The sequence below is a fragment of the Plectropomus leopardus genome, chromosome 12, assembly GCF_026936395.1.
Source record: "Plectropomus leopardus strain MGB_pleo_1.0 chromosome 12, ASM2693639v1, whole genome shotgun sequence".
Classification (NCBI taxonomy): domain Eukaryota; kingdom Metazoa; phylum Chordata; class Actinopteri; order Perciformes; family Serranidae; genus Plectropomus; species Plectropomus leopardus.
In genome coordinates this window covers 25,953,764-26,021,240 of record NC_142187.1, presented here as the reverse complement: position 1 = coordinate 26,021,240, position 67,477 = coordinate 25,953,764, and the positions used below count along the sequence as shown (strand labels likewise).

The 67,477-nt window shown below is 36.0% G+C and overlaps 3 protein-coding genes across 4 annotated transcripts; all 3 read right to left on the bottom strand.

The window, feature by feature from the left end:
* Positions 1-18,277: 18,277 nt before the first annotated feature.
* thoc1 (THO complex 1) lies at positions 18,278-35,831 on the bottom strand. 2 transcript variants are annotated; one of them, XM_042498420.2, is made up of 22 exons: positions 35,684-35,831; positions 35,373-35,446; positions 35,214-35,274; positions 35,044-35,113; positions 33,821-33,939; positions 33,646-33,694; positions 33,459-33,554; positions 33,233-33,315; positions 32,877-32,950; positions 32,326-32,434; positions 32,087-32,221; positions 31,002-31,102; positions 30,816-30,882; positions 30,498-30,548; positions 29,460-29,530; positions 29,278-29,373; positions 28,309-28,374; positions 28,120-28,203; positions 27,258-27,405; positions 27,083-27,167; positions 25,342-25,620; positions 18,278-18,989 (listed from the first exon to the last, which is right to left on the bottom strand). In XM_042498420.2, exons 1-21 carry the CDS (start codon positions 35,729-35,731, stop codon positions 25,343-25,345), a joined length of 1,965 nt encoding a protein of 654 aa, XP_042354354.1. In that variant the 5' UTR covers positions 35,732-35,831; the 3' UTR covers positions 18,278-18,989; position 25,342. The 2 variants fall into 2 exon arrangements, with proteins under 2 accessions (XP_042354354.1, XP_042354353.1); XM_042498419.2 differs by lacking the exon at positions 18,278-18,989 and having other exon boundaries at positions 25,189-25,620.
* A 9,502-nt stretch (positions 35,832-45,333) lies between these two features.
* On the bottom strand, positions 45,334-47,921 carry LOC121951336 (aquaporin-1-like). Its single transcript, XM_088085655.1, has 4 exons — positions 47,443-47,921; positions 45,924-46,082; positions 45,673-45,753; positions 45,334-45,586 (listed from the first exon to the last, which is right to left on the bottom strand). Exons 1-4 carry the CDS (start codon positions 47,803-47,805, stop codon positions 45,422-45,424), a joined length of 768 nt encoding a protein of 255 aa, XP_087941781.1. The 5' UTR covers positions 47,806-47,921; the 3' UTR covers positions 45,334-45,421.
* A 7,619-nt stretch (positions 47,922-55,540) lies between these two features.
* Positions 55,541-57,908, bottom strand: LOC121951796 (aquaporin-1-like). Its single transcript, XM_042498277.2, has 4 exons — positions 57,476-57,908; positions 56,646-56,807; positions 56,348-56,428; positions 55,541-56,095 (listed from the first exon to the last, which is right to left on the bottom strand). The coding sequence occupies exons 1-4, from the start codon at positions 57,836-57,838 to the stop codon at positions 55,916-55,918; spliced, it is 786 nt and encodes a 261-aa protein (XP_042354211.1). The 5' UTR covers positions 57,839-57,908; the 3' UTR covers positions 55,541-55,915.
* Positions 57,909-67,477: the final 9,569 nt, after the last annotated feature.

The window sequence follows — 67,477 nt, the reverse complement described above, 5'->3', positions numbered from 1 at the left end:
GATAATTTAGCATTTCAAAAAAAGTGGACAGCAAGGCAATAGTATAGTATGTCGAAAAAAGTCAAATTTTGACCCATCCTAAAAATGGCTGAAAACGACATAGAATAGCTTGTAGAGACGCGTCATATTATACAAAGTGGGAATGAAAGTCCAAAAATGACAAAAAATTGATAATTTAGCATGTCAAAAAAAGTGGACAGCAAGGCAATAGTATAGTATGTCGAAAAAAAGTCAAATTTTGACGTCTCCTAAAAATGGCTGAAAACGACATAGAATAGCTTTTAGAGAAGTGTGAAAGTATACAACGTGGGAATAAAGGCCAAAAAAGGCCAAAAACTTGATAATTTAGCATTTCAAAAAAATGGACAGCAAGGCAATAGTATAGTATGTCGAAAAAAGTCAAATTTCGACCCCTCTTAAAAATGGCTGAAAACGACATAGAATAGCTTTTAGAGACGCGTCATATTATACAAAGTGGGAATGAAGGCCCAAAAATGACAAAAAATTGATAATTTAGCATTTCAAAAAAAGTGGACAGCAAGGCAATAGTATAGTATGTCGAAAAAGGTCAAATTTTGACCTCTCCTAAAAATGGCTGAAAACGACATAAAATAGCTTTTAGCGACGCGTCATATTATACAAAGTGGGAATAAAGGCCAAAAAAGGCCAAAAACATGATAATTTAGCATGTCAAAAAAAATGGACAACAAGGCAATAGTATAGTATGTCAAAAAAAGTCAAATTTTGACCCCTCTTAAAAATGGCTGAAAACAACATAAAATAGCTTTTAGAGATGCGTCATATTATACAAAGTGGGAATGAAGGCCCAAAAATGACAAAAAATTGATAATTTAGCATTTCAAAAAAAGTGGACAGCAAGGCAATAGTATAGTATGTCGAAAAAAGTCAAATTTTGACCCCTCCTAAAAATGGCTGAAAACGACATAGAATAGCTTGTAGAGACGCGTCATATTATACAAAGTGGGAATGAAAGTCCAAAAATGACAAAAAATTGATAATTTAGCATGTCAAAAAAATGGACAGCAAGGCAATAGTATAGTATGTCGAAAAAAAGTCAAATTTTGACCTCTCCTAAAAATGGCTGAAAACGACGTAGAATAGCTTTTAGAGACGCATCATATTATACAAAGTGGGAATGACGGCCCAAAAATGACAAAAAATTGATAATTTAGCATTTCAAAAAAAGTGGACAGCAAGACAATAGTATAGTATGTCGAAAAAGTCAAATTTTGACCCTCCTAAAAATGGCTGAAAACAACATAGAATAGCTTGTAGAGACGTCATATTATACAAAGTGGAAAGGAAGACCAAAAAATGACAAAAAATTGATAATTTAGCATTTCAAAAAAAGTGGACAGCAAGGCAATAGTATAGTATGTCGAAAAAAGTCAAATTTTGACCTCTCCTAAAAATGGCTGAAAACGACATAGAATAGCTTTTAGAGAAGTGTGAAAGTATACAAAGTGGGAATAAAGGCCAAAAAAGGCCAAAAAGTGGATAATTTAGCATGTCAAAAAAATGGACAGCAAGGCAATAGTATAGTATGTCGAAAAAAGTCAAATTTTGACCCCTCTTAAAATGGCTGAAAACAACATAAAATAGCTTGTAGATATACTTCATATTATACAAAGTGGGAATGAAGGCCCAAAACTGACAAAAACTTGATAATTTAGCATGTCAAAAAAATGGACAGCAAGGCAATAGTATAGTATGTCGAAAAAAGTCAAATTTTGACCTCTCCTAAAAATGGCTGAAAACGACATAGAATAGCTTTTAGAGAAGTGTGAAAGTATACAACGTGGGAATAAAGGCCAAAAAAGGCCAAAAACTTGATAATTTAGCATGTCAAAAAAAGTGGACAGCAAGGCAATAGTATAGTATGTCGAAAAAAGTCAAATTTTGACCCCTCCTAAAAATGGCTGAAAACAACATAGAATAGCTTTTAGAGACGTCATATTATACAAAGTGGGAATGAAGGCCCAAAATGACAAAAAATTGATAATTTAGCATTTCAAAAAAAATGGACAACAAAGCAATAGTATAGTATGTCGAAAAAAAGTCAAATTTTGACCTCTCCTAAAAACGGCTGAAAACGACATAGAATAGCTTTTAGCGACGCGTCATATTATACAAAGTGGGAATAAAGGCCAAAAAAGGCCAAAAAGTGGATAATTTAGCATGTCAAAAAAAGTGGACAGCAAGGCAATAGTATAGTATGTCGAAAAAAGTCAAATTTTGACCCCTCTTAAAAATGGCTGAAAACAACATAAAATAGCTTGTCGAGATGCGTCATATTATACAAAGTGGGAATGAAGGCCCAAAAATGACAAAAAATTGATAATTTAGCATTTCAAAAAAAGTGGACAGCAAGGCAATAGTATAGTATGTCGAAAAAAGTCAAATTTTGACCCATCCTAAAAATGGCTGAAAACGACATAGAATAGCTTGTAGAGACGCGTCATATTATACAAAGTGGGAATGAAAGTCCAAAAATGACAAAAAATTGATAATTTAGCATGTCAAAAAAAATGGACAGCAAGGCAATAGTATAGTATGTCGAAAAAAAGTCAAATTTTGACCTCTCTTAAAAATGGCTGAAAACGACATAGAATAGCTTTTAGAGAAGTGAAAGTATACAAAGTGGGAATAAAGGCCAAAAAGGCCAAAAGTGGATAATTTAGCATGTCAAAAAAATGGACAACAAGGCAATAGTATAGTATGTCGAAAAAAAGTCAAATTTTGACCCCGCGCAAAAACTGCCGAAAACGACATAGAATAGCTTGTAGAGACGCGTCATATTATACAAAGTGGGAATGAAGGCCCAAAAATGACAAAAAATTGATAATTTAGCATGTCAAAAAAATGGACAGCAAGGCAATAGTATAGTATGTCGAAAATAATCAAATTTTGACCCCATCTAAAAATGGCTGGAAACAACATAGAATAGCTTGTAGAGATGCGCCATATTATACAAAGGTGGAATAAAGGCCAAAAAGGGCCAACAACTTGATAATTTAGCATGTCAAAAAAATGGACAGCAAGGCAATAGTATAGTATGTCGAAAAAAGTCAAATTTCGACCCCTCTTAAAAATGGCTGAAAACGACATAGAATAGCTTTTAGAGACGCGTCATATTATACAAAGTGGGAATGAAGGCCCAAAAATGACAAAAAATTGATAATTTAGCAATTCAAAAAAAAAAAATGGACAGCAAGGCAATAGTATAGTATGTCGAAAAAAAGTCAAATTTTGACCTCTCCTAAAAATGGCTGAAAACGACATAGAATAGCCTTTAGAGAAGTGTGAAAGTATACAAAGTGGGAATAAAGGCCAAAAAGGCCAAAAGTGGATAATTTAGCATGTCAAAAAATGGACAGCAAGGCAATAGTATAGTATGTCAAAAAAAGTCAAATTTTGACCCCTCTTAAAAATGGCTGAAAACAACATAAAATAGCTTGTAGAGATGCGTCATATTATACAAAGTGGGAATGAAGGCCCAAAAATGACAAAAAATTGATAATTTAGCATTTCAAAAAAAGTGGACAGCAAGGCAATAGTATAGTATGTCGAAAAAAAGTCAAATTTTGACCTCTCCTAAAAATGGCTGAAAACGACATAGAATAGCTTTAAGAGACGCGTCATATTATACAAAGTGGGAATGAAAGTCCAAAAATGACAAAAAATCGATAATTTAGCATGTCAAAAAAAAAAGTGGACAGCAAGGCAATAGTATAGTATGTCGAAAAAAAGTCAAATTTGACCTCTCTAAAAATGGCTGAAAACGACATAGAATAGCTTTTAGAGAAGTGCATATTATACAAAGTGGGAATGAAGGCCCAAAAATGACAAAAAATTGATAATTTAGCATGTCAAAAAAAATGGACAGCAAGGCAATAGTATAGTATGTCAAAAAAAGTCAAATTTTGACCCCTCTTAAAAATGGCTGAAAACGACATAGAATAGCTTTTAGAGACGCGTCATATTATACAAAGTGGGAATGAAGGCCCAAAAATGACAAAAAATTGATAATTTAGCATGTCAAAAAAAAAATGGACAGCAAGGCAATAGTATAGTATGTCGAAAAAGGTCAAATTTTGACCTCTCCTAAAAATGGCTGAAAACGACATAAAATAGCTTTTAGCGACGCGTCATATTATACAAAGTGGGAATAAAGGCCAAAAAAGGCCAAAAACATGATAATTTAGCATGTCAAAAAAAATGGACAACAAGGCAATAGTATAGTATGTCGAAAAAAAGTCAAATTTTGACCCCTCTTAAAAATGGCTGAAAACAACATAAAATAGCTTGTAGAGATGCGTCATATTATACAAAGTGGGAATGAAGGCCCAAAATGACAAAAATTGATAATTTAGCATGTCAAAAAAGTGGACAGCAAGGCAATAGTATAGTATGTCGAAAAAAGTCAAATTTTGACCTCTCCTAAAAATGGCTGAAAACGACATAGAATAGCTTTTAGAGAAGTGTGAAAGTATACAAAGTGGGAATAAAGGCCAAAAAAGGCCAAAAAGTGGATAATTTAGCATGTCAAAAAAAATGGACAGCAAGGCAATAGTATAGTATGTCAAAAAAAGTCAAATTTTGACCCCTCTTAAAAATGGCTGAAAACGACATAGAATAGCTTTTAGAGAAGTGTGAAAGTATACAAAGTGGGAATGAAGGCCCAAAAATGACAAAAAATTGATAATTTAGCATTTCAAAAAAAGTGGACAGCAAGGCAATAGTATAGTATGTCGAAAAAAGTCAAATTTTGACCCATCCTAAAAATGGCTGAAAACGACATAGAATAGCTTGTAGAGACGCGTCATATTATACAAAGTGGGAATGAAAGTCCAAAAATGACAAAAAATTGATAATTTAGCATGTCAAAAAAAAATTGAAAGCAAGGCAATAGTATAGTATGTCGAAAAAAGTCAAATTTTGACCCCTCCTTAAAATGGCTGAAAACGACATAGAATAGCTTTTACAGAAGCGTGAAAGTATACAAAGTGGGAAAAAAGGCCAAAAAAGGGATAATTTAGCATGTAAAAAAAAATGGACAGCAAGGCAATAGTATAGTATGTCAAAAAAAGTCAAATTTTGACCCCTCTTAAAAATGGCTGAAAACAACATAAAATAGCTTTTAGAGACGCGTCATATTATACAAAGTGGGAATGAAGGCCCAAAAATGACAAAAATTGATAATTTAGCATGTCAAAAAATGGACAGCAAGGCAATAGTATAGTATGTCGAAAAAAAGTCAAATTTTGACCTCTCCTAAAAATGGCTGAAAACGACATAGAATAGCTTTTAGAGAAGTGTGAAAGTATACAAAGTGGGAATAAAGGCCAAAAAAGGCCAAAAACATGATAATTTAGCATGTCAAAAAAAATGGACAGCAAGGCAATAGTATAGTATGTCGAAAAAAAGTCAAATTTTGACCCCTCTTAAAAATGGCTGAAAACAACATAAAATAGCTTGTAGAGATGCGTCATATTATACAAAGTGGGAATGAAGGCCCAAAAATGACAAAAAATTGATAATTTAGCATTTCAAAAAAAGTGGACAGCAAGGCAATAGTATAGTATGTCGAAAAAAGTCAAATTTTGACCCCTCCTAAAAATGGCTGAAAACGACATAGAATAGCTTGTAGAGACGCGTCATATTATACAAAGTGGGAATAAAGGACAAAAATGACAAAAATTGATAATTTAGCATGTCAAAAAATGGACAGCAAGGCAATAGTATAGTATGTCAAAAAAGTCAAATTTTGACCTCTCCTAAAAATGGCTGAAAACAACATAGAATAGCTTTTAGAGAAGATCATATTATACAAAGTAGGAATGAAGGCCCAAAAATGACAAAAAATTGATAATTTAGCATTTAAAAAAAGTGGACAGCAAGGCAATAGTATAGTATGTCGAAAAAAGTCAAATTTTGACCCATCCTAAAAATGGCTGAAAACGACATAGAATAGCTTGTAGAGACGCGTCATATTATACAAAGTGGGAATGAAAGTCCAAAAATGACAAAAAATTGATAATTTAGCATGTCAAAAAAAAATGGACAGCAAGGCAATAGTATAGTATGTCGAAAAAAGTCAAATTTTGACCTCTCCTAAAAATGGCTGAAAACGACATAGAATAGCTTTTAGAGAAGTGTGAAAGTATACAAAGTGGGAATAAAGGCCAAAAAAGGCCAAAAAGTGGATAATTTAGCATGTCAAAAAAAATGGACAGCAAGGCAATAGTATAGTATGTCAAAAAAAGTCAAATTTTGACCCCTCTTAAAAATGGCTGAAAACAACATAAAATAGCTTGTAGAGATGCGTCATATTATACAAAGTGGGAATGAAGGCCCAAAATGACAAAAATTGATAATTTAGCATGTCAAAAAAAATGGACAGCAAGGCAATAGTATAGTATGTCGAAAAAGTCAAATTTTGACCTCTCCTAAAATGGCTGAAAACGACAGAGAATAGCTTTTAGAGAAGTGTGAAAGTATAAAACGTGGGAATAAAGGCCAAAAAAGGCCAAAAACTTGATAATTTAGCATTTCAAAAAAATGGACAGCAAGGCAATAGTATAGTATGTCGAAAAAAGTCAAATTTCGACCCCTCTTAAAAATGGCTGAAAACGACATAGAATAGCTTTTAGAGACGCGTCATATTATACAAAGTGGGAATGAAGGCCCAAAAATGACAAAAAATTGATAATTTAGCATGTCAAAAAAAAACGGACAGCAAGGCAATAGTATAGTATGTCGAAAAAAAGTCAAATTTTGACCTCTCCTAAAAATGGCTGAAAACGACATAGAATAGCTTTTAGAGAAGTGTGAAAGTATACAAAGTGGGAATAAAGGCCAAAAAAGGCCAAAAAGTGGATAATTTAGCATGTCAAAAAAATGGACAGCAAGGCAATAGTATAGTATGTCAAAAAAAGTCCAATTTTGACCCCTCTTAAAAATGGCTGAAAACAACATAAAATAGCTTGTAGAGATGCGTCATATTATACAAAGTGGGAATGAAGGCCCAAAATGACAAAAATTGATAATTTAGCATTTCAAAAAAGTGGACAGCAAGGCAATAGTATAGTATGTCGAAAAAAGTCAAATTTGACCCTCCTAAAATGGCTGAAAAACGACATAGAATAGCTTGTAGAGACGCGTCATATTATACAAAGTGGGAATGAAAGTCCAAAAATGACAAAAAATTGATAATTTAGCAATTCAAAAAAAAAAATGGACAGCAAGGCAATAGTATAGTATGTAGAAAAAGGTCAAATTTTGACCTCTCCTAAAAATGGCTGAAAACGACATAGAATAGCTTTTAGCGACGCGTCATATTATACAAAGTGGGAATAAAGGCCAAAAAAGGCCAAAAAGTGGATAATTTAGCATGTCAAAAAGTGGACAGCAAGGCAATAGTATAGTATGTCCAAAAAAGTCAAATTTTGACCCCTCTTAAAAATGGCTGAAAACAACATAAAATAGCTTTTAGAGACGCGTCATATTATACAAAGTGGGAATGAAGGCCCAAAAATGACAAAAAATTGATAATTTAGCATTTCAAAAAAAAAAAAGGACAGCAAGGCAATAGTATAGTATGTCGAAAAAGGTCAAATTTTGACCTGTCCTAAAATGGTTGAAAACGACATAAAATAGCTTTTAGAGAAGTGTCATATTATACAAAGTGGGAATAAAGGCCAAAAAGGCCAAAAGTGGATAATTTAGCATGTCAAAAAAATGGACAGCAAGGCAATAGTATAGTATGTCAAACAAAGTCAAATTTTGACCCCTCTTAAAAATGGCTGAAAACAACATAAAATAGCTTGTAGAGATGCGTCATATTATACAAAGTGGGAATGAAGGCCCAAAAATGACAAAAAATTGATAATTTAGCATGTCAAAAAAAAACGGACAGCAAGGCAATAGTATAGTATGTCGAAAAAAAGTCAAATTTTGACCTCTCCTAAAAATGGCTGAAAACGACATAGAATAGCTTTTAGAGAAGTGTGAAAGTATACAAAGTGGGAATAAAGGCCAAAAAAGGCCAAAAGTGGATAATTTAGCATGTCAAAAATGGACAGCAAGGCAATAGTATAGTATGTCAAAAAAAGTAAAATTTTGATCCTTCTTAAAAATGGATGAAAACAACATAAAATAGCTTGTAGAGATGCGTCATATTATACAAAGTGGGAATGAAGGCCCAAAAATGACAAAAAATTGATAATTTAGCATTTCAAAAAAAGTGGACAGCAAGGCAATAGTATAGTATGTCGAAAAAAGTCAAATTTTGACCCCTCCTAAAAATGGCTGAAAACGACATAGAATAGCTTGTAGAGACGTCATATTATACAAAGTGGGAATGAAAGTCCAAAATGACAAAAAATTGATAATTTAGCATGTCAAAAAAAAATGGACAGCAAGGCAATAGTATAGTATGTCGAAAAAAAGTCAAATTTTGACCTCTCCTAAAAATGGCTGAAAACGACATAGAATAGCTTTTAGAGAAGTGTGAAAGTATACAAAGTGGGAATAAAGGCCAAAAAAAGGCCAAAAAGTGGATAATTTAGCATGTCAAAAAAATGGACAGCAAGGCAATAGTATAGTATGTCGAAAAAAAAGTCAAATTTTGACCCCTCTTAAAAATGGATGAAAACAACATAAAATAGCTTTTAGAGATGCGTCATATTATACAAAGTGGGAATGAAGGCCCAAAATGACAAAAATTGATAATTTAGCATGTCAAAAAAAAATGGACAGCAAGGCAATAGTATAGTATGTCGAAAAAAGTCAAATTTCGACCCCTCTTAAAAATGGCTGAAAACGACATAGAATAGCTTTTAGAGACGCGTCATATTATACAAAGTGGGAATGAAGGCCCAAAAATGACAAAAAATTGATAATTTAGCATGTCAAAAAAAAAAAATGGACAGCAAGGCAATAGTATAGTATGTCGAAAAAGGTCAAATTTTGACCTCTCCTAAAAATGGCTGAAAACGACATAAAATAGCTTTTAGCGACGCGTCATATTATACAAAGTGGGAATAAAGGCCAAAAAAGGCCAAAAAGTGGATAATTTAGCATGTCAAAAAAAATGGACAGCAAGGCAATAGTATAGTATGTCAAAAAAAGTCAAATTTTGACCCCTCTTAAAAATGGATGAAAACAACATAAAATAGCTTTTAGAGATGCGTCATATTATACAAAGTGGGAATTAAGGCCCAAAATGACAAAAATTGATAATTTAGCATGTCAAAAAATGGACAGCAAGGCAATAGTATAGTATGTCGAAAAAGTCAAATTTTGACCTCTCCTAAAAATGGCTGAAAACGACATAGAATAGCTTTTAGAGAAGTGTGAAAGTATACAAAGTGGGAATAAAGGCCAAAAAAGGCCAAAAAGTGGATAATTTAGCATGTCAAAAAAAATGGACAGCAAGGCAATAGTATAGTATGTCAAAAAAAGTCAAATTTTGACCCCTCTTAAAAATGGATGAAAACAACATAAAATAGCTTTTAGAGATGCGTCATATTATACAAAGTGGGAATGAAGGCCCAAAAATGACAAAAAATTGATAATTTAGCATGTCAAAAAAAAATGGACAGCAAGGCAATAGTATAGTATGTCGAAAAAAGTCAAATTTTGACCCCTCTTAAAAATGGCTGAAAACGACATAGAATAGCTTTTAGAGAAGTGTGAATATTATACAAAGTGGGAATAAAGGCCAAAAATGACAAAAAATTGATAAGTTAGCATGTCAAAAAAAATGGACAACAAGGCAATAGTATAGTATGTCAAAAAAAGTCAAATTTTGACCCCTCTTAAAAATGGCTGAAAACAACATAGAATAGCTGTTAGAGACGCGTCATATTATACAAAGTGGGAATGAAGGCCCAAAATGACAAAAATTGATAATTTAGCATGTCAAAAAAAAAAAATGGACAGCAAGGCAATAGTATAGTATGTCGAAAAAGGTCAAATTTTGACCTCTCCTAAAAATGGCTGAAAACGACATAAAATAGCTTTTAGCGACGCGTCATATTATACAAAGTGGGAATAAAGGCCAAAAAAGGCCAAAAAGTGGATAATTTAGCATGTCAAAAAAAATGGACAACAAGGCAATAGTATAGTATGTCGAAAAAAGTCAAATTTTGACCCCTCCTAAAAATGGCTGAAAACGACATAGAATAGCTTTTAGAGAAGTGTGAAAGTATACAAAGTGGGAATAAAGGCCAAAAAAGGCCAAAAAGTGGATAATTTAGCATGTCAAAAAAAATGGACAGCAAGGCAATAGTATAGTATGTCGAAAAAAAGTCAAATTTTGACGTCTCCTAAAAATGGCTGAAAACGACATAGAATAGCTTTTAGAGAAGTGTGAAAGTATACAAAGTGGGAATAAAGGCCAAAAAAGGCCAAAAAGTGGATAATTTAGCATGTCAAAAAAATGGACAGCAAGGCAATAGTATAGTATGTCGAAAAAAAGTCCAATTTTGACCCCTCTTAAAAATGGCTGAAAACAACATAAAATAGCTTGTCGAGATGCGTCATATTATACAAAGTGGGAATGAAGGCCCAAAAATGACAAAAAATTGATAATTTAGCATGTCAAAAAAAAATGGACAGCAAGGCAATAGTATAGTATGTCGAAAAAAGTCAAATTTTGACCTCTCCTAAAAATGGCTGAAAACGACATAGAATAGCTTTTAGAGAAGTGTGAAAGTATACAAAGTGGGAATAAAGGCCAAAAAAGCCCAAAAAGTGGATAATTTAGCATGTCAAAAAAAATGGACAGCAAGGCAATAGTATAGTATGTCAAAAAAAGTCAAATTTTGACCTCTCCTAAAAATGGCTGAAAACGACATAGAATAGCTTTTAGAGAAGTGTGATATTATACAAAGTGGGAATAAAGCCCAAAAATGACAAAAAAATTGATAATTTAGCATGTCAAAAAAATGGACAGCAAGGCAATAGTATAGTATGTCGAAAAAAAGTCAAATTTCGACCCCTCTTAAAAATGGCTGAAAACGACATAGAATAGCTTTTAGAGAAGTGTGAAAGTATACAAAGTGGGAATGAAGGCCCAAAAATGACAAAAAATTGATAATTTAGCATGTCAAAAAAAATGGACAGCAAGGCAATAGTATAGTATGTCGAAAAAAAGTCAAATTTTGACCTCTCCTAAAAATGGCTGAAAACGACATAGAATAGCTTTTAGAGAAGTGTGAAAGTATACAAAGTGGGAATAAAGGCCAAAAAAGGCCAAAAACTTGATAATTTAGCATGTCAAAAAAAATGGACAGCAAGGCAATAGTATAGTATGTCAAAAAAAGTCAAATTTTGACCCCTCTTAAAAATGGATGAAAACAACATAAAATAGCTTGTAGAGATGCGTCATATTATACAAAGTGGGAATGAAGGCCCAAAAATGACAAAAAATTGATAATTTAGCATGTCAAAAAAAATGGACAGCAAGGCAATAGTATAGTATGTCGAAAAAAAGTCAAATTTTGACCTCTCCTAAAATGGCTGAAAACGACATAGAATAGCTTTTAGAGAAGTGTGAAAGTATACAAAGTGGGAATAAAGGCCAAAAAGGCCAAAAAGTGATAATTTAGCATGTCAAAAAAAATGGACAGCAAGGCAATAGTATAGTATGTCAAAAAAAGTCAAATTTTGACCTCTCCTAAAAATGGCTGAAAACGACATAGAATAGCTTTTAGAGAAGTGTGAAAGTATACAAAGTGGGAATAAAGGCCAAAAAAGGCCAAAAAGTGGATAATTTAGCATGTCAAAAAAATGGACAGCAAGGCAATAGTATAGTATGTCAAAAAAAGTCAAATTTTGACCCCTCTTAAAAATGGCTGAAAACAACATAAAATAGCTTGTAGAGATGCGTCATATTATACAAAGTGGGAATGAAGGCCCAAAAATGACAAAAAATTGATAATTTAGCATGTCAAAAAAAAATGGACAGCAAGGCAATAGTATAGTATGTCAAAAAAGGTCAAATTTTGACCCCTCTTAAAAATGGCTGAAAACAACATAAAATAGCTTTTAGAGAAGTGTCATATTATACAAAGTGGGAATAAAGGCCAAAAATGCCAAAAAATTGATAATTTAGCATGTCAAAAAAAAGTGGACAGCAAGGCAATAGTATAGTATGTCAAAAAAGTCAAATTTTGACCCATCCTAAAATGTGCTTAAAATGACATAGAATAGCTTGTAGAGACGCGTCATATTATACAAAGTGGGAATGAAAGTCCAAAAATGACAAAAAATTGATAATTTAGCATGTCAAAAAAAAATGGACAGCAAGGCAATAGTATAGTATGTCGAAAAAAAGTCAAATTTTGACCTCTCCTAAAAATGGCTGAAAACGACATAGAATAGCTTTTAGAGAAGTGTGAAAGTATACAAAGTGGGAATAAAGGCCAAAAAAGGCCAAAAAGTGGATAATTTAGCATGTCAAAAAAAATGGACAGCAAGGCAATAGTATAGTATGTCGAAAAAAGTCAAATTTTGACCCCTCCTAAAAATGGCTGAAAACGACATAGAATAGCTTTTAGCGACGCGTCATATTATACAAAGTAGGAATAAAGGCCAAAAAAGGCCAAAAACATGATAATTTAGCATTTCAAAAAAAATGGACAACAAGGCAATAGTATAGTATGTCAAAAAAAGTCAAATTTTGACCCCTCTTAAAAATGGCTGAAAACAACATAAAATAGCTTGTAGAGATGCGTCATATTATACAAAGTGGGAATGAAGGCCCAAAAATGACAAAAAATTGATAATTTAGCAATTCAAAAAAAAAAAAATGGACAGCAAGGCAATAGTATAGTATGTCGAAAAAGGTCAAATTTTGACCTCTCCTAAAAATGGCTGAAAACGACATAGAATAGCTTGTAGAGACGCGTCATATTATACAAAGTGGGAATGAAAGTCCAAAAATGACAAAAAATTGATAATTTAGCATGTCAAAAAAAAATGGACAGCAAGGCAATAGTATAGTATGTCGAAAAAAGTCAAATTTTGACCTCTCCTAAAAATGGCTGAAAACGACATAGAATAGCTTTTAGAGAAGTGTGAAAGTATACAACGTGGGAATAAAGGCCAAAAAAGGCCAAAAACTTGATAATTTAGCATTTCAAAAAAATGGACAGCAAGGCAATAGTATAGTATGTCGAAAAAAGTCAAATTTCGACCCCTCTTAAAAATGGCTGAAAACGACATAGAATAGCTTTTAGAGACGCGTCATATTATACAAAGTGGGAATGAAGGCCCAAAAATGACAAAAAATTGATAATTTAGCATTTCAAAAAAAGTGGACAGCAAGGCAATAGTATAGTATGTCGAAAAAGGTCAAATTTTGACCTCTCCTAAAAATGGCTGAAAACGACATAGAATAGCTTTTAGAGAAGTGTGAAAGTATACAACGTGGGAATAAAGGCCAAAAAAGGCCAAAAACATGATAATTTAGCATGTCAAAAAAAATGGACAGCAAGGCAATAGTATAGTATGTCGAAAAAAAGTCAAATTTTGACCCCTCTTAAAAATGGCTGAAAACAACATAAAATAGCTTGTAGAGATGCGTCATATTATACAAAGTGGGAATGAAGGCCCAAAAATGACAAAAAATTGATAATTTAGCATGTCAAAAAAAAACGGACAGCAAGGCAATAGTATAGTATGTCGAAAAAAAGTCAAATTTTGACCTCTCCTAAAAATGGCTGAAAACGACATAGAATAGCTTTTAGAGAAGTGTGAAAGTATACAAAGTGGGAATAAAGGCCAAAAAAGGCCAAAAAGTGGATAATTTAGCATGTCAAAAAAAATGGACAGCAAGGCAATAGTATAGTATGTCAAAAAAAGTCAAATTTTGACCTCTCCTAAAAATGGCTGAAAACGACATAGAATAGCTTTTAGAGAAGTGTGAAAGTATACAAAGTGGGAATAAAGGCCAAAAAAGGCCAAAAAGTGGATAATTTAGCATGTCAAAAAAAATGGACAGCAAGGCAATAGTATAGTATGTCAAAAAAAGTCAAATTTTGACCCATCCTAAAAATGGCTGAAAACAACATAAAATAGCTTGTAGAGATGCGTCATATTATACAAAGTGGGAATGAAGGCCCAAAAATGACAAAAAAATGATAATTTAGCATGTCAAAAAAAGTGGACAGCAAGGCAATAGTATAGTATGTCGAAAAAAGTCAAATTTTGACCTCTCCTAAAAATGGCTGAAAACGACATAGAATAGCTTTTAGAGAAGTGTGAAAGTATACAACGTGGGAATAAAGGCCAAAAAAGGCCAAAAACTTGATAATTTAGCATGTCAAAAAAATGGACAGCAAGGCAATAGTATAGTATGTCGAAAAAAGTCAAATTTCGACCCCTCTTAAAAATGGCTGAAAACGACATAGAATAGCTTTTAGAGACGCGTCATATTATACAAAGTGGGAATGAAGGCCCAAAAATGACAAAAAATTGATAATTTAGCATTTCAAAAAAAGTGGACAGCAAGGCAATAGTATAGTATGTCGAAAAAGGTCAAATTTTGACCTCTCCTAAAAATGGTTGAAAACGACATAAAATAGCTTTTAGCGGCGCGTCATATTATACAAAGTGGGAATAAAGGCCAAAAAAGGCCAAAAACATGATAATTTAGCATGTCAAAAAAAATGGACAGCAAGGCAATAGTATAGTATGTCGAAAAAAAGTCAAATTTTGACCCCTCTTAAAAATGGATGAAAACAACATAAAATAGCTTGTAGAGATGCGTCATATTATACAAAGTGGGAATGAAGGCCCAAAAATGACAAAAAATTGATAATTTAGCATGTCAAAAAGTGGACAGCAAGGCAATAATATAGTATGTCGAAAAAGTCAAATTTTGACCTCTCCTAAAAATGGCTGAAAACGACATAGAATAGCTTTTAGAGAAGTGTGAAAGTATACAATGGGAATAAAGGCCAAAAAGGCCAAAAGTGGATAATTTAGCATGTCAAAAAAAATGGACAGCAAGGCAATAGTATAGTATGTCGAAAAAAGTCAAATTTTGACCTCTCCTAAAAATGGCTGAAAACGACATAGAATAGCTTTTAGAGAAGTGTGAAAGTATACAAAGTGGGAATAAAGGCCAAAAAAGGCCAAAAAGTGGATAATTTAGCAGGTCAAAAAAAATGGACAGCAAGGCAATAGTATAGTATGTCAAAAAAAGTCAAATTTTGACCCCTCTTAAAAATGGCTGAAAACAACATAAAATAGCTTGTAGAGATGCGTCATATTATACAAAGTGGGAATGAAGGCCCAAAAATGACAAAAAATTGATAATTTAGCATTTCAAAAAAAGTGGACAGCAAGGCAATAGTATAGTATGTCGAAAAAAGTCAAATTTTGACCCATCCTAAAAATGGCTGAAAACGACATAGAATAGCTTGTAGAGACGCGTCATATTATACAAAGTGGGAATGAAAGTCCAAAATGACAAAAATTGATAATTTAGCATGTCAAAAAAATGGACAGCAAGGCAATAGTATAGTATGTCGAAAAAAGTCAAATTTTGACCCCTCCTAAAAATGGCTGAAAACGACATAGAATAGCTTTTAGCGACGCGTCATATTATACAAAGTGGGAATAAAGGCCAAAAAAGGCCAAAAACATGATAATTTAGCATTTCAAAAAAAATGGACAACAAGGCAATAGTATAGTATGTCGAAAAAAAGTCAAATTTTGACCTCTCCTAAAAATGGCTGAAAACGACATAGAATAGCTTTTAGAGAAGTGTGAAAGTATACAAAGTGGGAATAAAGGCCAAAAAAGGCCAAAAAGTGGATAATTTAGCATGTCAAAAAAAGTGGACAGCAAGGCAATAGTATAGTATGTCAAAAAAGGTCAAATTTTGACCCCTCTTAAAAATGGCTGAAAACAACATAAAATAGCTTTTAGCGACGCGTCATATTATACAAAGTAGGAATGAAGGCCCAAAAATGACAAAAAATTGATAATTTAGCATTTCAAAAAAAGTGGACAGCAAGGCAATAGTATAGTATGTCGAAAAAAGTCAAATTTTGACCCATCCTAAAAATGGCTGAAAACGACATAGAATACTTTGTAGAGACGCGTCATGTTATACAAAGTGGGAATGAAGGTCCAAACATGCCAAAAAATTGATAATTTAGCATGTCCAAAAAATGGACATCAAGGCAATAGTATAGTATGTCGAAAAAAGTCAAATTTTGACGTCTCCTAAAAATGGCTGAAAACGACATAGAATAGCTTTTAGAGAAGTGTGAAAGTATACAACGTGGGAATAAAGGCCAAAAAAGGCCAAAAACTTGATAATTTAGCATGTCAAAAAAATGGACAGCAAGGCAATAGTATAGTATGTCGAAAAAAGTCAAATTTCGACCCCTCTTAAAAATGGCTGAAAACGACATAGAATAGCTTTTAGAGACGCGTCATATTATACAAAGTGGGAATGAAGGCCCAAAAATGACAAAAAATTGATAATTTAGCATGTCAAAAAAAAAAATGGACAGCAAGGCAATAGTATAGTATGTCGAAAAAGGTCAAATTTTGACCTCTCCTAAAAATGGCTGAAAACAACATAAAATAGCTTGTAGAGATGCGTCATATTATACAAAGTGGGAATGAAGGCCCAAAAATGACAAAAAATTGATAATTTAGCAATTCAAAAAAAGTGGACAGCAAGGCAATAGTATAGTATGTCGAAAAAAAGTCAAATTTTGACCTCTCATAAAAATGGCTGAAAACGACATAGAATAGCTTTTAGAGAAGTGTGAAAGTATACGAAGTGAGAATAAAGGCCAAAAAAGGCCAAAAAGTGGATAATTTAGCATGTAAAAAAAAATGGACAGCAAGGCAATAGTATAGTATGTCAAAAAAAGTCAAATTTTGACCCCTCTTAAAAATGGCTGAAAACAACATAAAATAGCTTGTAGAGATGCGTCATATTATACAAAGTGGGAATGAAGGCCCAAAATGACAAAAATTGATTAATTTAGCATGTCAAAAAAATGGACAGCAAGGCAATAGTATAGTATGTCGAAAAAAGTCAAATTTTGACCTCTCCTAAAAATGGCTGAAAACGACATAGAATAGCTTTTAGAGAAGTGTGAAAGTATACAAAGTGGGAATAAAGGCCAAAAAAGGCCAAAAAGTGGATAATTTAGCATGTCAAAAAAAAAATGGACAGCAAGGCAATAGTATAGTATGTCGAAAAAAGTCAAATTTTGACCCCTCCTAAAAATGGCTGGAATTGACATTAAATAGCTTGTAGATATACTTCATATTATACAAAGTGGGAATGAAGGCCCAAAACTGACAAAAAGTGGATAATTTAGCATGTCAAAAAAAATGGACAGCAAGGCAATAGTATAGTATGTCAAAAAAGGTCAAATTTTGACCCATCCTAAAAATGGCTGAAAACGACATAGAATAGCTTGTAGAGATGCGTCATATTATACAAAGTGGGAATGAAAGTCCAAAAATGACAAAAAATTGATAATTTAGCATGTCAAAAAAAAAATGGACAGCAAGGCAATAGTATAGTATGTCGAAAAAAAGTCAAATTTTGACGTCTCCTAAAAATGGCTGAAAACGACATAGAATAGCTTTTAGAGAAGTGTGAAAGTATACAACGTGGGAATAAAGGCCAAAAAAGGCCAAAAACTTGATAATTTAGCATGTCAAAAAAAATGGACAGCAAGGCAATAGTATAGTATGTCGAAAAAAGTCAAATTTTGACCCCTCCTAAAAATGGCTTAAAACGACATAGAATAGTTTTTAGAGATGCGTCATATTATACAAAGTGGGAATGAAGGCCCAAAAATGACAAAAAAATTGATAATTTAGCATGTCAAAAAAAGTGGACAGCAAGGCAATAGTATAGTATGTTGAAAAAAAGTCAAATTTTGACCTCTGCTAAAAATGGCTGAAAACGACATAAAATAGCTTGTAGAGACGCGTGAAAGTACACAAAGTGGGAATAAAGGCCAAAAAAGTTCAAAAACCTCATACTTTAGGTTGTCAAAAAATTTGGCCAACAAGGCAATATTATAGTATGTCGAAAAAAGTAGAATTTTGATTGGTCCTAAAAATGACTGAAAACAACATAGAATAGCCTGTAGATATGCATCATAATATACAAACTGGGATTCAAAGCCAAAAAAGCACAAAATCCTAATAATAAAAGAAGTCAAAACATTGGCCCACAAGGCAATAATTCAGGTCAGTTCCTTTATTGTTATATCAATCTCACTTTAAAGTGTCGTTTAGAACAAAATTTCTCTTCAGTTGTCTCATCATAATGCAGGATAAAAAACAGCAGCAAGAACGTTGTGCCAGATAAAAACAGCTAGTATTTACATAAAAAGTACAAAATGTAAATAGAAATAGGTGTCACAAAATTAGAAACTACATATATAAGTACTACTTGGGATATAAATAATTATTGCACAGGTGTATATTTATATTATATTACACAGTCCAATGAAGCAGTCCTGTGTGGGTGTGTGAAGGGGGTGGAGGGGTCATTGACTTGAGTTTAACAGTCTTATGGTCTGTGAGAATAAGCTAATGCAGATCCTGGCTGTACTGCTTTGAAGGCTGTAAATCCTCTTTCCAGAGTTTAGCAGTGAGAACAGCCCAAGGTGGGGGTGTGAGGAGTCTTTGCTGTTGTTATGAGACCTTATCATGCAGCGTTGCTTTGAAACATCTTGGATGGGAGGAAGTAAAGTCCTGATGATTTTGTCCGTTGTCCTCACTACCATCTGAAGGGACTTCCAGTCGGAGGCACTGCAGGCTCGAGCCCAGTAAGAAATGCAGCTGGTCAGAATGCTCTCTATGGTGCCTCTGTAGAAGGTTGTGAAAATGGAGGGGGGAGGTGTGCTCTCTTCATCCGGCGCAGGAAGTGCATGCGCTGCTGACCTCTCTTTACAAGAGCTCCGCTGTAATGGGACCAGATCAGAGTGTAATAATACAGTATGTCGAAAAAAGTCAAATTTTAACTGCTCCTAAAAGCATCTGAAAACGACATAGAATAACTTGTAGAGACACATCATAATATACAAAGTGGGAATAAAGACCAAAAAATGCCAAAAAATTGATAATCTAGCATGTCAAAAAAATGGACATGAAGTCAATAGTATAGTATGTCGAAAAAAGTCAAATTTTGACCCCTCCAAAAAACTGCCAAAAACGACATAGAATAGATTGTAAAGATACGTCATATTATACAAAGTGGGAATGAAGGTCCAAAAATGACAAAAAACTCATGAATCAGCACGTCAAAAAAAAAAGAAAAATAAAAAAACGGCCAGCAAGGCAATAGTATAGCATGTCAAAAAAAGTCAAATTTGGACCTCTCCTAAAAATGACTGAAAATGACATGAAATAGCTTGTAGGGATGCGTGAAAGTATACGAAGTGGGAATGAAGGCCCAAAAATGCCAAAGTTTGATAATTTAGTATGTCAAAAAAATGGACAAGGCAATAGTATAGTATGTCGAAAAAAGTAAAATTTTGACCCCGCCAAAAAACTGCCAAAAATGACATAGAATAGCTTGTAGAGATGTGTCATATTATACAAAGTGGGAATGAAGGTCCAAAAATGCCAAAAAATTGATAATTTAGCATGTCCAAAAAATGGACAACAAGGCAATAGTATAGTATGCCGAAAAACGTCAAATTTTGACCCCTCCTAAAAATGGCTGAAAATGACATAAAATAACTTGTAGAGACGCGTGAAAGTATACAAAGTGGGAATAAAGGCCAAAAAATGCTAAAAAAATTGATAATTTAGCATGTCCAAAAAATGGACAACAAGGCAATAGTATAGTATGTCGAATAAAGTCAAATTTTGACGCCTCCTAAAAATGGCTGAAAATGACATAAAATAGCTTGTAGAGACACATGAAAGTATACAAAGTGGGAATAAAGGCCAAAAAAGGCCAAAAACTTGATAATCTAGTATGTCGAAAAAATTGACATGAAGTCAATAGTATAGTATGTCGAAAAAAGTCAAATTTTGACGTCTCCAAAAAAATGCCAAAAATGACATAGAATAGCTTGTAGAGATGCGTCATATTATACAAAGTGGGAATGAAGGTCCAAACATGCCAAAAAACACATGAATCAGCACGTCAAAAACAAACAAACAAACAAAAAACAGCCAGCAAGGTAATAGTATAGTATGTCGAAAAAAGTCAAATTTGGACCCCTCCTAAAAATGGCTGAAAGCGACATATAGTAGTTTGGAGAGACGCGTCATAGTATACAAAGTGGGAATAAAGGCCAAAAAAGGCCAAACAATTTGTAATTTAGCATGTCAAAAAAATGGACAGCAAGGCAATAGTATAGTATGTCGAAAAAAGTCAAATTTTGACCTCTCCAAAAAACTGCCAAAAACAACATAGAATAGCTTGTAGAGATGCGTCATATTATACAAAGTGGGAATGAAGGCCCAAAAATGCCAAAAACTTGATAATCTAGTATGTCAAAAAAATTGACATGAAGTCAATAGTATAGTATGTCGAAAAAAGTCAAATTTTGACCCCTCCAAAAAACTGCCAAAAACGACATAGAATACTTTGTAGAGACGCGTCATGTTATACAAAGTGGGAATGAAGGTCCAAACATGCCAAAAAACTCATGAATCAACACGTTAAAAACAAACAAACAAAAAACAGCCAGGGAGGCAATAGTATAGTATGTCGAAAAAAGTCAAATTTTGACGTCTCCAAAAAAATGCCAAAAATGACATAGAATAGCTTGTAGAGACGCGTGAAAGTATATAAATTGGGAATGAAGGCCAAAAAAGGCCAAAAAATGTGGAATTTAGCATGTCAAAAAAATTGCCAGCAAGGCAATAGTATAGTATGTTGAAAAAGTCAAATTTGGACCCCTCCAAATAACTGCCGAAAATGACATAGAATAGCTTGTAGAGATGCGTCATATTATACAAAGTGGGAATGAAGGCCCAAAAATGACAAAAAATCGATAATTTAGCAATTCAAAAAAAAAAACAGCCAGCAAGGCAATAGTATAGTATGCCGAAAAACGTCACATTTTGACCCCTCCTAAAAATGGCTGAAAATGACATAAAATAGCTTGTAGTGACGCGTCATATTATACAAAGTGGGAATGAAGGCCCAAAAATGCCAAAAAATTGATAATTTAGCATGTCCAAAAAATGGACAACAAGGCAATAGTATAGTATGTCGAAAAAAGTCAAATTTTGACGCCTCCTAAAAATGGCTGAAAATGACATAAAATAGCCTGTAGAGACGCATGAAAGTATACAAAGTGGGAATAAATGTCAAAAAAGGCCAAAAACTTGATAATCTAGTATGTCGAAAAAATTGACATGAAGTCAATAGTATAGTATGTCGAAAAAAGTCAAATTTTGACCCCTCCAAAAAAATGCCAAAAACGACATAGAATACTTTGTAGAGACGCGTCATATTATACAACGTGGGAATGAAGGTCCAAACATGCCAAAAATCACATGAATCAGCACGTCAAAAACAAACAAACAAACAAAAAACAGCCAGCAAGGTAATAGTATAGTATGTCGAAAAAAGTCAAATTTGGACCCCTCCTAAAAATGGCTGAAAGCGACATATAGTAGTTTGGAGAGACGCGTCATAGTATACAAAGTGGGAATGAAGGCCAAAAAAGGCCAAACAATTTGTAATTTAGCATGTCAAAAAAATGGACAGCAAGGCAATAGTATAGTATGTTGAAAAAAGTCAAATTTTGACCTCTCCAAAAAACTGCCAAAAACAACATAGAATAGCTTGTAGAGATGCGTCATATTATACAAAGTGGGAATGAAGGTCCAAAAATGCCAAAAACTTGATAATCTAGTATGTCAAAAAAATTGACATGAAGTCAATAGTATAGTATGTCGAAAAAGTCAAATTTGGACCCCTCCAAATAACTGCCGAAAATGACACAGAATAGCTTGTAGAGACGCGTGATATTATACAAAGTGGGAATGAAGGCCCAAAAATGCCAAAAAATTGATAATTTAGCATGTCCAAAAAACGGACAACAAGGCAATAGTATAGTATGTCGAAAAAAGTCAAATTTTGACGCCTCCTAAAAATGGCTGAAAATGACATAAAATAGCCTGTAGAGATGCATAAAAGTATACAAAGTGGGAATAAAGGTCAAAAAAGGCCAAAAACTTGATAATCTAGTATGTCGAAAAAATTGACATGAAGTCAATAGTATAGTATGTCGAAAAAAGTCAAATTTTGACCCCTCCAAAAAACTGCCAAAAACGACATAGAATACTTTGTAGAGACGCGTCATGTTATACAAAGTGGGAATGAAGGTCCAAACATGCCAAAAAACTCATGAATCAGCACGTTAAAAACAAACAAACAAAAAACAGCCAGGGAGGCAATAGTATAGTATGTCGAAAAAAGTCAAATTTTGACGTCTCCAAAAAAATGCCAAAAACGACATAGAATAGCTTGTAGAGAAGCGTGAAAGTATATAAATTGGGAATGAAGGCCAAAAAAGGCCAAAAAATGTGGAATTTAGCATGTCAAAAAAATTGCCAGCAAGGCAATAGTATAGTATGTCGAAAAAGTCAAATTTGGACCCCTCCAAATAACTGCCGAAAATGACACAGAATAGCTTGTAGAGACGCGTGATATTATACAAAGTGGGAATGAAGGCCCAAAAATGCCAAAAATTGATAATTTAGCATGTCCAAAAAATGGACAACAAGGCAATAGTATAGTATGTCGAAAAAAGTCAAATTTTGACGCCTCCTAAAAATGGCTGAAAATGACATAGAATACTTTGTAGAGATGTGTCATGTTATACAAAGTGGGAATGAAGGTTCAAACATGCCAAAAAATTGATAATTTAGCATGTCCAAAAAATGGACAACAAGGCAATAGTATAGTATGTCGAAAAAAGTCAAATTTTGACGTCTCCAAAAAAATGCCAAAAACGACATAGAATAGCTTGTAGAGACGCGTGAAAGTATATAAATTGGGAATGAAGGCCAAAAAATTTGTAATTTAGCATGTCAAAAAAATGGACAACAAGGCAATAGTGTAATATATCGAAAAAAGTCAAATTTTGACGTCTCCAAAAAAACTGCCAAAAACGACATAGAATACTTTGTAGAGACGCGTCATATTATACAAAGTGGGAATGAAGATCCAAACATGCCAAAAAACTCATGAATCAGCACGTCAAAAACAAACAAAAAAAAAACAGCCAGCAAGGCAGTAGTATAGTATGACGAAAAAAAAAATAATTTGGACCCCTCCTAAAAATGGCTGAAAGCGACATAGAGTAGTTTGGAGAGATGCGTCATAGTACACAAAGTGGGAATAAAGGCCAAAAAAAGGCCAAAAAATTTGTAATTTAGCATGTCAAAAAAAGTGGACAGCAGTGTAATAGTATAGTATGTCGAAAAAAAGTCAAATTTTGCCCCCTCCTAAAAATTTCTGAAAACTACATATAATAGCTTGTAGAAACACATCACAGTATAAAAAAGCCAAAATCCTCAGATTTTGGAATGTGAAAAATATGGCAAAAAGGCAATAGTATAGTATGTCGAAAAAAGTCAAATTTTGACCCATCCTAAAAACAGCTGAAAACCACAATGAATAGCTTGTAGAGGCGCATCATATGGTACGAATTGGGAATGAAGGCCAATAAAGGCCAAAAAACTGATCATTTCGCATGTCAAAAAATGACCAACAAGGCAATAGTATAGTATGTCGAAAAAAAGTCAAATTTTGCCCCCTCCTAAAAAACGTCTGAAAACGACATAGAATAGGTTGTAGAGACGCGTGAAAGTATAGAAAGTGGGAATAAAGGCCAAAAAGGCCAAAAAAATTGAGAATTTAGCATGTTAAAAAATTGGCCAGCAAGGCAATAGTATATTATGTCGAAAAAAGTCAAATTTTGACCCCTCCAAAAAATGGCTGAAAACGACATAGAATAGTTTGTAGAGACGCGTCATAGTATACAAAGTGGGAACAAAGGTCAAAAAGGCCAAAAAATTGAGAATTTAGCATGTCAAAATATGTCCAAAAAAGGCAATAGTATAGCATGTAGAAAAAAGTCAAATATTGACCCCTAATAAAAATGGCTGAAAACCACATAGAATAGCTTGTAGAAATGCGCCATAGTATATAAAGTTGAAATAAAGGCCAAAAACCTCATAATTTAGTATCTCAAAAACATGGCCAAAAAGGCAGTAGTACAGTAGGTTGAAAATTAGCTCAATTTTATTCACCCAATATGCGGAAGTTTCCTAGAAGATAACATCCAACAGATGCACAAAATGCCATTTCAAAGCACTGTCTGCATAGATGTGCATTAAAACTGGTGTTTTTAAAAATGTCATGACCTTAATTTGTTTTGTTTTTGTAACCGACACGGATGCCTGCAAAACCAATTCTGTCAAATGGTGTTAATGCTAGAGGATTACACCTGTCGCATTGCAGTTTCATTAGATGTTTTATACAGACTGTATATTTTTTAAAACCTTTGATAGGTTACTCATATCATAGAAGGAAAATATTTCTCTTTAGTCATTTAATCAACTTGTACAAAAACCTAGCCAAACTGTTGCCCTTGACATTCTGGCTTGTGTTCTCTCAGATGTATTTTGGAGATTTTCACTGTGAAGACCTTGTTCACCTGTTAGCCCTCTGGGAAACTCAAGTTCAATCTCAGGTCTTTTTGTAAGTGCTTGGCTCACATCATCTCCTGGAATTGTTCTCAAATGTATTGTCAGATGAGTTTCTTTCTGCCAAATCTTCACTGATGCTTTTTTGGGGGAAGTGTGTCGGGTTTAGAACAGGTTGACCTTGTGATCAACAATGAGTGGTTAAAGACTTGAGATCAAACCGTGATGGTTTTTACGTGACAAGCCTTGAACATTTGTTCTTGCCGACACTGACATCTACACCTTTAAAATGCTATGCTTCACTCTGATTCTCCTCGCAGGTCTCCTAAAAACCCTGCCACAATGTGTAAGACCTAACCATCAACGATCTGTAATAAGTCATTGACTGATTGCTTGTCATAGTTGGTGAATAACTGTGATATCAAATTGTGAGATTTCATTAATGTGAGCGTGGGATTATAATTAATGTTTTCGCAAAGGTATAATTAGAAAAACATTTATTAGAATTTTACAGTGAAAAAACGTGGGTTTCAACCTGTACTACATACAAAAATGTTCATTGTTTTTGGTATGAAAAAGGATGCTGCAACAGTTTAACGGAGGTACTAATTATTTACGAAATGAACGTTATACCTTAAGCCTCACTGAGGTTGTCTGCAATCTGGGAGAAACCTGCAGCGTTAAGAGCTGTGACCAGGCTCTCCACGGTAGCCTGTGTTCCCTCTCTGTCCTGCCAGGCTACAAGCAACAGTTTGGCCTGCATGTCGACATCTTCACTGTCTGTTTCAATCTCACGCAACTCTGCGGCCTTCATTTCCAAATGAGATGCCAGCGTCTTCCACTGTGCTCCCAGTTTGGCTGCAATGTCATCCATCTGCTGGTTTGTCACCATTTTGTTCTGTATGCTTGGACCTGGAAAAAAGACAATGGAGTATAAAAATAGACTCTTGATTTAAAACAGGGCGAAATCAGCTATTGAGTAGAGCATGAGAAAATTTAACCTCGAAACTAGAAATGGGTAATCAAAATAGCAAAACAAAGTATAACATGTCGTTGCAAATACCATGGATAAAGTCACAGCATTAAAAAGTGACAGTATATGTCGTCCAAAATAGCACCAAAATGTCATACTATAGCATGTTTTACAATATTGCATAAAAAAAGTCATACCATAGTTTGTAATCGAAAAGAGTGCCGTAGAGTCCTGCTATAGTATGTCGTCCAAGATAGCACCAAGAAGTCATACTACACTATCTCGTCCAGAATAGCGTAATAAAGTCATACTATAGTTCCAAATAGCAAAAAACGTCATTCTATAGCATGTCATCAAAAATTGCACCACAAATTCATACTATAGTATGTTGTCCAATATAGCATCCAAATGTCGTACTATAGTATGTTGTCTAAAATTCCATAAAAAAAGTCATACGATTTTATGTCGTCCAAAATAGGACCAAAAAGTCAAACTAAAGTATGCTGTCCAAAATAGCATCAAAATGTGATACTATACTATATTGTCAAAATTGCACCAAAAAGTCATACTGTAGTACGTCATCCAAAGTAGCACCAAAAAGTCATATGATAGCTTGTTTTTCAATATTGCATAAAAAAGTCATACCATAGTATGGCATTGAAAAGAGCACCATCAAGTCATACTATTGTATGTCGTCCAAAATAGGACCAAGAAGTCATACCATTGTATGTTGTCCAAAATAGGAACAAAAAGTCACACTATAGCATGCTGTTCAAAAAAAGCACCAAAATGTCATACTAAAGTATGTTGTCCAAAAAAGCACAAACAATTCATACTGTAGTATGTTGTCCCAAATAGCACATAAAAGTCATTCTATAGTATGTTGTCCAAAATAGCATTAAAAGTCATACTATATTATGTCACTCGAAAATGCACTAAAAACTCATATTTTTGTATGCTGTCCAAATAGCATAAAAAAAGTCATACCATTGTATGTTTTCCAAAACAGCAGAAAATTCATACTTACATTGTGTAATCCAAAATAGCATAAAAAAATCATAGGATAGTCTTTCATTAGAAAATTTTGAAAAAATGCATAGCATGTCCTTGTTAAAAATCCTTAAAATGTTATAGTATAACATGTTCTTTTAGAAATCATAAAAATGTCATTATATCACGTCACTTTACAATATCATAAAAATATGAGTGTAGTATGTCATTTGAAGTGACCAAAAAATGTCATAGTATAGTGTGTCATTTTTTAAAATCATGAAAATGTCATAGTAAGTATGTCACTTCAAAAATCATTAAAATGTCATAGTATAGTATGTCATTTAAAAATAGTGTACAGGACCCTTAACAATAAAAGATTGTGTTGAATCAGGGATTATTCAAACTCACTGTCATTGCTGTCTTTGAGAAGATTGTCTCCATTATCATCGTCATCTTCCTCTCCTGTCTTGATCTCTTCAGAGGGAATATCCTTCTGTATATATGCAATGAAAATCACAATATCAGTGTTTGTCAACTGTTTTTGTGGCCATCATACAGTGTTTTTATAATGATGAATCCTCACCGGCAGTTCTTTGGCCAGTTTGCTGACCATGCTGTCCAGGTAGTCTGCCAGGCTCTTGAACTTCTGGTTAGTTGGTTGAAAGAAGTGTGGACTTCTTCGGGACAGAAGCCTCAGAGCACGCCAGCCGTAGTTTGGGTTCCTAACAACCCTGAATAGATTTACAGGGAAAAACAGACGAGTCACTCAAAACACATACAGAGGAAAAAAACTGGGCAAGAGGCCAGCAATGCTGCTTTAGGGGAAAAGCTCTTACATTTTTTAAAAATCATTTTGTTTGTGCAATCTGACATTGCACTTCTAAATAAAAAATGCTGAATCACTTAATTTTTGTTTTAAACTATTTCTAGTGTCTTTTTTTAACTGAATTGCCTTATTGACCTGTAATATAAAGATGTAGCAGGATCAACAAAAAATGTAATTTCTTATTTTAAACTTTGTTTTAAAAATGACTAATAAATCTACCTTCAACCCTCCATGTTAGTTTTGTCCTTTTTAATGTGAAACTCTCAGTGCTGCATTTCTTGTATGAAAGATGCTATATAAATACAGTTTATTATTATTATTATTGCAAATGGACGAAATATGTTCAGGGAGCAGAGAATGGGGAGTACAGTGTGGAACAGAACAGAAAGCTGTTTTTTTTCCTCCACGAGTGCGGAGCTTTTAATAACCTAAAGTATATATATATATATATATATATATATATATATATATATATATATATATATATATATATATATATATATATTTCAACAGTGCTCCAAATTAATGATCTATCTCCAAAAATAGAAACAAACGCTTATATCAAGTTGAGCTGTCATGATTGTGTGGGAAACTGTGATATGTCAAAGTGCAAACTTACTTGTACTCTTCTTCCACCATGTTAGCAGGGTCAGCCTGTTCAATGGCCTCCGCAAAGAATTCATCCAATGATGGCATGAACTCCCTGAATGAAATCAGATGTAAGAAAACAAACAAAAATATTTAATTTCATGAAAAGGTAGCTGTGACTGAAGATGGGAACTGTTGCCTTGCTTTCTGAACCACTGACCTGCTGTCCGACTTGCAGGCCTCCATGTTGTCATGGTTCAGGTTCCACAGTCGAGTCAACTCATCACTAATAAAAGAGTGTGAATTAATACAGTGAACCCCAGTTATAGCCTACAAGTTATTTTTAAAGAAATATAATCACATGACCTGCACAGTATTTTAGCAGGGTGAATGCTTGAGCAATATTACAAGACAGGGTGTGCTTTACTGTCATTTACGCCAGTCAGTCAGCAAATCTTGCTTTACTTTGTCACTGTTTCAAAAATAATTAATTTATTGTATTATTTTTTTCTTGTGTGTATGAGTTGGAAAATGACCAAAATAAACTAAACTTGTTATCACCTTTTCCATGAAAAACCTGGGGTCTGACTAATTAATTTACAAAACACAATACATTACTACAACACTCCTACTGTATTTAATGAAACCTAGTTTGCTACTCCAGAAATTAGGCTGAGCCTTAGTAAACCTAGCAACCAAGACAATTTCGAGTCCGTGTTGAGCTAATGTTTTAGAGATCAGGGATTTTCCTTATTGAATTAATAGCACATGTTAATGTATAACTTGATAGATTCAGCTAATCTGTCCACAAACTTCACATCTAAGCAATTTTCAGGTCATTAACATGTCATAGACTCCCCGGCACACTTGATGTAATCCAAACATTTCCAATAACAGTTAAGTCCAGAGCACTGTTAAGTCCAACAACCAAAATGCTGATATCAGAATAGTAGCCTGGTGTTTTTTGATTCAGCTTTGGAGGGCTACAATGTCACAGTGGAAATAGCAGAGTAATATTTTTAATGATGCAAAAATATGCTGCCATGATCAGTCAGATTGTCTGGTCGGATCTACTTGTTGTATAATTACTATTAAAGGGTTGAAACCTGAGATTTATTTAAAAAAAATAAAACAATCTCCCTCATCTCTGCACTGCTCTGCTAGCCCACCACTCGATTACATCACATACTTTCCCATGAAAATCTTGCGGTCTGGCCCTTTTCCAAGGAAGTCCTCAGGAGCTTGTCGTTTCCTGGTGGGTCTTTTGGGTTTGTCATCTACTGTCCTGTTAAAGAGGGCGCAAGTCAATGTAAACATGCTTAATCAGATATAAATTATTATATGCTGTGATTATGTTAAGGGCTGCTGTACCTTTCCTTCACAAAGCTCGGGCATCCTTCATTTTTCCAGCCATTCCAGTTCTCCTCTGTGTTGAGGATATGCTGTCAAAGATGAAACACAACACCAGCCGGTTTAGCTTCTACATCCTCTACAGCAGCACACTAAAAGGCTACAGTGAGTCACTATCGCCCCTCAGGCCAGGGAGTATATAATAAAAGGCACGGCCCGTCCGTGGCTGCTTAGCAGTAGATATTTCTGCACTACAATACATAGGCACCTTGGACATTACGTCAAAGGTGTTATTTCTTCACACTCTGTTGATAAGGATAGTTCATTTTTTGAATGTTTTAAACTAAAATTATGCCCAGGCAATAGCTCCTTTAATGATTGGACAACTCTACTGAAAGTAGGTATGCCTCATTTCACATTTTGTCACCACAGAATTATATGGTTCTGTCTGAAATTTCTGTCAGAGATGACTTATTCATATATTCCTATTCTATGGCAACTTATTAACATTGTGTGAGGTTCCTTTTATTACTTAACTGTATTGTTATGTTCCATTTTTTTTTTAATTTCATGTGTAAGTTATTCATAATTATTATTGCTATTATTGTATTTTGTTATAGAATAGAATAGAAATACTTAATTAATCCTGTGAAGGAAATTGCTTTTTTACAGCAGCAAAAATAGAATAAAAAGAATAGAATAAAATAAAATGACAACGATAATAATAATAAAGATATATACAGTATGTACAGAGAACAAACAAACAGAAAAATCAAAAATATTAAAAAGAGCAAAAAAATGTGCAAATAAGTGTGCAAAAGTAAAGATGGATGCACAAGTGAGTCCAGTGCAGATGGTGAGTTCACCTGCCACACAGAGGGGAGCTGTTGAAGAGTCTTTCAAACATCGGGCACATAAGGGAAGATCTAATTTTATTACTGGATAACAATCTCTACTGCAAAACTCTGAAGCTCAATATCTCAAAACTGCTCAGGGCGCAGATAAAACAATATAATGCTGAGGTAGCAAGTTAAAAACTATTCCTAAAGCACGGCTTACCTCAACCATGGTGGCAAACTTGTCCCCATCAGGAGGGATCTCTCTCAGCAGCTACGAGAGAACAGTCACAGGTTAATTTAGGTTTATTTTTTCTCTCTAGAAACCATGCCAATAAAAACACTGTCAAACTGTCAAAATGGCATATATGGAAGAACCTTCACAAATCAAACCAAAGTCATCAGCATGGCTACATACTGCTGATGGTAAAAATGGAAAAAAATGTTTTGCTAATTCCTAAGTATCTACTGTACGTAATGTTAACAGCAAAAATGGGCAAACATTTATTTGCACAGTATATCAGTGTGATTTAGGACTGACCTGATAAACCAGTTTAGTAGTCTCTTCGATCCACATAGTCTGGTCATCATTCAGGACACTGCTGGAGCTGTATGAGGACAAAGACAAGAACTAAATATGAACCTCCAGCAAGCAACGACTGTTTTCTGTCACACAAATGAAAGTTTGTTTACTGTTCTGAATAATCAGAGCAGAGACAAGCTTCACCTTTTGAACTTGACCTGACCCTTCAGGTACTGGAAGAGGATGAGGTACTGCAGAAGAATGTGCCGCCTGAAGTTGCCGTCGCTGAGCTGCAAGTCCATAAGCTGGAGCGCAAAGAAAAAAAGTGAGGTAATGTCCAACCCACATATTTGTTAAAATACAAATAAACACATTCAATACAGATACAATCAGTACAAAAATACATATACAAACATATCGTATTTGAAAATGGGAATCCTCAGTAAATTAAAAAATAAGACTAATGTGGCAGTTTCTTGTTAACCAAGTGGAATGTGATCTCATCCAGCCTTTAAAAGACACGTATCACCCCAAAATATTTTTCCCTCTGACATGTAGCGCTACATATCAGACTAAATTGTTTCGGTATGTTTTGCCGAATGTCAAATGAGATGGAACTAGGTGGCACTCGGCTTGTGGTGCTCAAAGCACCAAAAGAAAGAACACATTTGAAAAACTAAATAGCAATGTCTCTTTTCAAGAAGCATTACCCGAATACTCAGAGAACCTAAAGATCTTGTTGTGAGCAGTTTTATGTAGGAATTACTTTCTTTCTGCCCAACTACATCTGATAACTGTATAACTGCACAGAAGGAAGTGTGCATTTACTCATAGAGGAGGGGCTTGTGTTCATGACAGCACACGATGTAAACATTAATGGCATCCTCTTCCGCTTAGCTTTAACACATCGGTTAGCTATGCACTAATTGGAAGGTGCTGTTTGGTAGACAGAAAATAGGTCCTACATAAAATTGCTCATAACAAGGTCTGTAGGTTATCTTAAACAAACTGGTCATGATTTCGGGAAAGAGACATTGCTGTTGAGTTTTTCAAATGTATTTTTTTTTGTACTTTGATCACCACAAGCTGAGTGTCATCTAGTTCCATTATGTTGGAGAGAAGGCAGACATCTCTACGGGCGATATCACCAAAAATACACCAAAATAATCTCAACAGCACAACAGATGAGAGGAAAATGTATTTTTTTCAAATTTTGGGGTGAACTGTCCCTTTAACAGAAAAACTATGTACACTGCAAATTTATTTTTTGGCATAAATTGAGTTCTCACCTTCTCACTTGTTAGAAACTTGGCAAAGTAGACGTGCTCTCCTCCAGATGCTCTCAGCTCCTCCAGCTTTCTCTTTGAGGCCTGCATGTCATCCAACTTGTAGCTCTTAAAAACTGCAAGTGTCTCATCTGAGAACTGAGCACCACAAAAAGAAATTCACACCGGCAGTGAGTCATTGCTTCTCAGCATCTACTTTGCTTTTTGATGTGATGTCATCTGTCAAAATATGCATACATTACCTTAAGGAAAGTCATCCAGGAGAACTTCTCGTAACACTGCACGGGGTTTCTGAAGTAGTCCTGCAGTGTCCAGAACTTTCTGTACAAGTTGTAGTCAATTGGAATGGAACTGAAAGTAAACATTGACACAGTTTTTATAAACTTCAACACAGTAACAAGCTGAAGCCTTGGTCCTGTCTGCAGTTCAGCTTGGATCGTGGTTGTGCTGATGCTGTGGTTCTACTCAACACCAACTACTACTGCCATTATTATGAGTCATACCTCCACTTTTATGACGCACATATGACTGTTATTGCCATATACATAAATTACAGTATTTGCATGTAATATTACATGCTATCATAAATTACATTCATTCATTTGTATGCCTATAACTACTCTAAGGACAGAGGGATATAATATGCTGTAAGCCCTTAAAAGCAAATTTTGATTTGTGACAATGGGCTTATAAATACAATTGATTGCACTGTGCAAACAAAAGTGTGATTTAAATAGATATAAATACTTTCCTTAATCTTTACTGTGTATTTTAGAGTACAAACATCACTTACCATGGTGCGGGGGCATCATCCTCTCCCATTTCTCCTTCCTCAACCTCCATACAATCCTCCTTTTCTTCAGTGTGCTACAAACATGAAACCATGAACCAACAACAAAATTTTCAGATTATTACAAACCTATTAGATTGCTAGGGGGTAAGGAATGCTATATGAAGCCGATGTCATCCGGCAAATATTACATTAAAAACACACACAAAAAGGCTTAATAGAAGGCAGAAACAAAGGGAAGGGCGACAAGTGGTGCTAAACCATGAAACAAAGAAAACACTTTATAATTATTAAAATAAAATCCCCACTGGGGCTGACAAATTGAAATGTATCAACTATTATAAGGTGTCAACACTTACCTTCTGGCCGAGCGTGCTTTCCTGTTCATTTTTGTTGAACACTGTTATATTGTCCAGATTAAACTGGCTCTGCAGATTGAGACCTAGAATAAAAACAAATAGCCGTAAATTATAAAAAGTGCTATCGGATGGTGGCCACATATTATTGACTATCATACATTACATCCATGAGGGGCTGATGCTGTCTTATTTATTTTAAGACAACATACACAAATGCTGTGCTTACCTGATTTTTCAGACAGAGGGAAGAGACGTGCCAGGAAAAGCTGGATTCGGCCACAGAAAACAGTATTCTGCGATTTGGACAGCCTCCTTAAAAGATCTACAAAAAATTGCAAGCTGCATTACAAACAGCTCAACATTTTAAATATAAAAAGTCTTAGTTATTGACAAGAAGGAAAAACTATCCCTACCGTTACACATCCTCAACAAGTAGTTCTTCCCGGCAGTGTAAAAAGAGTTCTAGGAAAAAGGAAAGAGGAAAGTACAGACACATTGATTTAATGTTTTATGTTATGTCGGAGGAATACTTCAGTTATTTTTACTCAGAGCCTGTAGCTTTTTTTAATTTTTTTTTTTTTTTTTTACCGATTTCCAGGTGGAGACATTCTCCTCAACAAAAGAGAATATTCTGTCACATTGGTCGAGAGGAAGACAATCCAGTACGTCTCCCAGAAGAAGAAAAGGAGTTGTAGCAGAACAGATACCTGCATGAAGAGAGTGAAACAAGACAGCAAAAGCTTGATCTCAAGTCATAAACGATGTGTGTCAAAGACTTAATACACAAAGTGGTACAAATTTGTGTGCATTCAGAACGCAGTCTGCACATGCCGTGACATCACTGTAAGTGACAATTATGTATGTATTATTGGCAGGAGCAGCAATGTCAGATAAAGGCCTAACTGATGAATGTGAAAACAAAATTTAAGTTCAACCTCATGTCAGATCCATACAGTACTACAGTCAGATGACTTTGGCAAATAGGAGCTCTTTGTTGAAAGATACAAGGAACAAAGGTAAACGGGTGTAAAAGCAGAGCAGCAGGGCTGGGTAAGGGATGATTTGGGACAGAAACAGATCAATAACAAACTAAAGGCAATGAAAAAAAAACAGTACACCTGACCAACAATTACTAGACAAAAATAACAGTAACAACCCATACCAATAAGGGTAAATACGAGGAAAGAATATTAGAAACGAACACAGAAATAACAGCACTAATAATAGAACACAACAGGATCAAGAAGAAATTAAAAGACAAAGTAAGATAGATGAATTAAAATAGACAACATCACATGAAAGTGAGTCTATAAAAATGGGTTTTAAGAAGTGACTTAAAAAGGTCACTGATTCTGTGAACTGTATTTCCTCAGGTAAGTCATTCCAAAGCTGGTATATATATTAGTTTTAAGCCTCAACTTTGGAACTGCCAGAATGGCCCACCTGAGGATCTAAAGCTGCGAACGTGCTCATAAGGGGTCAACATTTCCTAGGGGGCCAGACCGAAATGAACTTTAAAAGTGAGCAGTAAAATCTTAAAATCAATTCTAAAACATGCAGGGAGCCAACAGAGGGAAGCTAGGATTGGGGTTATTGTGATGTCGTCTGTGAAAACCTGTGAGAAGCCTAGCTGCTGTGTTCTGAACTAGCTGGAGGCAGGAGAGTAATTTTTGACAAATACCAAAGAGGAGGGAGTTGCAGTAATATATTCTGGAGAAAATGAATGTGTGAATTACTTATGAAACTAAAACAAGTCTTCTTTGATTCATTGTTGTCATCTTACAAATTTAAGGAAATGAAGAACAAATTACCTTCTGTGACTGCATCAATACTCAGGAAGATGAGAGACAAGTATTCATCACAGCTCGCCTTCTGCTCAACCTGCAGACATAACGCACCAATGTAACGCTTACATACACACCCCTGATCATTTAACGAGATTAACTGACTTTAAAAGTAGATGGACGCTTATTTTACTTACGATTTGATCACCGAGAACACTCCTCAGCGCCTGGTCAAGTGTGGTTTTCTTCTCTGCCTCACTGTAACACACGAGGACAGTTAAATCAAAAGACTCGTAATATGCTAAACTGTCTGGTTTAATCACAATTTGTGCAGAGGCTAAATCAACATCACTTACTTTCCAGGGAACTGGTTAAAAGCATTTATCAACGGTTTGCTGGTTCTGCTAACTAGGGCATGTCTGGCAGACACCTGTAGATGTGTGAGAGGACAGGAGACGACATTATTGAGGAGGGAATAATGAATGTTAGATAGCGTTTTGTTAGCTTAGCTAAGTTAGCATAGCTGCCCGCTAAGAGTACACCAGCTAACAGGAACAAACAGTTACTAACAGGAACAGACCTGCTATCTTGCTATAATAACAATTACGGCAAACAGTATAATGTAAGGCGCGCATTACGGAAAAAAGTTAATTCTGCGATTTCTCACCGTAAATTTGTCTTTAGCGTCGACAAAATTAAACAAGGACGGCGACATCTTTACAGCTCTGCAACCGGAACTGCCGCTAAACGTCTTCCGGTTTCCCCGGGAGCGCGGGGGCGTGTATTCAGGAGCGCGCTGGGCTGGAAAATGTTACAGATTATCACACATTAGGATCTTTATATACGGTCCGCGGTTTAGACATAATACATATTAGCAGAATTTAATGTTAGACCTGAGTTTTTAACAGTTATTAAAAACATTTCCAAACTAATGTGACATTAGACAAGATAGAAAAGGTTGTTATGATATTAAATATTAATCTTTAGATACGGTCTATGGTCTAGACACATGCCTCAAGCTGCCCAGTAGTTGGATTGGCTATATTTAATTGTCTGGGTTTTTAGCTTAATATGGTTAAGGCAGAACTATTATTTTATGACAAGCAACAAATTCCTCCATCATAAATAGCCTAAATCTAGCCTGTTCCAGAAATAAATTCAAACACAGCTGCTATTGGTTTGTAGCCTAGTAAAACTACAAAACTGAGAACACTTTACATATACATTGAATGAAAATATTCAGTAACAAACTTTTTTTTTTTTCAAAAATCCAAAATGTTTAAAATTATTATATTCATAAGGGGCTAAGCAATATCAGGGACTAAATTATATTAATGAGGTTACACAGTGGCTGGGGTTTGGCTTTGATTTCTTTATGTTTTTTTGTTGTTTTGTTTCTATCTTGACCCTCCATGGAAGCACAAATAACCATATTTCACAATAACTGGCTATGATAAATGTTGTAACTTTTAAAGAAAAAATCCTTTCAAAGCCACTTGCAGGTTTGAGAGTTCTGAGGGTATTTGAAATAAAATTAATTAAAATGTATACAAAATACAACTATTTAGGGTTGAATGTCCCTCCCCTCAGTCAAATCAAAAAGGTTGAACTCCCCCCTCAGTACGAAAGGCCGTAGTGAAATGGAAGAAGAAATAGTTTTTGGAAAGTTGGGATTCCTTCTCATATTAGGATGTGAGTCAAGCTGATTTGATAGTTATGATTTAACTGCATGATTATCAGCATGCAGGTTTAGACCCAAGTTACACCAGAGGGCGGCAGTGTTGCACACTATTTGTCAAATTTAAACTGTCAGGTCATACAGTGCTCTGTTTGCATGAATGGAATACGTGTGTGTATGTGTGCCAATGTATGTGGAGGCTAATACAACACTGTAAAAAGTCTCTGCTTAAAGCATAAGTTGTCCATTAAAAATGTTACGTAAAAGTATTGAAGTATAATCAGGAAAATGTAAGCATTAACAGCAAAAGTACTCAATGTAGAAAAATGTCCCCTGCAACTTTTATACTGTACATCATACCGGCAAAATATTATTACTCATGCATTCATGTAAAGACAGGATTTTACTTTTGAAATATTTGGGGGGTTTCTTTTAACCAAAAAATGTAATCAATTATCAATTTTTATAACAATCTTCCAATTTTCTGTCAACTAATCATTTCAGTTCTACTTGTGCATTTTCATATGTTTTGAGTGCAAAGATATACATTTGTAAATAAAGCTATCAAATCATTGTGATGGAGTAAAAGAACACAATATTTTCCTCTGAATTATAATGGGTTAGAAATATAAAGTGGCATGAGAAGAAAATACTCAAGTAAAGTACAAGTACCTCAGATTTGTTCAGCACTTAAATAAATATAGGTAGACTAAAATATATTCCACCGCGTGTGTGTGTGAGAGAGAGTGTGTGGACGTTCTGTACCCATGGCAGGATAGACCTGAAATCCACCCTTTCCTGACGATAATCCCTGTAGTATTTTACATAACATGGACATGCAGCTACTGACATAACATTTCTGCCTTGTCAATTGTGCTCACTCTTCATACTTTTTTTTCCCAAAACATTTGCAAAACTGGATGGGTGATATTAAGTTGTATGTGTTCTTAAAGTTTGGGATTATGTTGTGAGGGACATGGCTACAGTGTAACATTTCATAGTAGGCTTCACAGCGGTCACAGCTCTCATATAAGTGTGTATTCACACACGTGTATCTGCGTTTGTGAGTGCACATGTCTGTTTCATAGGCAATTACAAATACATTTTTCTACTTTCTACTTATACTTTTTTTCATTTTTTTCCTTAGACATTTCCCCTTAGCCTTTTTAAAACAACTTTCTAAATCTACCAATTTCTTGCGATTTTGCTCAAGTTTTAATGGTTAAAATACTTGTGAAAAACATCTAAAAGCAGCACAAGAAAAGTGATCGCTCCAGGTTTCAAAGGGTTAAATACATATATTTAAGGTGTATTCATGTAGATATTTGATCTAATTATAATTTTGTGGGCTTAGTTGAAAATGTCTGCTTTTCCAGACTCAAAATCCGACTTTGTCAAGTGCATGTGCACAAGGAATTTATATGCTGTATTTACAAACATTATTGACAAAAACAAACTTTCAACAACACCAGAAAACTTTAATAACCTGGAATTGGTTGTTTCCAAGTGTTAGTCTGCATGCTTTAAAACACTTGTTAATCATTTTGAGAGTGCTAGATTTTTCAATTCCTTGTTGTAAATTTTGGTGGTGGGGTGACCCTTTGATTTATGAATCCTGGACTTTAACTTTGACAGAACCAATGTGAACACCGTGGCTTGTTTTGATCTGTGTTAACCAAGCAGTTTCGCAGGTCAGGACCTCTAAAGTAGCTTGCAACAGTGGGACTATTCACCCTCTGCACCCTCTGACAAGTGTTTACAGCCCTGCTGTTACGAAGGCTGTTAACTGAACCTTAAGGTGCTGTGCTTAAGTGTTTGGAGAAACTCACGTAAGCAGTTAAAATGTAGGCCAGTAGTGTCGCCTAGAAAGTCTTGATGGGTCATTTTCATGACATCTGTGTGGTCACAGTGGCCATAAAAAGGAGAAGTGAGAACTGTTTTACTCTGCAGTTTTGATTGGCACCATGTTTCTTGTAGGCAGAGTTCTGCACCCCACCCCCCACCCCCCTCTCTGACACAGCAGTTTTTGAACCTTTGCCAAAAACTGATATAAAGCAGAGAGGGAGTGAGCATAGCAAGCAGTTTGCAGATAAGAGCTCTGCATCAGTCAGTATGTTGAGATGGGCTGAAGAGGGCTTATGGGGGGGTGGTTAGGGTTAAATATGTTGGATATGTTACTCTATACATTTTTCTGAGGAAGCTGACATGTACTCCTGAATGCAGGTGTTATGCTGTATTTTTTTTCTGTCTCTTAATTTTTTGTGACTATAGAACTCATATGTATGGTATGGTTGTAACACTTTTGTTTCAGCACCACTTACTGATTTTTTGTGATAGAGCTCTTAAATTTTGGCACAATGAACTCTTGTTTTGTCTACACTACAAATGGCCATGTATCAAACTTCTCCAACTATTAAACAGAAGTTATTAATACATATAAATTACAAAGAGTTCTATTGTTGCAACTTGCTCCACTACTGGTGTAAGTTGTAATAATAGACTAAAACAATACACAATTTTAAAAAAATATTTGCATGCATTGATAACTAATAACTCATTCCTACTAAGGTCTAATTTGTTAGGCAGTCTGTGAAATGCTTAATGCCTCACATAGAGTAAGTCCAAAATACAAACCTCCTACTACAGTCAAGTAGCCAGTCAACACATCCTCTGGCTGTACATTGAAGACTTTTTGACTGATACAGGGCAGCTGTGTTTATCCTTGTTCTCTGAGAGTTTTGTAATTTCTTGCAGTATCTGTACAGTGTCACATGGCAGATAGATCATTTTTTCTCACCAACTCTCCTGGCATACTGAAAAAAGGAGCAACATAAGTAGATATCATGACTTCAGTTCCCATTGGGGTTAAATGTAATGAATTCTTAAAAGGTGTTACAACCACCTCCATCCCTGCCAGTTATTGTTAAGCTTGCTGGATTAGCATGGCGGTTTGAAATAAGGAAAATAAAAATGCCTCACAAATCTTGTATAAGTTACACAAATTTAAGTTCAACAGTATCAGTACTAATGAAAACAAAGGCTTGGTAAAAAAAAACACAAACATGCAAACTGCTGAAAAAATATGTCCAAATTCACAGTATTGCATAATTTCTCCAAAATACAATAAAACACCATAAATCTTGATGCTTTTTGAAGCCAATATTAAACTGTAAACTTTACATTCCACTGTAGAATACTGTTAAAATAGGATGCTGGCAACAACAGCTGCCAGGAGTTTACATTATGTGAATTATTACAGTACTTTCAAATCATTATTTTGGTTGTAAAGTCTGCACACGTCTTTATTTAATTGTGAAATTTCACATGCAAGGCTGGGAAGGATGTGGTAATACAATAAATGTATCAAATGACTCATAGGTCATCCCTCCTTGGTGAAAATAGTGCTGTTACAACCATACCCAGTCAATATAGTTCTGCTTTTAAAGAGGCTCAGTAATTTCCCAAAACAGCTGGGCACTGTAGCTTTCAGCAAATATTAATCAGACAGAAGTGCACTTGCTTGGGATTATTTTCAGTTCTGGATTAATGAATATTTGCAGAGGTAGTTAGTATTTACTAGAGGAAGAGGTCCATGGCACATATGAAGTTCTATCAATTTTTTGATGATTTTGGTCTTTTCATGACTTTTTTGATCATAGAAATATATAGAATAATGGCAGAATTATCCTTTAATGTATTATTATTATTATTATTATTATTATTATCATCATCATCATCATCATCATTATTATTATTATTATTATTATTATTATTATCATTATTATTATTATTATTATTATTATTATTATTATTATTATTATTATTATTATTATTATTATTATTATTATCATTAATTTGCAAAGTCAAAATAAAGTATGCTATTTTTTTTAATCTCAACTGTTGAAAATATTGAAGATTTGTGTTAGATAGGCTGTGTTGTTGGGTTGAAAATTGCACCGTATATCTTGTTACTCTGACATCAGTTAAAATCAGGTTAAGCCTTCATTCCCAAAATGTTTATTTTGTCTATATAAACATAATGAGAGGACCACTGAACACTCTCCCATGCCAAGTCATGGAATAATCAAGCACAGCACGAGAGCCAAATAATTTGATGAAGGACAGTCTCAGACAAACTGACCGAGGGGCAACAAAAAGAGCATTGTCCATGTTGTTGAGGACAAACTTCAAAACAAGAGGCTAAACACAATGCTCTGACCTCGGAGGTTAAGCACACAAAGAGAGGGGATTTTAGATTGGCCGCTGTCACATGACCAGCCTCTGGAATTCCACCATAAAAAAATCATGTGAAGAAGTGTCATGTCATATAAGTGAGATAAACCCATCAGCACAGCTATCCTTCATTGATAAAATTAAGAGCATAGTGCATTTCAGTAGGTTTCTGACAGAGCTGTGGTAACATTGACAAGAGCAGAGAAATATTCCTCCTTAACGGGAGGAAAGCCATAAAGAATGATGTATATACTGAATGTAGATTTTTATTGTGATTTTTCCAGCCATTGCAATTTAATATAATGAACTATGTTGATTTGTGCAGGAACTTTTAGCCTCTCCCTCTTGCATGGCTTTATGCTTAATGTTGCATTAAATTTTGTGTGAGTGACTTTACATAATGTGATTTCACCTGACTAGCTGTGTGGCAATAAGTGGAACTTGGACTGGACAATATAACAAAATGTACACCTTTACTCCCTCACAGGGTATTGTAAAATTATTTGGGACACAGACATTTTGTTAATGATCATCTCACACAGAGCAGAATAATGGGAATGCTCAACAAGAGGATGTGCATCCAACCACAGCGGTTATCCCACTCACTGATTGGTGCTCAAACTAACAATCACTTGCGTCTCTTTAAATGACCTTGGCTGACTTGTCCTCAGACCGCAGGGCCTCTATTGAGAAATGTCCTCTTGTGGAGTTTCAAAGTCACTCGACACTTATTCAATGATTAGCCCAGGGTGTGGGGACCATCAAATACTCATAAGCCATAAAACGGGATGTGAGAGGAGCCGTGTGCGTAGATGGAGAGAGGACATTCTTGTGACACAGCCAAACAGGAAATCTCCATGATGGCAACATCTTGTCCAATCATGCTTTTTCATATGAAGAATCTAAAGTGCTGTTACGTGCAATTACCTGATCCACATCCTCGTGTTGTTTCACCAGAGATTTTTGGGACTGTCGCCAAACACCTTGAACGGAAGAATACAGTATGTGATACATTATAAAGAAACAAATGTCAAGGTCAAGCAAATCTAAATATACATTGCGTTATTGTGGTACCTCCATAATGTAAATAAGGATATGCTGACCTTACTTTGATCTTAAAAAATACATTGAGATAAAAACACTGAACTGGATGAAAAATATCTTATTTGCAATAGTTAAAAACAACAACTATTCACTGTCAAGATATAGTGGAGTAATTGTATCCTAAGCAGAGAATGAAGTCAAGCTCCCTCTGTGAGTGCTGCAATCTCAATTTCCTGTACTTTGTTGTGGTAAACTGTCTGGTTGCACATGCATGTTTGTGCAAGGGAGTCCTTGTGTGTGTGTGTGTGTTTATGTGTCCTATTGGCAAACTAAATGGCACCACTCAGCAATGCACACATATGGTGGCGACCACTGAAAATGCGGTCCTCCTGAAGGAACAGTGTGGTTGTAGGGGGCAACACTTTCTCATCCCAACTCATCAAATATTGCAGTTTGGTCAGTGGACTTTCACATTTACGGCTTGGTATCCTCCTGCATCTGTTGTTGACATTGTCAATTTACGCTTATTTTATGCATTGCGTCTTTTTAAAACGCATTTCCGTTTTCACAGAAAATGTACATATTCCGCTCAGAAGATCCATACAGTCACTTTCAAAACAAACTTACATATATTGCAACAACATATATTGGTGGTTAGGTTTAGAAAAAAAATATCATGGTTTTCATCTTTTAGGCCATCAAGCTGGAGGTTCCTGCTCCTACTTAAGTTGTGTGCTCGTGGATACAGAAGGAAGTCGTAGATAAGAGCATAGTTGCTGCCACACATTGGCCCCAGCCAGTACACCTGGAATGAAAGCAGAGATCAGCTACTTACAAAATAAAACAGGATTTTACAGGAATAGTGTCAATGTATGTGCTGATGTTACCCAGTGGTTCTCCGTTTTGCTATTTACCAGAGCTGGAGTGAGCAGGACTAATACCACATCCAGTTAAACTGATCTGTAAATGATTTAAAACAGATTGTATTCATGGAATGGACTAATTCATGTCAGTGGATTGGAAATAGGTAGTCATGCATGTACAAACTAACTGTGCAGGCCATTCTTGCAATTCTTACATGCTTTTACACTGCAATAAAATGCGATAACACTGTTGACATACAGAATTTGTTAACATTTTAAATTATGTTGATTGACCAAAAATAAACATCCTTTTACAACATTCTTTAAGTTTTTTTTTTTTTAAAAGTTGGCCATAAAGCCAACCTTATTGGGACCATTGGCCTTTTTTGTAGTAAAGCTTTCCTGTGTCAAGTAACACGTGTCTTTTAATGGCCACATTATAGCTATATGTTAGTTTTGGCACCAGCCACATAGCCAGTGACCCCTACGTACCTCCAGGAAAATACACTTGCACAAATGTATTTACTCACCGTACCATGACACTTGTGTAGTGGTCGTTAAAATTGCGATTTACTGCACATGCTTCCTGATCTGCTGGCACACAGTGCTAAATTATGTAACAAGGCATGGAGGACAAGTCTTGAATCATGACTACGCCAAACACTGTGTTGCAAACTGAAATGAGAAAGAAACTGGTTTCAAGCAGATCCTTATAAACACAGACTGAACAGGAAAATCACTTCAAATGGCCTCAAAAAGTATCAAGCATTAAGTCTGACAATCTTAGAAGTCTAACATGAAAATCAAATCAATAAAACAGTTTCAGTTTCTGTTTTGTCCAGCCTGTTATTTAAATAAGACCCTTGTTTATGCCTACAGTACTTTTTTTAGCTCAAGCATTAACCTTCTTCATAAGGAGTCTCCTCCACCACACACATTTGTTTCCTGAAATGATTTCAGTTTACTGTTAATCAGATTACTGTAAAATTCAACTACAGATTTAGTAGAGCTATCTGCTGCAAAGTGCTGGAGTTCCACTGATCAGCCCAATAGAGAACTACCTTGTTGCAGTGAATAGTATGACAAAGCCTTTTCCTGCAACCATTTAACTGCAAAATCCAATCAGACTTCTTAATTAGAATTAAGGCAGTGGTTTAAACATCACTTGAAGTTTTTTTAAAAATGTAATTTAATTGTTCTGTCACATGTAGGAATAATGACCCCTTGTCTTCTTTACACCAAGGGATCTGCTGTGCCTATTCATTTACAACAGCTCCATCTGGAGCTGCTCCAGCATCTGAGGGCACTGATATGGCAGCTGACCAGTAGGCCGAAAGTGACTGCAGGGTTCAAGTGTGCCCCACTGATGAGCCCCGAGCTCTGAGCCAGTGACACTCTTTCAAAAACCGTGAACATCTTTTTTAATGGTAACAGATATACCAGTGAACAGTAACATGGTACCTACAAATACTGCAGCCACAGCCCTCCAAAACACCCAGGTGTTTAATTGTAATCCCTGCTTCAGATGAGTCTGGTGTGTTAACAGTTCAACCCAATTCAAAAACACATTTGGCCTCTTACTTGTAGGGCTTTTTACTAGTCTAGATTTTGTTGAGATTTGCAGTGTTGGAGATATCAGCAGTAGAGATGTCTGCCTTCCCTTCAATATATTGGATCTAGATAGCACTAGGCTTGTGGTACTCAAAGTATCAAAAAATACATCTGAAAAACTAAGCAATATCCCTCTCCAGAAGTCATGACCCAGTATCTTAAGATAATCCACAGACCTTGTGAGCAGTTTCATGAAGAAATGATTTTCTACCAAACAACACTTGCCAAACGAATCACTGAACAGAAGAAAGCATTCATCTAGGTAGGTAAATATAGCTCAGCTGAAGAGGACACTATTGATGTTTAAATTTCGTGCCGTCATGAGCCTCTCATGGATGAGCAGATGCACACTTTCTTCTGCATGGTGATATGTTAGGCTTTATGACAGCATGAGATGGAAACATCAGTGGCGCCCTCCTTGGTTGAGCTTAAACGCATTGGTTAGCTATAAAATAATTTGAGGGTTGGAGGGTGTTTGGTATAAAGAAAATAGTTCCTGCATGAAAATGCTTACAGCAAGATCTGTAGATTATCTTGAGTTAGTAGGTCATGATTTATGGAAAGGCACATTGCTGCTGAATTTTGTAAAATCTGTTTTCTGGCGCTTTGAGCACCATAAGTCAAGTGCCATTTATTTCCATTGTATTTAAGAAAAGGCCGACATCTCTACGATGGATATTTTTGACACTCAGCAACTCACACCAAAACAAGCTAGATAAATATCACTATATACAGATAATAGGAAAAATATGTATTTTGATTTCGGGATGAACTGTCACTTTAAACCAACATTTAAGTACCTAAATATTAATAGTGAAGAGATTTATGTGCAGAAAGAAGGGATCAAAGAGGTCACATATTTGAGCCCTATACAGGAGAGGAAACTCCTTATCTTGAAAAAGCATTTTATTTGATACAAAGAAGCTGTGCAGCGTACATTTGTAATTTCCACTCAGACTTGCTCCCTTGAACATTCTTAAACATCCTCCAGGAGGGGCTCACGAATTTCATTTTCCTGTGCCGAGCCACAGCAGAAAAGGACTTTTGTTTTTTCACTCAAGGGCTCATCTGTGGGTGCCAGCAGATAATTATACAGAAGAGCTGCCGTCACACCAGCACTCATTGGTCCTGCCCAGTACACCTGAAAAAAATAGACACATCCTGGTTTCAATGGGAATGACTCATAAACATTTCCAAATATCTGATTTACAGCCCCACCTTACATACCCAATGATCCTCAAAAGACGTCTGTATGACTGCAGGCCCAAAGGAACGAGCTGGGTTAATACCGCATCCTGTGAAGCTGATCTGTAAAACATATCAGAGGAAAACACCACTTTAATCTCTGGCTGTACATCAGCGGAACAGTTTGATTTACAGCCGGTTCATCCTATGCCAATCCATTGTATCAGGCCACAGCGAGGATGGAGAAACCATCTACTAAATTAATCAGCATGGAAATGTTTTGATACACTCACCCCAGCAAGGTTTCCCAGCGCTACAGACAATCCGATCGCAAGAGGAGCAGATCCACCGGTATCACGTCTTTTGTCGATGACTGCAAGCACACACAGGACCAACTGGAGGGTGAGCAGGAATTCAACACCAAAACCTTGACCAGGGCTGATTTCATTTAGCTGCAATAGAGGACACTTTAGTTTACCTCTTGTGTTAACAACCCTTTCAAGGCCACACTGAGAGAACAGCAATGAAAAAAAAAATGAATGCATTTTTTAAAAAAACCCCCATTGATTTTTGTTAAGAGTTTTTTTTTTTTTTTTTTTAACTGTATGCCTCTATCATATAGTTGAGATTGCCGATCATGGCAATGGTAAAACAGAAAGAAAGATAATGCTTGCAATATGATAGTATATCAACACTTATCAAATTGTGATCATGTAATTAGTAGTATGACCTGTGCTAATATTATTTTCATGCATATATTCTAGATATTTACCATTACAATAATTTGAAAATATCTCAGCAATAATGAAAAAAAATTGATATAATTTCTTTCAAATATATGATGCAATAACATCAAATATATGGTATTAATAACAGTGAATGTTCATTCTCTTTTATTTCATGAAAAAAAAGTAAAGTTGATATCTTTACATATAACTTTATCATAAAAGGCCAGTTGAACCATTTGGTAAAGTATGGCTTTAGATGAAAGGAAAAAAAAATCATACTCACAAAAATTATTTTATTTTTTTTAGAAAACAGTCAATTTTAATTACATTAGCTAAGCTTCACTACCTTTACAATAAAAGGCTTTAATTAACCATTTGGTGAAGCACGTTTTGAGAAAATATAAAAAGATTTATTAGCTTACATAAAATTATATATGCCTCCCTGTGAAAATCCCTCCTTCGTGGAGTGACTTTTTTGTTACTAACGTCCTGTCGGAGGCAGACTAACTATCAAATGACATATCGACATCTAGTGGCTGTCTTTAACATAACATATCTAAACTGGTAGAGATAGCTAAGTCAGAAATTCATTCTTTTAGTGACTCAAAATGTGCTCTATCAAACAGCTGAGCAGGATGCTATTAATTATGATTAGAAGATTGTATTTGCCTCCAGTTTTGCAACTCTTGCACCAAGAAAAAGCCATTAGAAACCTAAAATGGAACAAAGCATGCTGTTAAAAAAGCAGTTGGACCATGCTGCCTGACTGATAAAAAACTGCAAAGAACTGCACAAGCTTTCATCCTATAAACAGTGAGAGAAAGCCTGCCTCTTTTGCATGACAGGTACAAACCATGAGTGATGATTAAAATTTGACATTTAAAATTAAACAACTTATCACCAGCAATTAGCAAACTTGGAGATAAGAACATAAAAACTTTACACAATGAGCATCTGGCTTTTACAGGAAAACTACAACAGGCTGGAGGCAATTTCCCAAATGCCACTCAAACTGAGTAGTGCATGTCATTCATCAAGGGGAGTGTTACTTAGGGAAATGAGAAACACACAGGTTCCACCCTACCTTGTTAACACCAAGTGAATCTGTGGTTTCTGGCCTGATACCATACACAATGGCACTGCCAGCCACTGCTCCCAGAATCTGAGCAACCATGTAGAATAAAGCTCTGAGCACACTCATCTGGCAGCTGACCAGGAGGCCCAGGGTGACAGCAGGGTTCAGGTGGGCACCACTAATGTGACCTATGCACTGCGCTAATGTGGCAACAGCCAAGCCAAAGGCAAATGCCACTTTTATCTCCTGGTCAGGGTAAGAGTTATTTTTGTCTCCGATTGCAGCTGAGAGGCCTATGAAGATGAAGATGATTGTTCCCAGAAACTCAGCCAGAGCTGCCCTCCAAAATGCCCATGTTTTAATTTCTGACATGGCTATTCAGATAATGTCATGCTAGCGAACAGATTTTGGGCCAGTAGCTTGTGGCACAGGCAGAGATTTGGTTCCACCAGCAACATCATGAGGGAGTTACCCAGCCTTCATCAAGTCTGTGGCTTTAAAAATTAGGCCTGATTAGAAGCAGCTGAGAGATGTGAGTGTCAAGCAGTGAGAGTGACCTCCAACGTCTCCTGTTGTGTTCAGTACTTTTCCATTTTAACAAAAGTCGGTGCTGCTTTTACTGTTATTTACAACTCATTAGACACCGTGCCAGTGTGTTGCTTTCTGGGAGAGGAAGTGTTCACTTAATGATAAAGAATATGTTAGTTTATCTTAATACTGTTTTGGACCAAAAAGGAAAAGACCAAGGCTTTATGTATTATAGTACAAAATCAGTCCATTAATCATACTTTCTACTACACTTTTCATACATACAAGTGTGTGACACAAAAGGCTTCATACAATAAAACCAAATATGTAAATACATATATAAATAAATAAATGATTCATAATGAGGACAACAACAACATCAATAATAATAATAACAACAACAACAACAATAATAATAATAATAATAATAATAATAGTAATATACTCTAAACAGTAGATAAAAGGTAAATGAAAGGATAACAGCACAAAGTAGAATAAATAATGAATATATACACACACACACACACACACACACACACACATATATATATATATATATATATATATATATATATATATATATATATATATATATATATATATATATATAAATATTAAATGATTAAATATGGATAAATAAATATGCTAAAATAGTAAAATGACCAACAGTAAAACTGACTAAAATGTATAAATATATAGTCAATAAATACAGGTAATAAAGGTAAAGTTCAATGAAAAGCCAGACTAAAAAGTGAAGTCTTGAGTTTGCCTTACCATGACTTTTTGTTCTAACTTTTGGGACTATTAAGTGACCACTGCCAGAAGACCTGAGGGTTGAGGATTCAGAAGGTAAAAACTAATTTCATAGATAGCTCAGACTGAAATCATTAAGACATTTAAAAACCAATGCAAGGATCTTAAAATAATTTTAAATAACACATGCAGCAATAAGTGGTGTGCATTCATAATTTAATACATGAGAAAATTGGAAATTAGCATTTTTATTATTACTGCTGTAATGTAAAATGTTAAACAGGCTATCCTTCAATATGATCTATAAATTTAAAAGGCAATATTATGGCACACATTATCAATCATTTGACTTAATTTAAGACACATGAGATACCGAACGTGTGAAGGACATTCATCCAATGTGTGAAGGACACTCACTGCCCATTACTTCTTCACTTTGTAAATGCTTTCCCTATCTTTCCATCTCCTTATTCTATTCTGAGCATGTGTCATGCAGAGCCGGCTGCATTGAAGTTAACATCAGTCATGTGCCGCTGTGAAGGAAATGGGGCCTTTTGAATTCACAACAAGGAAACCAGCCTCCCACTCTGCCGTTCTGTGTGAACGGGCTGACAGGTCAAAGGGTCACACTGCTTCTTGTCTTTTTGTCAGTTAGAAAGAAAAAGAAGCCTGTCAAAGCATCACCTTTGACTCAGGCAACAATGCTCCACCCAAAAAAGAGGAGGACATCCCCATTTTTTAATCATAAAAGCTTTCCTTTGACACTTTTTTGTGTGCCAAATATCTCTTTTTTTCATTCAGTTCATTTCTCTCTCTTTTCAAAATCATCTGTGATTCGTTTAAAACCAGCCGACTGATAAGTTACATGTTGCATGTTTTATAGCATTTGCAGTCAAGAAATCTGAGATAACATAACTGGGAGGATGAAGGATTTATTACTTCAGAGGAGCAGGATGGAAGAGGTATCTAGTAATGAACTGCACAAAAGTGATGGGAGAGTGGAGAGATAATCATGGAAAACTGACAGGAAGGACGTAGGTTGTGCTTTCTAACATATGAGCGGGAGGTCTTGGCCTGCCAACTCTCCTGCTGCCCTTTTAATTTGCTGAAAAATCATCTCTTTTATTTTCTTTGGGCACATGCATATCTGGTGCTGTAGCACTCTGTACAGCATTTCAGAAGCCCGACTTCCACCCCTGCATCCAACTGTAGACTCTGAGTCTACAGCATAGAGTGCTCCAGGACTGAGTCCTTAATCCCAGAAATAAATTAAAATTTCAGCACTCCCAGTTCCCTCGTCTCAAAGTCAATGGGTTTTTTGTTAGATCCCTGAAATAACATCTGCAATTAACACAAGCTTCAGAGACTTTCACATTTTGTTCTACGACATAAAATATTATAGTAAATACCCCACTTGTGAAATTTGTACCTTTTATGAGTCTTGAAAAAGGCAGTTGCTTACAAGTGACTAAATGAGACTGAAGAACATCATCACACTAAGCGACGAAGAACATGACTTTACAGCCTCATTGTGGTGGTGATGTTAAGTCATCTGATCATAGTGTAAGGCAAAGCAAGACAGGTTTACCTAAATAGCACATTTCAGTGACAAGGCAATTCAAAGTCTCTACATAAAACATCAAACATCAAGATAAATTGCAAAAGAAACACATTATGAAAGGACATTTAAAAAGAATCCAATAAAGAACTAGAGAATTGAAAATAAAAATGAAATATACTAAGACAGGTGCAAAATACAAGAATAAAAATGACAATGCAGTAAAAGAAATAAATAAGTATTTGATTTAATAACCAGTGAACATAAAAGTCTTCATCCTTTATTTAAAAGCACTGAGATTTGCAGCAGACCTGCAGTTTTTGTTCCAAATATGTGGAGCGTAAAATCTAAACACTGTTTCCAGTCCTGACTCTGGGGACACAAAGTAGACCTGTTTCAGTCGATGTGAGAGGTCTGGAAAGGTTTTGTAGCAGAATAACAGAAATGTATTTGGGGTTTGACCATTTTGTGTTTCATAAACAAACAGCAGCATTTTGAAGTCAAGTCTCTTTGTAGTGTGTAGTTCATTTTTAGCCTAATGTTAGCTTTTTACTTCTGACGAATGCATAGGCCTCAAAAACCCTAAAAGTGGTGCTCATTTGTGAAGACTGTCTTGCTGAATAAAACGTGTAAGAATCATAAACAATTGATTACCACAGAATGTATTTTCTGCAATAATTCAAAATCCAATGGAAAAATCCCATTGTTTTTTTGATGAGGGAAACCGAGAGATGGCAGCCTCTGCGTTGGCCATTGGGGCACAACCTTTAATGACAGAAACCATTTTCTGGAAATATTAATCAGATGTGTACTTTGAATTTTTAGTTTGGTCCATGTCCCATTCACTTACATTGAGGGGGCGGGGTTTATAACCCATACTGCAGCCAGCCACTGGGGGCAATGAAGATGCCTTGGCTTCACTTTTGGGGAGATATTATGTCATTCATCTTTATATACAGCCTACAGTCTAGAGGGGAAGTTATCATTATCTTGTTACTCTCCTTGCTGTGTTGGGTTTGGGGTTTCCTAGAAGCCAAACATCAATTCTGTACTTATACTACATTCACATTATAATCTATTCCATGTGAATGAACTTGAGCTTTAAACTATAATCATCACATCAGCCAGCAAATCAATACACAGCAGGATTTGCTCATCTCTCAGTGGTAGCGACAGCAGCTTTTGTTTTGCAACACATTATGTTTATTATGCAATAGACAATAATACATGCTTTTTAACATTATTTTTTTCAAATGGTCCTTACTGCAATTTAGAAAAATAAATAAATAAATAAATTAAGGAAAAATGTATTTCGGAAAAAATAGAGCTTTAAAAACGGCATAAAGTCAAAATATCATAACAGTTGCAAAAATAGCTGTGGTAACATATTTCTGACCAGCTGATTAGCCGCAGAGAGAAAGATGGTCATAAATATGCCAGCGTTTTATCTGGGTGAAAACGGTTTTACAGCCCGCCCAAACCTGTTTTGATCCTGTGCCAGTGGGATCACCTCATCACATATACCCTCCACTCACCCATGAAGTTGACACCCCTGGCTTTCAGATGTAAATAAAACACAAATATGAGCCCATGCCCCTGAATCTAGTATTCCAGAGGCATAAATAACATCAGCATGCAGGTATTCTGAAGAATTCCCCCTGAGAGGATTTCATTGTGGTCTGTCAGGGGAGTTGGACCTCATCCTAACTCAGAGATTATAGGATGAACACAGAGAATGTAATCATGCAGAAATGGAAGCAAGTCAAGTATGTAATCAATATGTATGCTGGTCTGTTAAGCAGAGTAAAATGGTACGCAAAGGTTTCCCCCCTTGCTGCTGGAAATAAATGAAAACATAAAATCATATTCACGGTCAATAAACAGCAAAAAAAGCATCCATATATTTTTATGATAATGATAATTTCTGGTGTTTGTCTGTTAATCTCCAGCAGTTTAGTCAGAAACCAGGACCAAAACTTGAGTTTAGATCCCAGTCCCAGGAGCCTTTGTTCATCCAGTCTGTTGGTGAAAAAAGGCTAAATAAGGATTAGCCTTTGAAACCTCAGTGATTTGTCTTGATTTATTTAAAAAAACACGAGAAGAGGGCAATTTTCAATTTAAGAAGAAATTACTCCAAAAATTAACATGAAATTCATAAAAAAGTAGAAGAAAATTACCTAAAAAATACAAAAAAGGGAAGTCAAATACCAACAAGAAAATTACCCAAAAAAAGCATGAAATATTTATAATTTTGTAACATAATATTGATCATATAATTATGATAATTATAATGTAGTTTTCTGGAAATTTTTCCCTTGCTTTGTTTTAGAAAAAGTATATATTTTCTAAACGAATTTGATTTTTATGTATTTTGTTACATATACATTTCTTGTCAAGTAGCTCGGTGCCTTTTTCCCAATATTTTCTAAAGATATCAAAACAATTTGCCCAACTTGTCCACAAGGGTTTGATACTTGTCAAATGCATCTCAATGCTGCATGAGAAAAGTGACTACCCCATCAAATATCTCCCACTTTCAGTAATGTCATTTAGTAATTTTCATATATCACCCTGTTCTCATTACCAACTTGTAAAACACCGCCACTTTGACAGCACTTTTAGTGCAAGGTAACAATGCCAAAAGCCACCTTTCCCATCCGCATGAAATGCTGCTGGATGATATCAGGTTGAAATTTTGGCCAGTAAAGATGCATTATATGGAATGCGAGGGTGCCTATAGGGCAGGGGATTTTTTTCTACTCCTTACCATGTGCCTCCTTCCCCTAACTTTGTTGCCTAACCCTAACCATCTGTGTCAGCATGTGCGTTGGTTACCATGTGCTGTTGTGCCTAAACACAACCATGTGCGGTGTAATCCCTGAAAGCAAGGCTCATATTCTCCACTGGTTCTCCATCTCCTTAATATCATGGATGGATCTGAGTCCTTCCTGCTAAAGATATAGACTGTTTTGTTGTCAGTCTTTACCTACACATTGTTATAATACTCTGATGCAGGGTTTTTACACTCCACCAGGGGTATGTGCTTGCAAGTATTTGATTTGCTACCACAAGGCCTTGCTGGATGATGACGTTTTGGAGTTTAAAACTGAGCCAACTTTTCAGAGAAAGGGTGACTCAGAAATCTCCTGTTTTTTGGCTGCTGGGCAGAAGCTCCCACCAACCTGGAAATCTGCCACTGGAGCTGTTGAAAACTTGAGTGAGAGAAGCTATCCATCAATCAGCAACAACATCTGGGCAGTGCAAAGCCAACACAATAAAACTGAAAGGGTAGCTGAGAGCCAAAATGTAGGCTAATATTCCTCTCCGAGGATTCATACTGTAGTAGTGTCATAGAGCGGACAGTGTTTTCTACCTCCTCTCAACTGCAAAGAAATGGGAGAGAAATCTCAGTGACAGTTAATCCTGATTAGGCCAAGATCAGTTATTTTACCAAATAAATTACAGGTGTAATCACTCACATTGATTAAATCAACCTTTGACACCACTTCACACTAATAAGTCAGATTAAGCTCTCGTTTAATCTTTGCATGGGTATTTAAAGACCTGTCAATCAGTTTGGGTGTGATAGCACCTTCTTATCCTTCGTCTTCCCACTTTTAGTGAGTTGACCTTTCGTTTGTTTTGTTTTTTCTTCAAGTCTGTTCTTTCTCGTTTTTGTGTCCTGCACAGCTTCAGGTCACCTGTCCTTTCTTTTCTTAGTTTTCTCCTTTGTTAATACATCATCGCTGTCGAAAGGACAGATACAGGAAATCTTTCCTGCCACAAGCCATCCACCTGTACAATAACTCACCTCTGTCTGCGCTTTAAACTCCGATCTTAGCTCCATGTCACTCTACACTGCTGACTTTATTTTTATTCAGATACTGTTCCGCACTTTACACATGTATATATGTATATATGTACAGTCTCTTAGTTTTTTTTTTTTTTTCGGTTTTTTTAAGCGCATTCCCTTATATTCTATTAATAATGTGTGCTCTTTATTCTCTGTTCTTACTGCATGGCGCTGCTACATCCCAATTTCTCAGTTTTGAGATCAATAAAGTATATCTATCTATCTATCTATCTATCTATCTATCTATTAACATGTATATTTCATTGCATCAACCACATATAACATTTGAATGATCACACCTTTTTTACTTAATTAAACTGCTTTGTTAATTACAAAAGCTTAAACATGTTGGCTGATGAATAAGTAATAAGATGTCTTGATTTAAGTTTTCAGGAATGCTGACCTCTGTACACTTGTTGCTTATCAGATAAATCCAAGACTGGAACACCAACGGGGCAAACCTCAGGGGCCTCAGACCTCTAGAGAGCAGGAGTTATCAACTACGTTAGTCCAAGGTCCAGAATTTTCCTGAGCAGACTGTATGGGTAAAAATAAAATACAATAATGTGAAATTAGAGGGAAAAAAAGAAAAAGAAATTAAACAAAATATAAAATGTCCTTTGAAATAACCAACTCTAAATTGACATTAAATTGACTGGGACTAAGCGCCTCATCGTGTGTGTGTGTTTGATAGACAGAGAGTGGCAGAGAGAGAGAAAGAGAAGGTGGAATGTGAACTTGTGCAAATAGTGTTTCTGTCAGTTAGGTTACTAATAACTTGCTCAAAACTCTGCTTTGTCACTTCTGTCACTACTACTCTCTCATAATAATGGATGGATTTATAACCTCTTTAGTACCTGCTGGTGGAATGCACATAAATGAGGTTGGTAAATGATTCCTGATAAAATTATTTCTATCTTCATTGTTTTTTGGGTTGCTTCAATATACGATGAAAAAAAATAGATGGGAAGCTTTGGTGGGCTGAACATGGCCCGTGGGCCGCCAGTTGACAGTAACTGCTCTGGGGATCCACAAATCAGGTTCACAGGAAGAGGCCCAACAGCTAGTTTTTGACCCAGGGCCCCCTAAAAGGTTAATCCAGCCATGGATAAATCTGTTCTCATGCGGAGATATTCTAGGAGACAAACTGACAAGTATCTCAATTACTCTAATTTGTTTTGCTGAAATAGGTTTTAGGGTGTGATGGGATATTTTCTCTTTTTAACAAGATAATACTTATCCCATTTAAGTAATACTTTTTTTTAAAATATCTGTTTGTATTTGCAGTCATTATGTGTCATTATGTCATTAAGTGTTTGTATACCTCATTGGTTGGTAAATTCGAATCTATAACAGCAGATACCAAGCATTATCCATATTTATCTGTATAACAAACAAGCATATGATGTAGCAGCTGTTAACAACAAGTGTTTTATTTACTTAAAAAAGTGAGACACACAATATATCATCCATCCAAAGTAAAAAGTGATACAGACACAGAGTATACAAAAAAATGGCTCATCTTAGAATACTGATATGGGAAAACATTTCAGCACACTGCTCTGTCAGGGTTCAACTCACGCATTGACTTGCATGCTTGAGCGGCTTGTGTGTGTGGGGTCAAACAAAGGAGTGAATTAGAAAGTGATACTAAGTGACCCGTTACCACAATCCTCATTGGCATTTAAAAAAATAGCACAAAAACACAGACATCCTACACTAAACTCAACAGAATTTTTTTTTTTACAGGAGAATATACAATGGAACTAAGTGGTCATGAATGCATGGGACTATTTCGATGACATTTCCACAGTTGTGGTGTCGTTTCCTCCGTTAACGTCGTAGTCACCCACTGGACCACTGACCAGGACCTTCATGCGCTCGGGAAAGTCATCGAATTTGGGGGACAGCAGGAAATCGTATATGAGGGCTGCTGCTACACCACCGCACATCGGTCCCACCCAGTACACCTGCAAAGTATAACTCTGATCAATATCTGGAACCTGTTATCATAGGAAGATGTAACAGTCCAGTTCAAAAGGTTTACTTTAGTTGATAGCTAATTGTAAAACAATAGAACTTTGATAACTGATTAACTTGTGAAGGAAGATTCATGGGCAATGGTGTCATCTGTCTTTTGTGAAGTTATTGGATTATTTAAGCTTGACATGTAATATGCATGCAGAAAAATGTGAGCTTATGTGCCTTCGTCTCTGACTTACCCAGTGATCTGTGAAATTGTTCAGGATCAAAGCCGGACCAAAGGAGCGAGCAGGATTGATGCCGCAGCCTGTGTAGCTGATCTGTAATCAACAACAAAGAGATGGCATAAGAGGATATCTTCAGCTACATGGCCTGTATCATCAGGGGTGAGGGAGATTAGCAATAAAAATGCATGAAATTCTTTCACTCCAAGAGCTCAATCGTATCTGTTGCTTGTTTTAGTTGCTCAAATGCACTGTGCCTAATCCTAATATAAACATCATTCAGCTTCAGAGATGGTTGTAAGATGCAACTTACAGCTGCCAAGTGTCCCAGGCAGACTGAAAGGCCAATGGCCAAGGGCGCTGAACCAGTGACATCACGCCGCCTTTTATCAGTGACTGCAATGACACACAGCACCAGCTGGAAGGTTGCCAGGAGCTCTATGCCCACGCCTTGGCTGGGAGTGACACCAGAGAGCTGCAAGAGTAAGAGGAATCCAAAACAACAACAGTTTGTCAGTCCATGTCAGTTAGACGGAGGGTTTCCCATCACAACCACTTCCTATTTAGCAGCCGCTGGCATCGCCACTGCAAGTCTGACAGCAATTTGGCAGAAAGTGCCAGATTCATTTTTTATTTGTGGAAAACCTGGTTGTTGTTATTCAGTGTGATTTAGCTGTGGTGCACCATGTATGGGGGCAGGACAGTGAGGAGATATCATGCCTTGACACTCACAAGCTTTTGGGTAAGAAGACAGCTGCTGTTAGACATTATAGATTAAAAGTTAAAGAGAAGATTACATTTTAACATGCAAAACTTTAGAGTTACCCAAACAGCTGAGGACAAATGTCAAAAAGTTGACTTTGCATATTGCAGATTCTTTCAGTTGCTGCACTGTAGTGTGCTTTTAACATGTGTGTCATCACTTTTTAATAATAACCAATGACAGATTGTTCAAAGAACAACACAAACAGTGCCAAATAAGTGCTTACATCCTCAGCATTTTTCAATGGTAGGTCAACTTTAGAGTACTAAGGTACTGCATATATTAGGTTGCATTGCATCACATTTCTTAGTAGTGTGCAGGTCTCACTTTTGAATCCCATTTTATCACGCCATGTCAGCACTTATAAGAAATGTACTTACAGAGTTTAGCCCCAGTGCGTTAGAGCCATCTGGACGGGTTCCATACACAATGCCACTGGCCAGGGCTGAACCCAGCATCTGGGCCACAATGTACATGACCGCCTTGAACACGCTGATCTGGCAGCTGGCAAGCATCCCAAGGGTGACCGCAGGATTCAGGTGGGCTCCACTGATGTGGCCTAAACTCTGGGCCAACGTGGCGATGGCCAGTCCGAAGGTCAGTGAAACCTTCACCTCCTGGTCTGGGTGGGTGTTGTTCGAGTTCCCAATAGCTGAGGAGATGCTGAGGAAAATGAAAAGGGTCATGCCAACCAGTTCGGCCAGAACGGCCCTCCAGAAATCCTTGCTCTTGAACTCTCTCATGGTGGTGGTGGGAGTATGGCCGTCTGGCTGTGGGTTCGAGCTCTGGAAAGTGTGTGTACTCACAAACAACAGCAGCAGGCTGCATATATAAGGCCTGGGCTGATAATAGTCAGTGGGCGGGCTTTAAAAAACTGAAAGAGAGGGCCACACTGAATTAATGAGAAATCCAAAAGACTGGTCTCTCACTTCCCTCCCTCTGCTCCCTCACCCTCCCTCCTCCTCTCCTCGTCCTCCGGCCCCTCTCCCAGTACCTCCCTGTGCACCACTTACTGGTCTTTGGACTTTTGTGAGTAATAGGACTGGGTCCTGAAATAGCTGTATCCAAAGATAAAGTTTCCACTCATGCATTGGTCTACAGTTTTACCCAGAGCCTCTGATTGTGAGATATCAGTTGAAAAAAATAATTTTGCTTTAAATGCAGATGAATTATAAGCACTTTAAGCTTAATTTATCCTGTTTATTTTGATGCTTTGGCTGTAAAAATTTCAGACTTTGCATAAGTGTGTCTTGTGCTCCTGTGGACTTAATCACATCATGGGTCACTGACAGCATATAAGGGAGTGCGAGAAGCCAGACAACACTCAAACAGGTCATTTAAGGTCTCACCCTTCTGTCCACAGGCATGGTTTGCAAGCTTTTACAAGACCTTCCAAATCACAAAGAGGGAATGAAAAAAAAAGTTGGAAAAATAAAATATTATTCCTTTATTTCCAATATTTAAAAAAAACCCCAATTTTCTTTTTCTCTTCAGAAAAACATTTTCTTCTTCTTATAATTATTATTATTATTTTTTAGAATAAATTTGTATTTGTAACTTTCAGAACAAGCAAATAAATTACTAAATAGATAACTAGGATTAAAATAAAATTAACAAAAGACAACTAAAGGAGGGAGATTTTAGTAACTGAAAAAAAGTTATGTTGCACTAGATCACAGAAAACATGTTTATTTTCTTTTTGGAGAGAGAGGGAGAAATGTCAACTTTGAGAAAAGAGCTGCCTGTTGCACCTGGGCCCCAACTTAAGGGGGTGTGACAACAAACAGCAGCAAGGCCACTGCAAAACATGTCCAGGAATTTACTGCTACTACTGTGGACGTGTGCAAGTCTCTGTGTGATCTCATTATTATTGTTATTTATTTTTTTTTATTTCTGAGGGTGGTCTGATTAAATTCAAATTTAACAAAGTTTACTGTGTTTCTGGGACACATTATATACACTGGTGTAATGCAGCTAAAGCATTATGAGGCAGAATCAGCCTCAAGGCTTAATAGCACCTGTTTAGTGTAGTTGTGACTAAGTCTATCATGGTGGCACAGGATGTATTTTAAAGCAGCACTGAATGCCGATGAGGGAACATTTCTGTCCTTTAACAAATGTATGACCTTTTAATTATTAACTGTGCCAGCTTGCACTCTTACGAGCTCACTGGGCTCATATTTGGCACATTCCTGAAGGCTGAGAGTGACGGGGACAGTGACACTATTGCTCAACCCTCCTGTATATCTTGCAGTTCCATGGAACAAACCAAAATGACTAATGCCATTTAGCTCGGCACTGTCATCATTTAAGCTTGTTATTCCTTCGCAATAACTTATAAAATTAAACTTATAATATAAACAGATGATCAGTCACGTTTACCTGCTCAATTATTAAATACCAAAGTATATTTATGTTAAAGAGCATTAGGGGAAAGAGTTGTATGCTATAAATTACCTGTTTCGAATTTTCACATTATTTATTGATGTACTTTTTTAATTGAGACACACCTACAACTACAACTTTGTCCGTGTTTTTTTTTTTCTCGTATTTTCCTGCGGGGCGCTTTGCAGCCCAGGAACAGGATGTAGATAAGGACCATTTTTCAGCAAGGAATGATGACATATCCTCTTTAGTCCTGCACATAATACATATGTAAGAAATACTGCAGCACACGTAGTCATGAGCAGGCACACGTAAGTCTCTTGGTTTCATGAAAGACACATTAACAGCCCATTTTAGAGGAGTAGTAGTTCTATTAAAGTAGTGTAATGTGATAAGAAATGTAAGAAATTACAGTTAAAAATCATTAGGCAAATGTAAAATACAATAGCAACATGGTAGAAATATGGTATATTCAACTGGCAGGTTGGTTACAGTATTACACTATAAAACTCTAATTTTACTGTAAAATAGTCTAATAAATTTAATGCTAATATACTGCTGAAATAACTTACAGTAGCGATACCACAAAATGACGGTAGAATGCAGGCAATTACAGCTGCCAGTAGTTTACAATAAATTTACAAGTACATTTGTTATAGTGCTGCCAAACAAATGTGATGGAGTACAAGAATACAATATGTGGCTGTAATTTCATGGAGCTGAAGTATAATAGTAGAACTACAACAAAATTATACTTTTAAGTAGCACATAGTATAGTGCAGCACTACAGGCAGTTCTTTGGCTATAGATTATTGGGCTTCATTTTAAGATAGTATCAACATTAAAGCAAGAAAATTTAGTGCTAACATGTTTCTGCGGTGCTTACTGTGGCTTGTTAATGACACCACTGAGCCAACAGAGCTTGATGAGCAGCAGACGAGTCTGTTGATGATTAGACAGTGGACAGTGCTGTGAAAACATTTGGAGCTAGTAGTATGACTAAACTGCTTACACAGTTTTCTGGAGTTCAACAGTGACCCGAGTTTTACCTGATTCATTTGATGGTTGACTTAATGTCCGGAAGGATGTGTGGTAGCCAACAGGAAGCATTTTATTAGTACAACAAAATAGGAGAAGGAAAATGGAACTTTATTTTTGGAAGTGATCTCTTGAAATTTCCTCCACTGTTTGCCAAGACATTATGCAAAAATGTAGTAAATAACAAGCAAATTAAAAATACCTCCACATTATTGTTTAGAATCAAAAGAGTGTAGGAAATTAAACTCAGGTATATAATGTCCAAAATAATTTTTGACTAACTAGACTGATTCAGTAATGAGGGCTGATACTCTTTTCTATTGCTTGCAGTGATGCTCAAACTGAGGGAACAGATTCATTTTGAGGTCAAATCCTGAACCAAAGGGATTGATGTTGTTGAAAGAAGAACATTTGTCAAATCAGTTTTCAGGATAAAATTGTTTTGTGCATTGAATAAACTGTGTGTATGCTGGAGTGGTGAAAGTTTGCAGTGTAGTGCTTGGGCAGCAAAGTCAAAATTACACAGGTTTTGGAGCCATACAGTATACTGACAATCAAATCTTAGTCCCTTTAAAAGGCAGGGTGCTTCAGTGTGCTGCCTGGGTGAACTGACAGCAGTGGAAAGTCAACAAGTAATGACTTACTAACATTTAAAAAGAACAAACTTGACGGCTGATAAAAGAGCTAATAAATAATGTATTAATGTGCATTTGTCACATTTCATTGGTCACATCTGATAAGCATTTCATATGTATTCCTAACTCTACTTGAATTGAATTTTCTGACATGAATATATAAAGAATGAAATGAATTTTGAGCAGATTTGCGAAGCGAGCTATCCAAAAGCAATCGGGAATGTTGGCAATACTCGGCATCTAAAGTCATACCATCAACATCAGAGAATGAAGACATGATTTCAAAAGGAAAATGTAAAAAAAAAAACAAAACAAAAAAAAACATCTAGTGTGTGCTTACATAATTCAATGTGTAACTTGCAGTTATTTGCACTGTAATAATTCTGGGGGCAGATGTATGGGGCGGAGGCATCTGTGAAAGCACTACTTTAAGATTAGGCAGTTTTGTCATTTGCTATAGGTTATGGAGATTTAATTAGATTTTCAAGCTGCTTCAACCTGTGGAAACCAAGATTATCTCTCTGAATGTACTGAAAGAACATACATCAAGATAACCCCCAACCTAAATCATGTTTCCTTTGACGAATGCACTTGACAGTTCTGTTGTAAGAAAATGTATATTTATTTGCTTTCATGTTAAGTGGCAACCTCCAGAGCCAAAAACTCCAGTTTCCTGAATGGCCACTTGAGGCAAGTCAGCCTCCTTAGACCTCCATGTTAAAATTTCTAACTTCACAGAAGAAAAGAACATGTTTTTGACTAACATTTTTGGTCTATGCAGCTAATTTCAACATTCCTGACAACTGTACAGGGGGTGCTCTTTTTTTATATAACTTAAATGTTTACATTTTATTAAGGTTTAAAACAAAGGACAGGGACGCTTGAGTAACAGGCTGCACAAACCCTCTTGTCCAAATATGGTCACTTCAACCTCCAAAAGAAAATAAGATGTCCGCAACCGAAATGCTGAACTTGAGGCTTCAAAAAACAGGAGTCCAGAAACCAATGGGTGATGTTATGTTAGCTTTATCTACTTTAGGATTCATGTGGACGTATGAGGTAGCTAAATCTTGAAAAAACAAACAAACAATCTGAAGACAACTGTGACCAGATGCAGGAAAAAATAAAAATAAAACACAGAAATGAAAAAAAAAATCATGAAAAGAAACAAAAAAACCAGTGTGGCTCAACAGAACAATTCACATAAACATTATAAACTTTACTATTGTAATTTAATCAGCTTGCTTTTGTTGTGCAGAGGAGAAACATCAACAACTATCAGGTGTGGCCTAAAGTGCCAAAACACTTACCCAAACTTTGCACATCAGATATGGTCAGTGATTGTGCAAATATTTCACAGTTTATGGTACGACAGATATCTCTGCATCTTATCAGACTTCCCATGCACTTCAGCTTGTGTATATCCTTTCTAAACCATCCCTTTGCAGGAGCTTGTGGAGGGACGTCACTTGTGAGGTGCTCAGACCGCGAGAAGGGGAATGTGGAGAATGCTTAAAAACACACAAAGTATAAACACACTGAAAAGCTCTGTGTGAGTAATTTATGTAAGAGTTTAAATAAATGTTCTGAAAAAAAGGAATAGAACGTAAATGTCGAGAGGAGGTCAAGGTCAGGGTGGGCCTGATTATCACATGAATTTGTTTGGTATTTCAGTTCAAAGGTGAGGCATAGCATGCAGGTTGCTGCTTCACAATAATCTAGCCATGTGTGCAGATTCTACATACAACCATAAATAACTATGCAAACCTCAACAAAAGCCTGCAACATTGATTATAAAGTTGTAAAGTACGGCAAAGTAAAACCCTCTCTGACTTGCGGGAAAATCATAGTTTTTTCATTTTCAGAAAAGTGAGATGCATTCAAGTGGAATTGCCTCTTATTCAAAATGAAAATGGTTTTTATAGAAGTAGTGCCTTTTTCAGGACATTGCTGTTTGCTTCAAAATGACAAAAATTTAATCTGCTGCCAGTTGAAAGCAGCTGAAATTTAGTGTTAGGTGGATGTGTGAGGATGGAGTTATGCAAGAATGCGCCAGTTAATTCCCAATAGTTCAAGGTACAAGGTAGATTTATTTGTCATTTTTCTTAAAATTAAAGTTGACCCTAAATCCTGCTATATCTTTTTAGCATTGACGGAGGGGTTGAGCAAAAGCAAAGTGAAAACATAGAAGAAACATGGTAAACAAAATGTGCTAATTATTTAATAATAATTTTCCTATAGATTTCATAAGCCCCTTTTATGCTGCCTGTTCAAGGTGGGAATATTTCGCCATCATGCTGCCTTGATTTTCTGTTACAAGAGGTACAATTGTAGAATGTGGGGACAAAGTTTCTTCGCCTTTAAGACGGCAACGGAGATAGTAACAGCACCAAATTGAGGTCTCTGTTAAAGGGACGGCAGGCAGGACAGAGAGGGACAAGTGTACGTTTCGATGGTGTGTTATGCGTGCGACCCTCTGTGGGAGATTTAAAAAGCAGCTGTCAGCAGTTAGCGTCTCACTCAAAAAAGAAGAACAGCAACCAAAAATGTCAGTGAATTGGGAAAACATTGAGGTCCGGGAGCTCCTTACACTCCGAGCAGCGGATGAGATCAGCCACCATATGACAGGGATAGTAAATGATTGTTATTGACGTGTTGTTCCATTGTTATGGTTTAGAAAGCACTGCCTATGTCATGTCACACTAGAGGCAGACATTTTTGTATTAAACATCATGCCTCTTTTGATACCATGCTGTCTAAAATCACACACTGGAGCATCTTGATGCCGTCATTTTTTAGTTCTAAGCAGCATGATGAGGGGACTTTATTGCGGCCCTATGGTGCGATCTGCCATAGGGCCACATAAAAAGGGCAATCACCACTGCTGTTCTGAATATTGTTTTTTAAAATACATTTAGCACATTTGACTTTAAAAAAATCAAGCATAAGGGAAAAGTGATCCAAAGATCTAATCTTTGTAATGTAGTAGGGTAGCATGTCTTGGCAATGCAGTTCACTTTAATTGATCCATCTGTGAGAACAGTCAGAACATACCAGAGCATTGATGGATATGGTTGAGCTGAGTGTATGTGAAGAGCAATGGAGTAAAGGAAAATTAAAAGCCATCGAGGGCGCAGCATAAAAACAAACAAAAGACGAAAAAATATGCATCTTTGCACATGCAGTGTACCTTTACTGATTATTACTTATTATCACTTATTATCGTTTAGTAGTTAAGCTGTTTTTGTTCATGTCTCATTAGCTCTTGCTCTTGTTTGTAAATTTTCCTGAAGGGGAGTGAGGGTGTGGAAGCACTGAATGCACTAGATCCGGCAATTTTATTACCTTCTCTATTGTGACAGACAGCAGTGCATGATGGATGAATTGTTATTTGGGAAATGCAGTTTGAAATATTGGATCTGCTTCAAGCTATTTTTCACAGTTGTAATTGTCAGACCACAATGAATAACAAAACAAATTTAGTAAAAGCTTGACAGAAAAGAGTCATCATGGTTTGGCCCACTTTATCACTTTCAGACGTCAACCTCCCTTTCCTGCCACACTGTTTCTTGCAAAGTAATTCAAAGTAGTACAATGCGCTAAAAAGGGGAGCAAAGATGGAATCAAACCGTACACATGCTCTAAGTGTTTGTCAGGAAAACTATGGGCTGAACAAACAGGCGATGGGTTAAAGGTTGAGGGGCTCAGGCAACACGGAATATCCAGTGACCCGCGAAAGCGCCTGTGACAGTGAGGAACTCATTTTACTAATTGCTCAAACTTATCTAATTACAGTTTGGTCACAAGGTATTTTGTGTCCACAGGAAGAAAAAAAAAATTATCAGAGCAAAACAAAAACATGTTTGCATCATTCCTCCAGAGAGAAAAAAAGTTTTTGTTGAGGCAACAATAGAAATAAAAAAAAAGAGAAATCACTTGATAAATTTGTTTCTAAAACATATATTTTGATAAGGAGAGGTCATTCTCCGTAATGACCTCACACTGATATGAGAGGAATTTAGCTTCAAGCGTGTGAAAGCAGACAGAGACAAAAGAGCCAAATTAAAAGACTTGCCAGGGCTCTTGCTCCATGTGTGTGTCAGGACATGAAAACACCCAAATACACACTCTCACACACCCTTGCACACACTCCGAAATCACCACTGGTGAACAGCTTCTTAGAAATCACAAACATGAGATTGAAAGTTCGAGTCAGTGCACTGGTGAACTGTCCCAAACTGGACTCAGTTACGTTACCAACATGTGGCCCAAAGAGGCCTAAATTAGCTTCTCATTGTTGTTCATGTTTTAAATATCAGAATGATCAAAAAATGATGCAGAAATTCCTGCAGATTCTCAGGCATGTTGCATTAACGGGCTATTTTTAAGATTGTTTACTTCATGATTAATCACTTTTTCTCAACATGGTGAATGAGCCTTACGTCCAGATATTGTTAGAAAAGACAGGTGAGTTATGACATCCCAGAAATTCCACTGCTGCTTTCTGCGTCATTTTTATTTGTTTATAAAATATCCAAGGTGTAATGTTTGGTGTGGCTGCTCAGGAGAGGAAGCATTAGCAGGTTTAATGTCACTTTAATGGTTTTTGGCTTATCTGACTTCCACAGTGGGAGCGCAATTAGGGAGTTATAAGGTGAAACTGTTTATTTTTGCAACAGCCATCATAGGATATCCTCTTATTCTGCACGTGTCTCGTGACAGAGGAGCAGTAGCACACTTGAGCGCCCCCCTCACCATTGATCAGCGATTTTGGCAGCTCATCGGCATGTGAATTCCTTGAGGCAAACTGTGCAAAATCTGCTTGTTTGTTCAAGAAATTGATTTTGGCGTAACAGCTGTGTGAATAAATAAACATAATAAGCTCATTCTAACACCTGGGCTGTGTTTATCTCAGCAAAGGAAAGGTATCTGAATCTCTTTAGTGCAACAAATGATTCTGCTCGCACCCTCAGATGCTTTTACAATGTAGTTGCAAAAGCTTCAAAGTGTCTTATCTGTGGTGGGTTCATATAACTTTAAACATTAACGGATTAGTCTTTGAAGGGATTTTGAGCTCGCTAGATGAAATGCAGCTTCCTCTAGTCCTCAAATTAGGCAACTGTAGTGAATTTTCAAGATTTATTTCAATTGTGACCAGCTCTTTATGTTTCTTTTTACCCAACCAGCCTCTACAATTTGGTCTTGGGCTGATGCTTACATATGTCTGTCTCTGAAGAGATTTATATTTCCACTCTGTTCTCCAACAGACTCACAAAACACCTAGGGGGGCTTTTATTAGGAGGATCAGTTCCCCTCAATTGTTACGTGTGGCTCTTTGGCTATTTATTACCATTGTAAAGGGCCTCGCCTGTGTCCCCCAACCTCTGCAGAACCTATACAAAAACATTTGTGAAAGGCTTAGTCGGGGGTCTGTGATGCCATGACAACAGCTCCAACATTATAGACTTCTTCCCGCTTCGGAGACCATATCATGTTTTACGCATCTCTGTGGCAAGATCACCAGGGAGACCTTTATGTCAAATCACATTGGGATTTTGGCTCAGAGTAACGGCTCTGTGGCTGAGTGAATGGGAAAACTGTGACAAAAGACTGATCACTAGATTTGTAAAAACAAAAAATTGACATAATTAAAGCCTTAATTAATGAAGTGATGAAATAACACAATATTTGCTCTAAATTATGGAAAAGAATACAAGACTATTTTACGATGGCTTCACACTTTGTAGAATAACAATAGTGTAGCTGCCTCCCAACAAAACCCTTTCTTTCTTCCCAGATAACACTTTATTGGGACTTTATGGTGAGCTGCCATCCTGGATGTCTGGGTTCTCTGGTATGAAAACAAGTTTATAAAATAATAAAATTTAGGTGTGCCAACTGATAAGGATGGACTTTGTACTGTCGACAAGCTCATCTCTGACTTTAACCCAACAGGGATAGCGATACAACGCCAAACTCCCTCATGAGACGAATTTGATTTGATGTGTTTATTTACATTCCTTGTCTGGGAACAGCTGGAACAGTACTCAGGGGGAGAAGAAATTATGTTCATTGATTTATATGGTGCTGCATATCTGTCCGCACATCTCTGCAGTCCAAAAATCACACTGAAATACACACTGCATGTGCGTATTTCATTTAAGTTATTATTAGCAACATCATTGACCACTTGCAGGCAGTGAAAAAAGCTGTAACACTGACATTTTGTCACCTTAATATTTTGGCAAGCCACCGGTTATAGCAGGCCTACATGTAAACAGTAGAGGTGTTAACACAGAAGCACAGCTGGAAGCAACCACTTTC

Bases quoted from the DNA above. Each gene is read 5' to 3' on its own strand.
- thoc1 (XM_042498420.2), bottom strand. From the start codon at position 35,731: ATGTCGCCGTCCTTGTTTAATTTTGTCGACGCTAAAGACAAATTTACG. The intron at 35,447-35,683 runs GTGAGAAATCGC...ACACATCTACAG, and splicing joins ACGCTAAAGACAAATTTACG to GTGTCTGCCAGACATGCCCT. The intron at 31,103-32,086 runs GTGAGAACTCAA...TTTGCGCTCCAG, and splicing joins AGTTTCTAACAAGTGAGAAG to CTTATGGACTTGCAGCTCAG.
- LOC121951336 (XM_088085655.1), bottom strand. From the start codon at position 47,805: ATGTCAGAAATTAAAACATGGGCATTTTGGAGGGCAGCTCTGGCTGAG. The intron at 45,754-45,923 runs GTGAGTGTATCA...TATGTTTTACAG, and splicing joins CGCTGGGAAACCTTGCTGGG to ATCAGCTTCACAGGATGCGG. The intron at 45,587-45,672 runs GTATGTAAGGTG...TATTTTTTTCAG, and splicing joins CGTCTTTTGAGGATCATTGG to GTGTACTGGGCAGGACCAAT.
- LOC121951796 (XM_042498277.2), bottom strand. From the start codon at position 57,838: ATGAGAGAGTTCAAGAGCAAGGATTTCTGGAGGGCCGTTCTGGCCGAA. The intron at 56,808-57,475 runs GTAAGTACATTT...TTACTCTTGCAG, and splicing joins ACGCACTGGGGCTAAACTCT to CTCTCTGGTGTCACTCCCAG. The intron at 56,096-56,347 runs GTAAGTCAGAGA...TATACTTTGCAG, and splicing joins ACAATTTCACAGATCACTGG to GTGTACTGGGTGGGACCGAT.